At 42.5% G+C, this 71,301-nt stretch overlaps 5 protein-coding genes and 1 pseudogene across 5 annotated transcripts; 1 reads left to right on the top strand and 5 right to left on the bottom strand.

The window, feature by feature from the left end:
- Nucleotides 1-15,155: 15,155 nt before the first annotated feature.
- On the bottom strand, nucleotides 15,156-17,621 carry LOC146552984 (uncharacterized). The gene is made up of 2 exons (XM_085255572.1): nucleotides 17,364-17,621; nucleotides 15,156-16,661 (listed from the first exon to the last, which is right to left on the bottom strand). Exons 1-2 carry the CDS (start codon nucleotides 17,611-17,613, stop codon nucleotides 15,733-15,735), a joined length of 1,179 nt encoding a protein of 392 aa, XP_085111698.1. The 5' UTR covers nucleotides 17,614-17,621; the 3' UTR covers nucleotides 15,156-15,732.
- A 2,110-nt stretch (nucleotides 17,622-19,731) lies between these two features.
- On the bottom strand, nucleotides 19,732-22,745 carry LOC146552983 (tripartite motif-containing protein 16-like). The gene has a single exon (XM_085255443.1). The coding sequence runs from the start codon at nucleotides 22,080-22,082 to the stop codon at nucleotides 20,409-20,411; it is 1,674 nt and encodes a 557-aa protein (XP_085111569.1). The 5' UTR covers nucleotides 22,083-22,745; the 3' UTR covers nucleotides 19,732-20,408.
- Nucleotides 22,221-33,975, bottom strand: LOC146552982 (uncharacterized; annotated as a pseudogene).
- Nucleotides 33,976-36,916: 2,941 nt separating this feature from the next.
- LOC146552981 (uncharacterized) lies at nucleotides 36,917-55,318 on the top strand. The gene is made up of 4 exons (XM_085255087.1): nucleotides 36,917-36,971; nucleotides 37,425-40,942; nucleotides 49,848-50,776; nucleotides 50,830-55,318. The coding sequence occupies exons 1-4, from the start codon at nucleotides 36,917-36,919 to the stop codon at nucleotides 55,316-55,318; spliced, it is 8,991 nt and encodes a 2,996-aa protein (XP_085111213.1).
- Nucleotides 55,319-58,618: 3,300 nt separating this feature from the next.
- Nucleotides 58,619-63,281, bottom strand: LOC146552980 (uncharacterized). Its single transcript, XM_085255555.1, has 3 exons — nucleotides 63,140-63,281; nucleotides 61,596-61,874; nucleotides 58,619-61,109 (listed from the first exon to the last, which is right to left on the bottom strand). The coding sequence occupies exons 2-3, from the start codon at nucleotides 61,840-61,842 to the stop codon at nucleotides 60,565-60,567; spliced, it is 792 nt and encodes a 263-aa protein (XP_085111681.1). The 5' UTR covers nucleotides 61,843-61,874; nucleotides 63,140-63,281; the 3' UTR covers nucleotides 58,619-60,564.
- Nucleotides 63,282-66,268: 2,987 nt separating this feature from the next.
- LOC146552979 (tripartite motif-containing protein 16-like) lies at nucleotides 66,269-68,649 on the bottom strand. The gene has a single exon (XM_085255524.1). The coding sequence runs from the start codon at nucleotides 68,623-68,625 to the stop codon at nucleotides 66,946-66,948; it is 1,680 nt and encodes a 559-aa protein (XP_085111650.1). The 5' UTR covers nucleotides 68,626-68,649; the 3' UTR covers nucleotides 66,269-66,945.
- Between the last annotated feature and the right edge of the window lie 2,652 nt (nucleotides 68,650-71,301).

The following is a 71,301-nucleotide window of genomic DNA, read 5'->3' as shown; positions in this document are numbered from 1 at the left end:
GTTTAAAGTAGCTCGTCGGCTGGTAGCTTGGAGCTCGTCGACTGGAAGCTCCCCACTCTTGTGGGTTAGGTTTGGAGCTCTGGGTAGCTCCCCCAGCTGGGTCTAGACAGGGTCTAGGGAATAAGTAGCTCGTCTACAGAAAGACTGGCAGCTCCCCTTATGATAAGGGTTCCGATCGCGCGAATAAGTGTGAATGTGAATGTATGTGTGTGTATTGTTTTAATTAACGGAGCAAGCTGAATTTTCACGGTCCAATAAGAGACTGAGCTGCTCCTACTGTGTTTTTCTTTTACTGCTATTCACTGACGTGCTGGTGAGTTGAGAGAACGGTCGAGTTCCGTCTCGTAAAGTTCACACCGCTTTTGGAAATAGTCCGAAAGTAGAAGGGCGTGTGAGCAACCACTCTCGTCTCTAATACCAGCGAAGGTGATAGCAGCTGTATCGTGTATATATTACTTAAACAAATATAAGTAAATACATAAGATGGGTAATCAAGCAAGTGAAATTAAAACTCATTCCTGCTGACGAGCAGTGGTGAGAAAAGAAAAGTCCAGACGCCGGACAAAAACACAGAGATTTAAGAAAACAAAATATAAACAGTCAGAAGAACAGAACTCAACTGCCAGTTTAGTAAAACCAGAAGACGAGACACTGTGCAGTGTCCACAATCCTTTTAGTAAACCATCACTCATTCCTGCAGCCGCATGTGCAGCAACACCCATATCAGGAAGAACATAATAATCCCTTATTAAGTGAAAACTAGAGATCAAAGCAGTTTGAGGTAGTTTAAAAGGGTTGAAAACAGACCCCACTGAGTAGATATAAATATAAAAAGTACGAAATAAAGATAAACAAAGGGAAAGTTACAGTAGAAATTATCTTTAGAGTATTTGAAATTAATAATAGCAAGGATAACAACCTGTAAAGTGATATTAACAATGAAACACAGTTGGCATGATGACCATGCCCAGCATGTATAAAATGAATATAAAGCAAATAATTCACACGAAAATATTTTAATAAAATAAATAAGGTATATTAAGGCTGTGTCATTGTTCAGCCAAGGACAGTGTGTGAAAAGGTAACTGTCTCCACCTTGGGAAAAGGATGATTCTGCAGGTCATCTGAAGCCCTTGATGGATACAAAATAAAATATAAATAATATATTATAATAGAACTGCCTGGTCCGCCATGCAACAGAGAGAACAAATGTGACCGCAGATTGGATGAATTCTAAATTATCTGTTTGCTGAATAAGATGATCCTAACTAACAAATTGGCTCAGTAGTAGTATAATGGTACACACTAATAAAATATTATAATATGCTATTGCTGTTATATAAGACAAAGAGGATAATATTAACAATGACAGAATATTAATATGAAGAGGCACCTTAATCGGTTATGATGTGAGGTGGATAATTGTTAAGCAGTAGTCTGCATCAAGCTTAAGGTTTGCTGAAACTCAGTGTAATGACATGTGAGATGAAGACAATACGGAGAATAACTAAACTAATGAAGTGCATAGAGGCACTTGACCAGCTTGAAACTTATCATTCTAGAATGACACATTGCTGAGATATAGAGCACACCTATAATAACAACCAATAAGCAAAGCCCTGTAGACAACAGCTAAAACTACAGGATTGAGAAGCTGAATTAAATATGTAGACACTGCTAAGCTGATGAGCATGTTACACATTTTCTTTTCTTTTTATTTATTTGTTTCTTTTAGAGCAGAAGCTGCTGTAACACACCCAAAGAAAGACTCTAGGTCTGACCAACCGTCTCAGTCGTGGGCAAAAAGATGTCAGTCAATAACATTCTAAAAGATAATTTATTGACGAAAAATATATCAAGAGATAAAAGATAAAACAGTCCAGTGTCCCACTTATGAATTGTATAAAAACACACAGTCCCAAGGCCAGAGCCAGCTATGCCACACGGCCAAGTTGCACTCCACATGTTGCCTTTAACAGGGTTAGAAGTTGTCCTTGGAGACCCACCACCCTGCAAGCATATAGTCAGTGGTCACTCAAGCCTCTGCAACCCAGCTGCCTTTAGGCTGTGGCATATAATAGGCCCTGGACTGCACAGAGAGACAAAACGACACACTTAATATAAAATTCATAGGGCAAAACCCATCCATCCCAAACATACCTGATTTCATCACATTACATACCTGCACAGAGAGACAAAACGACACAGCAGTGTTTGTAGTGTGGGCTATAAGTAGACCAGTGTATCAGTGCAATCAAGTACACCTGCCTCTAATTAGTCCAACCCCATTCCAGCCATTGGCTCACCAAAAATGTGACAACCACAAAACCACTCCCAACCCAGTGGAACTTCACACAATAATATGGAGCTGAATTAACACAGGCACATTAGTCTACCATGTTACAAGCTGCATGCTATTAAAAGCCAACATATGCAGACTTCTGCCTTGTTCGGGTGGCAGCATTTTTCTTTTTTTCTTTTGTGTCCTGACACGTTTATGTTTTTTGTTTTTGTTTGATTATTTTGTTGGTTTTGGAAACGAATTTAAACGAACTTGTGACCATACTTGAGAATCACAGTGACACATAGTGATTAGGCATATGATTGAAAAATGCCTAGGTTTAGAGCTGTGAGCTATGAGCTGTGAGCAATGCAAAGTTAAATATATATATATTTGTATAAATGGGAAACAACCCTAACTTGAAAGTTTGAAATGTGTGAAATCCATGAATTGTTTGAAGAACTAGAAATTATCTAAAACTGCCTTAAGTGAAAATGTAGAGTTGCATCCATTCTCCCAAACAAAAACAAAAAAAAAAAAAAAAAGGAGAAGAAGCATTCTGTAACTTCAAAATAAGGCTGACGTGTTGACAACAGACTAAAACACTAATTCGCAGGTGGCTATCAGGAACAGAGAGGCGAGCAAAGTCACAAACACCAAGGCTGCAGACAGCCATGCAGAAACAGCAGATAACATAGAGACAACGCCTGCTAGAACCGTGGAGAGGAAGGTCACTTCACACGAGATTGTAGGAGTAAGCCACAGAGAAATAATGCAAAACAGTTTTGAGGCAGCCACTTAAACTGACAGTTTTCAAAGGACAAATTAGTTGTAAAGTCAGCTTCAGGCCACACAACTGTACAACAATTAACTGCCCCTTTAGAACTAGTACATACAGCAAGTGGCCGCAGGTGCTTTATTAAATGCATATATGACCCGTCGTGTCCAGTAAATTTGCTAGGTAGAGACGCTCTGACAAAACTTAAGATAGCAGTCATGCCATTCTTTTCTGGTATTACACCTGAGTGCATGCTAAATGACACCCGCCACATCCACTTTCCAGAAACCGACCGAGTATCACAACATTCTGAGATTTAAACAAACCCCAGGCCCAGATCCACCTTATGATCAGCAAGTGTGGAAGCTAGGAGAACAGCATTTGACCTTACAGCACAGGCCTAAATTGTGTAGGTTACGCAGTAACCACAGATAGTAAAATAATAGAAGCAAAACCCCTTTCTTCTTCATGTTCTGCACAGAGCGCTGAGCTGATAGCTGTGATTTGCGCATGTGAAATACACAAAGATAAACAAATAACCATTTATATAGACAGCCAGTATGTTTTCTCTGCTGTGCATCATTTTGCAAAAAATCTGGAAAACCAGAGGAATGATTACACCAACCGGAAAACCAGTTCAGCATGCCAACCTCTTACAACGCCTCTTTCATTGCTACAGGCAATAACTTTGCTGACAGAGCAGCAAAACAGGCGGCACAAAAGACAAACATCACATTGATGGCAGTGAACACACATCAGATTCCACTGGATGTGTTGAAAAATGAACAAAAGCAGCAAGCACAGCAGAGCAGGCAAAATGGCTAAAACACGGTGCAGTTCTGACAAACGACTTAATGATGTGTTATGGCAAGCCAGTGTTGCCAAAATTCCTCCACAAAATGGCGGCATTAGTGACTCATGGCTGTACGCATTTGTCAACGGGGGGACTGACCAGTATTGTCAACTCTCATTTCTACACTGTAAATTCTACACTGTAAATTTTGAAACCTCAGCAAAACAATTTGTCAGAACGTGCATGACGTGTCAAAAATATAATGCTCAGGGAAACCTGAGACCACACAATCCATATGGACTTTATTGAGCTAAATGAATGCCAAGGGTAAAAATACACCCTAGTGGTTATAGATGTATTCTCAAAGTGGCCAGAAATCTACCCAGTGAAAAAGGCAGATACAATTTCAGTAGCAAAATGTATGTCTAAGTTGTAGGAAAATAAAGAGATGATTGTAAATGACGAAGAATGTAATGATGTCTATCAAGTGTCTTGCAGATCACAGCCCGGTGACTGGGTTCTGATCAAAGTGCTCCAAAGGAAAAACTGGAGCTTGCAAAATAGCGGAACGACCATCTTGCATCCATCAGAGCCAGTAAGTGAAGCCATCTAAACACAGCTGACGGCAGGCTTGCCCACTTGTTGTGATCTCGCCCGGTGGAGGGGTCAGCTTTCCTGGCCGGGGGGTCTACTCGCAACAGGAGGGTGTGTCCCGTCGTCATGAGGTGGTGGCTCTTAATAACTGCAGCGGCCCTGACCATGGCCGGGCTCCTCATCTTTGCTTCCGTGAGGGACAATAAGTCACGCTATATGAAGAAAAGGCAGACACTGTATGACAAAGGAAAGTACACCAAGTTTCCCCATGGCTATGCCACTAATTTCTGGTGGCAGTTTATGAACACTACAGCTTACTTGAATAATAAAACTGACTGCTATGCAAATACATATACACTTTCTGCCCACCGAGGAACGAGAGGAAGTGTATGGACTGTTCACTCAACGAAACCTGTGCCAGTAACGCGACACTGATGAGCCTCAACTGTCGCTCCAACTACAGCTACCGAATGATACTACAAACAAAGACTCATTACCAGACAGGATGTGCACGGACGGCACCAAGCAGTAAAGGAACCAGAGTTTCGCATCTGAGGAGGAGTGAAATTCTTACAGAGCTTGATCCCCGGCATTGGAGTTGCCGAGGTGCGGGATCACGTGGAAATCAACCGATATGCTCTGCTACGACACATCAACTTGACTAAGACCCTGGGAACGGCCTTAGCAGGAGAACAGCAGGCCATCAGAACGATGGTGCTGCAGAACAGACTGACACTAGACCTGCTAACAGCATCACAAGGAGGAGTTTGCAAGCTGATCGGGGAAACATGTTGCACTTTTATCCCTGATGGATACGAAACTGGAGGAGACATTTATGAAGCTTTGCAGAATTTGACCGCTCTGCAAAAATATGTCACTGACCACACACCTGGAGCAGCTACAGCACAAGGCTGGCTGGACTGGCTGTTCGGCGGTTCATGGCTGGCTGCTGTAGCAAAGCCGTTTGTCCTTCTAGGTCTCATCATGATAGCACTGCTCGTATTAGTGTTGTGTGTGTTGCCATGTCTAAGAGTAATGATTTCAAAGATGATAACAACTACAATGACTGCTTATGTTGCCGTGCCTCAAGAAGAACAGCATCCCGTTGCAATTCTGTTAGAGGAGAACTTGTAATAACTGCTAATGAATGACGTGGTGATTAAAAATGACTTCTGCCTTTTTCAAGTGATCATGCACTGATTAACACATTAGTAGTTTATGCAGGTACAATATAAGGTTTTCATCATTTTATTTTTTGAAGTTTTCATTTTAAATATAAGGTTTTTATCCTTTATTTTTTGTAGTTTAGTTTTATTATTTTTTCTTGTTTATTCCACTTGTTATTTCATTTACTATGATTTTCTTTTTTCTTTTTATTATTTTATTTTGTTTTATTCTTTAGACCAAATGACTTCCATTTCTGCTATGCTGACATTTTGAAAATTAAAAAATTGCTTAAGATACTTAATAAATAACCTTCACAGACAATTGTTGTATACATTTAAAATAAGTTAAAACAGGAGGGAATGTTACAGGAAAAATGATTCTGTTTCTTTACCTTCTTTTAAATGTGCAAGCATGCCCTTTTGTCTATGGTTAGATTAATTTAGAATTATCTTTTTAGACTTTCTCAGCAAAGACATACTGTTTTGGGACATATTGTTTTAGATTGTTTTATCTCTCCCAGCTCTCTGCTGACGAGACTAGCGCCACATATGGAGTTGTTTATTTTATTTGATTTTGTATTTTCTTATCCTGTTCTCACTGTCTTTCCTATAAAAAGTGCCCAGCCTCTGTACACGTTGTGAGTTGTTCTGAACAGCTTACCCGTGTGCACGTTAAAGCATAAAAAGTGATCTTGTCTCATTGTGTCTTTATTTCTCCTGGGTCTTTTACAGAGTTTTCCCCCGACACTTCTGAAAGGTGATTAAGGTCCACCTGCTGGAGCACCCCTGAAGGAAGATACTGCTCCTCTACCTCTTCCTCCTCATGAATCTCCCTTATCAAAAGAACTTCTGCTCTCTTTGGCCTCTCCACCCACTCCTTCAGGAGATTTACATGCAAAACTCTACTGGAGCGAGAGTGACCCGGAGTTGCCAGCCGATAGGTGGTTTCTGCTGAATCTGAAAAGGTCCCTGCCATTTAGCTAACAGCTTACGGTCATCACTCGGAAGGAGTACAAGTACCTTTTGTCCAGGTTCAAATGACCTCTCCCGAGCTGACCGATCATACCAGACCTTCTGATGTTGCTGGGCAGCTCCCATATGAGCTTGGGCTAGCTCAGTCATCTTCTCAAGTCGCTCCCTCATCTGTATAACATATGAGATGACATTAGTAGCCCCTGCCCCACTTCGGTCACCCTCCCACATTTCTTTCAGCAAAGAGAGGGGCCCCCTTACTTCGTGACCATATAACAGTTCAAAAGGTGAGAAGCCAGTAGAAGCTTGGGGTACTTCTCTATACGCAAAGAGCAGATAAGGCAGCCACTGATCCCAGTCAGTACCAGTGTCATTCACAAACTTGCGCAACATCTGCTTCAGGGTCTGGTTAAAGCGCTCCGTCAGGCCATCCGTTTGAGGATGGTATGGAGTAGTCCTTAGCCCTTTGATGCCAAGAAGCTGGTGGACCTGCTTTAATAAAGTTGACATAAAATTAGTCCCACGGTCTGTCAGGATCTCACGAGGGAATCCCACCCTTGAGAAAAATTGCACCAGACAAAAAGCCACAGACTTGGCCTTTACAGATTTCAGAGGAAAAACTTCAGGGTACTTTGTGGCATAATCAGTTATTACCAGCATGTAACGGTTCCCTGCCCTGCTTTTCTCAACAGGTCCGACAACATCCATCCCCAACCGTTCAAATGGGGTGCTAATAACTGGCAAAGGCTGAAGTGGAGCCCTGGAGGGGGTTTTGATGGAAGTCTTTTGGCACTGAGGGCAGCTTTTACAAAATTGGGCCACGTCAGCACGCAGGCCCGGCCAGTGGAAATACTTCCTAATGCGAGCCATGGTTTTATGCTTCCCTAAATGTCCTGCCCACGGCACAGAGTGCCCCAAATTCAGTGCCACCTCCCTGACTCCACTAGGAACCATCAGCTGTACCTGTGATCTTTGCCGGCGATAAAGAATGCCATCTTTCAGAAAAAATTCCTCACTGCTGTTAATATCTGGTTCCATCTCATGTCCTTGTTTTTTGGCTTTCTGAAAAAAGGGTGCTAATACTGGATCATTGTGTTGCATCTCAGTGATATTAGCTGGGACTTTAAAGTCCAAAGGCATCTCAGGTTCACAGACGGGAGATGCTTTCACAATAGTATGATGAAACTTCTCTCGCCTCCTCTCCCTGCGGGACTTGCGCAATTTCCCGGGTGCCGTCTCTAATTCTGCCTCATAAAATGGCAGAGCACTAAGGGTCTGAGTGGCATCTGCTGGCTTCCTAGCTTGAGCCCTAGTTACTGCAACATTGCATGTGTGGCTATAATCCAAAAGGTCAAACAGCACAGGTAGATCTCGGCCTAATATAACAGGGAATGGCAAATTATCCGCAACCCCAATATTCAGGAGATAAACCTGTCCTTGCACCTTGATGTATAGATCCGCTGTTGGATAAGGCTTTTCATCTCCATGAACACAACAAACAGGAATCGTTTCAGTCATATTAATACTATTTAAGGGGACAAACTGTCTGTGTACAAGAGTCTGTGTACTACCTGTATCAATTAGTGCCTTTAATGTATCACCATTAATCTCAACTGATGTCATCTTTAACCCTCTGTCTAATTTTATCTCAGAGTTATCATGGCTTCGGGGCACAAAGCACATTTGGGTTAATTTAGCTGAGTTTTCAGGGCACATGGGCTTTGTATGACCTTCCATACCACAAAGATAGCATACCAAGGTTTTGGCCGGGGACTTCAAAGACCCATCGGGTGAATGGCTATATGAAGCCCTACTCACATTGGCAGCTCGTCTCTGCGGGAGTGATTTCCGGCTGTCCTTCGTTTTCCAAGTCATAAAGCTCCAAGGCTGTCCCTTTTTCCGTGCCGCCACAAAAACGTCAGCCAGCTTTGCAGCCTCTGCAGCAGAGGGTGAATTATGCTCTTTTATCCACACCTGCAACTCAGGAGATAGCATTCGTAAATATTGCTCAAGAATGATGATTTCCCCAATGTCCTGAACGGTTTTATCTTCAGGGTGGACCCATTTTACATAAAGCTCCTTCAGCCGTGCATACAACTCTTTAGGGCTTTCTGCAGGGTTTACATCAAGAGATCGAAATCTCTGCCTATAGGTCTCAGGATTGATATCATGTTTATAAAGAATAGCTGCCTTAACCTTATCATAATCCAAAGAATCATCAACATCCATATGTACATATGCACCTCTTGCTTTGCCCGTAAGCAGCGGTACAAGGTGAAAAACCCAATCATGTCTCCGCCACCGACAGGCCAGTGCAATGCGTTCGAAGGTAATCAAAAAATGTTCAATATCATCCTCGTTGGTAAGTTTTTGCAACTTAGGCTCCAGAAAATGGGACTGACCTGATAAACCAGTAGCTGATATACTAGGACCAGCTTGAGGAACAATGTCGTCATCTAGAGATTCTGGATCAGGTGATTCAGCTGCCTGACCTTCAGGCACTGGAGAAGTGCGGGCTTGTACTTCTACCTGTAACAACTGAAACTGGTGTTGAAGTGCTTTAAAATGTTCTTCTTGCTTTGCACTTTCCTCCTTCTGTTTAACCTCTCTGGCCTCCTGCTGCCCCATATGTGAACGGAGAAGAGAGATCAGATCCGATATCGTTGGTTCCCTACCTCGGCCCTCAGTGCTGTCTACCCCTCCAGAAGTTCCATTCTCCTCCTGTTCTCCATCGACTTGTCCTTCTGAGCCCATTTGCTGGCTTGGTACATCTCCTCGGACTGCTCTCGCACTCCGTGCTCCTCTGCGTGGTTTGATAAGGAGTGGGGGGGAAAGAGAAAAAAAAACAAAAAAAACCTGTGCCTTTTTTGTGTGTGTATTTTTTCTTTTACACTGGCTGAATCCCACTGCTGCCACCAATTGTCATGATCCAAGCCGCCAGGAACACACAGGCACAAATGTAATCTTCAAAAAAAAAGGGTTTTATTATACCCCAAAAAGGACAAAATGATTACAAAAATTCAAAATAACAAAAAATAAAGTTTGTAAGAACCAAGTGGGCCCATAAAAGAGGTTACCTTAACAGACTGCTACTCAAAAATCACTTAACAAAAACATAACTCAAACTGACCTGCCCAAATGAGAAACAGCTCCAGTTATATAGCAAATGAATAAACCATTATATAAACCAAAGGTGAAAACTAAAGGGATAACAGATAACCATTATTCAAGAAGAACCCCATTCCCCCTGCATGATCACAATAGATGGTCCAGTCCACTTTATTGGCTTCTGCATTTAAACCAGCTCCACCCTCAGCCTCCTCTTTCAGCCAAACCAGGAAGGACTGGAGCGGAGGTCAGGTAACTGAGAAAGAGCAGAAATATAATCAATATAACATACCTATATAAAATAACAAACAATGCAAAGCAAAGTCTATGCTAGTGATGGGCAGATGAAGCTTCGTGAAGCACTGAAGCTTTTCATCCAATTGGTTCACCCCAGCGCATATGGCGTTATTTTTGTGCCACTATTCTGAGCGCACGTAAAAAAAATTTGCAGGTGCAAGTGTTGCATTTTGAGGAGAAATTTATTTTGAGCGAAGAAAAGCTGAATTTGAGTGAACAAAATTCATTGCTGCATGCAAAAAATGTATATCCGTGTTTGCTATTATCCATATACACACGCACAATAGCAGCCCCTCTCGCTCAGTTTTTGCACTTGCGCTCGCTCGCAATGTGTCGCTCGCGCTCTCAACATTTCAGCCCGTGCGCGCTCAACTCGTTCTGTACACCGTTATATTTGTGCCACAAAACCAGCCAATCACAGACTTGGATGCAAAAAAAATCTGATTGGCTGTTTTCGTCTCCAACCTGCTCGAAATGACGAAATGCAATATCCCAGAATCCATTTCGTCCAAAACTCAAACGAGGCAGTGGCGGAGGAACACAGAGTGGCGGAGTTTGAAATATTACTCTTTGTGGGTCACAAAATAAACTTTTAAGATATTTTCATGCGAGAATGGTGCTGTGTAAACTTCTAATATCTGCTCGATTTATCAAGACATCACATATTTGCATAAGTGCTCTAACGTTTTTGGAGATGCCTGTTACCCACCAGCTGACCGAATACCTGGACTGGCCATTGGGCATTTACCCGGCATTTTCCCGGTGGGCCAATGGTGATTTTTCATTTTTATGTTAGTTTGTTTGTTTTTGTAATGGTATAAACAATGAAAGGTGGTGGATTAGCCAACTGGTAATAATCAACTCTGGGCTGGACCAATTACAATACATCCGTATTGAGGGGAAAAGACTTCAGCGAGAATAAAAAAGACACAAAGCTGGAGTTATTCTGTGTCTTAGCTGCCTCTTCTCTCCTCATTCTCCCTCCCTCTCCTGTTGCTACTTCAATCATGAAACTGATCAATGATCAGCTGATCGTCTCTCTTGTTTGTTTATCTCCCACTTTGCGCCAGAAACAGGAAACCAGCGGATGTTGCGCTAAACAACAACAGCAGCACGTTCAAAATTGATCAGCTGTTGTTAGAATTTATTTAAAATTAATTTCTAGTATCAGCTGATGTTTGCTGGAGCCACAGCTGGAAAGCTGGAAACATGAAGGTGATACAAATCATACATATATACCAACAAAACAGTGTACATCACTGTCACAACAGCGTTTGTTTTCGTTCAAAGGCTTTATGGTTTTTCCAATAATACCTGGTGGTGTAGTCGGTGATTTTTTTGTCAGTTCAGCCTTATATATTATGTTTAACCCGAGTTCCCACCCGGTCAGCTGGTGGGTAACAGGCATCTCCGAAAACGTTGGAGCACTTATGCAAATATGTGATGTCTTGATAAATCGAGCAGATATTTGAAGTTCACACAGCTACATTCTAACATGAAAATATCTTAAAAGTTTATTTTGTGTCCCAGAAAGAGTAATATTTCAAACTCCGCCACTCTGTGTTCCTCCGCCACTGCCTCGTTTGAGCTTTGGACGAAATGGATTCTGGGATATTGCATTTCGTCCTTTCGAGCTGATTGGAGACAAAAACAGCCAATCAGATTTTTTTGCATCCAAGTCTGTGATTGGCTGGTTTTGTGGCACAAATATAACGGTGTACAGAAAGAGTTGAGCGTGCACGGGCAGAAATGTTGAGAGCGTGAGCGACACATTGCGAGCGCAAGTGCAAAAACTGAGCGAGAGGGGCTGCTATTGTGCGTGTGTATATGGATAATAGCAAACACGGATATACATTTTTTGCATGCAGCAATGAATTTTGTTCACTCAAATTCAGCTTTTCTTCGCTCAAAATAAATTTCTCCTCAAAATGCAACACTTGCACCTGCAAACCTTTTTTACGTGCGCTCAGAATAGTGGCACAAAAATAACGCCATAAGCGCAAAGCTTCTTGAAGCTTCATTTGCTCTAGTAGGACACCTACTGGACGTAAAAATAATAGCTGGCATGAATTTGAAGAGTGTGGCCTTTTGCACACAGCCTGTAAATGTCAACAACAAAAGGAGTGTGTAAAACATGTATATTGTAGTGATGGCAGTATACTGTGTATATTTATACTGGCAGTATGGAAAATGATCATTTACTGTGAGGTGTGGTTGGGGTGTGGACAGTGGTTGTGCGGTTGTAACGTTGAGGTATGGACAGCTACACAGTCCTGCCTGTTCACATTTTATTCTGTAAAAACTAAATTTTCACTGCTTTTATGACCTTTTTAGTGGGGAGAACATAGCTAGGATTTAATGATTTAACAAATCTTTTGAATCCTTTGTCCTCCACAATGCTAACTGGCTGGGAGTCCTCAATCACCATGCTGACCAGGTCTTCATCTATTTGAGATTGTTCTCCTGAGGAAAGACAATAAAGACAAAGCACAAATATAAATATCACACACGTAACTTATTACAATTGTATAATATTGTTATATCATTTAGTAACATTACTGCATGCTATATTATCATGGCATTTGATGGCTCACCTGGTCTTGCTCCACAATCGGTGTTCCCCTTATTCTCATGCAAAGCTCTGTAGTGCCTAAGCATGGATGAGGTGTTGTTGTTATATCCCAGCTCCCTGGCACATAGCAAACACTTCACCTTGTACAAAAGTCAAGACAGCTTAACATAAATTGTATTGCAGCATCAGTATTATGAAAATACATCTTCTGTAGAAATTTACATAGCTTGTTGGGAGGAATAAAATCACAATGTTCCCACACAGGGGAGGACATCCTCCTCTTCTTAGCTGGCTCCATTCTCTCCTGACTTTCTCTCCTCACTCTCATAAACCTCCAAACTGTCTCCAAACTCTCACTAACCGCAACTCTCCATCAAACACCCACATTTTGAATGAAGTCTGAGGGCTTTATATCGCTGTCATATCTCGCGGCAAAGTTCGAACCACTTCATGAACCAGTCACGTGGTACAGCCGGGCAGCGAGGCTTCGGACGTCATCATTTTCAGCTCCTCCCATAAATGAAGCAAGCCTCGATACGCGCATCGCGGAAACGCCCCCTCCATTACCCGACACACGCTCCGAAGCCTCGATACAGAACGTCCCATCACTACAGGTAACCTCAAAACGTCAAATTAGTTAACTTATGATCACAGAAACTTTAAAGCATAACGTAAACATAAGACAAAAGACCAAATGAATATTACTAAGTGTCTCAGTTGTGTGGTTGCATGCACCCATCACAGTGACCATCACAGTTTTACACACCTGTTCTGTATGACTTTGTCTCAGGTTTGCGGTGATATCCAGCACTCTGAGCTGATGGCAGATCTGGTCAGTCCACAGTAGCTTCAACCACTAAATTATCTCTAACACATCACCAAACCAAAGTCTTCCTGCTAAGAGTACATCAAAGGTGAAAAGCGAGCCTAGAATGTCATCATTTCTGCTCTCCTCTTTCTTCTTCTTCTACTTCTGGACCGCACACATCTGTCGCTGCCCTACTCAGGTCGATCTAATGAAAATCAGCCAGAAATAATAATCAGAAATCCAAATGTAGAATTTATAGTTCCCCATTGATGCAATTTGGTTATTAAATTTAAGAAGCAGTCTGTAATGCTCACCCCAGCATAGTTGAAGCAGATCATCAAAGCATGCTGAACACTTTCTACCATTCCACATGTGCATTTTCTATCCAGGTACTCAACAGCACCAAACCATAATTGTGAATCCATGGCTTTGATCTGGTGAAAATCACCCTACCCCTACTGTTCATCTTTACACACAACAGATGGTGTTTCTGTATCTTAATATATGACTGAATGAAAAGTAATGACAACCGTTATTTTCAATCTTCCATTGCTTCTACCTGTTGTTTCTCTGTATTATTGTCGGATCTTTACCTTCAAATAAAGTGCCTTCAATATAAACTGCCTCGAGGTAACTTGTTGTAATTTGGTGTTTTATTAAGAAAATTGAACTATTGTGGCAGAAAAGTTGGATGCAAACCAAGACTAAAAGTCCTCAGGCAGGAGTCATAGCTGGGCTTTAGCATCTGGGTCACCCACTTTACCCAGGGAGCTAAACCAGCATCTCCAACAGGTGATTTGTTTGTCTGGCAGTTTCAGGCTGGGAAAGCTTGTTAAACTTTAACAAAACATTATTTGGCACCAACGTGAATGATTTGGGTCATGTTTATCACGTCTGAGTCAGGGAGCAAAAGTCACCTCCTTTATGCAGGATTTCACCTTATGCCAACAGGGGAAAAAAATCACGAGTTCTTAAACAAGCTGTAGGTCATGTTACTACACACATTTCAATATGTAAGCATTTCATCATGTTTTAGAGTCTCAGAGTTATTTCAGCCTCATCTTCACATATTTTCACAAATATTCACATTATCTCCGAGATCCAGTTGTGAAATTTTTTCCCTCAGTGTAACCGATTGCAACACAACAAATGACTGACCAGTGATTAGTGTTTTACAGTGATTACGACAGACAGCCTGTTTCTGCCACTGCTGCCAAGCATTTGCTCTTTTCAGCTTGTTCAATTGTGGAGGTTTTTACATTCTTTACCTTACAATATAAAGCACCTTGAGGCAACTGTTGTTTTTTGGCACTATATATAAATATAAATGAATTGAACTGGTAGCAACTTTATGAATGAGAAAATGAAAACAAGTGTCAGTCAGCTGGTTCATGTCCAGCAGGTGGGGAGGAATCAGTGAGTCTGTTACTCCAGTTACTTACTGAGAGGTAAAGTTAAAGAAAACGAGTTTCCTTCATCGCACTAAACCTGCCCACTAAACATGACCCTGAATGAACCCATATGTAAAGGACTGTAGGTTTTAAGCAGGCTCAGGTAATGGCAACACAATAGATGAGGAAAGTGGGGGAACTCTGACGACATCTAGTGGACATCTTGAAGATGACGGGTCTGAACAGAGAGCAATGCAGGTCTGTGGAGAAGATTGCAGCACACTGTGAAATATGAACTATGAATAATATCTACATCTGTAATGATGTAATCAAAATAGGCTCCATGTAGTTCAAGTTCTGTTACTGTACTTATGAAGCAAACTGCACACACAGAGTTGGCAAACATTGAGTTTACTTGCATTTAGGCAAAATGATATAAACACTTATCATGAGCCAATATAGCACATTTAACTGCTTTTATTTAGCAGGGATTACACAATACACAAAATTAGTCACAAACATTTTAATCAAATCTTGCAACATGTTGCTAAGAATAACCAGGACAACCAGGTCAAAGCCATACTGAAGTATAACCTTCATTAACATAAATCACAAAGAAAACATATTTAAATAAAAATTGTATACTTGTCTTGAACTTTTTTAAATCTTTAGTCCTGTGTATCAAAACTTATTTATTGGCTGATAAAAAGGAATCACATCATGGTTGTTACAAGGAACAAGTGATGAAAAACTCATTTTCATGTTTGTTTTCTTCTATACTGAAGAAGAAATACAAGTTTCTGTGGTAAATATTAAAAGAGCATCCATGTTCAATAAATATTTGTGTCACCTTTAAAGACCAATAAAAAAAATATCAAACTTAGAGAAACATAAAGTCAGGGCTGGAACAAACAACATAGAGTGCCCTTCACTGCTGTGGACAGGAAATGTACCGTGACTTGGAGCATGAGGTCATTTTCTACCTCGGGTGCTGCAGTGATTTGGTTTGTCACTCAGGTGGATCCTTAGATGAAAATTCAGTCCTGATTTCCAACTGAATCTTTCCCCACAGGAGCTACAAATATATGGTTTCTCACCTGTGTGGATCCTTCTGTGACTTTTCATAGTCGACAAGTCTCTAAACTCTTTCCTACAGACGTTGCAAGAATACGCTTTCTCACCGGTGTGGATTCTCAAATGAGTTTCTAGTCCTGATTTCTTACCAAATCTTTTCCCACATGTGCTACAGAAATACGGCTTCTCGCCTGTGTGGATTCTCACGTGACTTTCAAATCCGGATTTCTTATTAAATCTTTTCCCACAGGTGATGCAAAAATATGGCTTCTCGCCTGTGTGGATCCTTACGTGAGTTTCCAATCCTGATTTCCAAATGAATCTTTTCCCACAGGTGCTACAAGAATGTGGCTTCTCACTTGTGTGAACTCTCATGTGTCTCGTCAGGTTGGATTTACACTGAAAAGTTTTTCCACAAGTGTCACAGCTTACAGATTTTTTACTTGTATCAGTTTCACTCCGAGACTTATCTGTTCGGTTTTTGTGACGTCTCCTTTTCTTCAGCTCCGCATTTCTAGTTGATCCCGAGTCCACATGCTGGTTTTCTTCCTGTTCCTCAAGCTCTGGTTCAGGAAAGTTAAGAGCAAGGAGCTGGTCATCGTTTGGTTCTGATTCACTGAGGTCACTTTCCTCAAAACTAGAAGTCACCATAAAACTATTGATCTCCTGCTTCAGTACAATCTCCTCCAGCTCCTGACTGGTGCAGAGTTCCTCCTGTTCCTCTTTAATCTGTGGAGGATCTGGGTCCTCCTGGTCCAGACTTGAGTTCCTCTCCTGCTGATTGGCGACAAACTCCTCCTCCTTACAGGCAGTTTGCTGGTGGAGGTCTAAACGAACAATAAAAAAAATGTAATTATAGAAAAACACTTCTGAGAAGATAAAGTTTTAGTTAAAGTCTGTAATGAGGGCATGTTGCTCACATTTGCAGGTGAAATTAAAAGTGTGTAAAAATGAAGTTATTTGTGCACTCTGATGCAAATGAGAACTTGAGTTCTGACATTTTTCAGCAACATTAAGAGTAAAAAAAACCTTTCAAACAAAAAAGAACTCACTTATTACTGACTGACTGATGATCTATTTTGGAGTTGATCTCGAAACTGATCTACATCTTGATATTTTTCAAAATAATCTTCACTATTGGGGGTGGCTGTAGCTCAGGCGGTAGAGCAGATCATCTACTGATCGGTTCGATTCCCGGCTTCACCTAGTCTGCATTTCAAATATCCTTGGGCAAGATACTAACTCCAAGTTGCCTCAAGTTGCTCTTTGATCTGTGGAATGTGTGTCTGAATGTTGGTAGAAAGCACTAAGAAAAATGTGCTTGTGCGAATGGGAGTGAGTGGGTGAATGCACAAGTTTTGTAAAGCGCTTTGAGTGCTCAAGATTGAGTAGAAAAGCGCTATATAAGAACCAGTCCATTTAAAACTCCCTGTCATGTTTTCACGAATACACATTAAATAGATCTGACTGATACAAACTGTAGGTTTAATATTAATGTTAACACTTCAGAAAAGCGATTACAGTTTTACCGCTGGTCTGTAAATCTTTCTCAGGTTTCCAGATGTTATGCAGCTGTCTGAGCCGCTCTTCCCCGCTCCAGACGACGATGCCTTCATCCTCGTGTTTCACTACAAGCTGTTCTCCCTCTTGACTGATGCAGAGTTCCTCCTGTTCCTCTTTGATCTGTGGGGGATCTGTGTCCTCCTGGTCCAGATTGAAGTTCCTCTCCTGCTTCCAGACCTGCTGGCCAGCCAGATCTTCCTCCTCCTTACACTTCATGTTGATGTGGGACTTGAGGAACAAAGTAAAAAGAAAAAGATTAGACAGGTAAAGGTGCAGCCTCAGTCAGCAGGGCTGTACACTGTGAGCATGTTGCTCACATATGTGAGAGAGGTTTGTACAAATGTTTCAGAAGCACCATGTGACTCCCTCTCTTTGTTGGAAAGTCTTATTAATTCACTTTATAACTATTACTTTGAAGATCAATTTCTACCATCACAAAAATATTATGACCTCTTTAAAAACAAACAACGGCAACTACATGACTTAAATTCCATGTTTAGATGAAGGTAATGGTCAATGCCTTTTGACAGGGGAAAAACCTCCACACAGAAGAATCTTACTTGGCTGAATCATAAATTATTCACCATGATTAAAACTGCAGATGAGCAATAATCTGCATTTTATTTTAGCCAAAGAGGAATGTTTCTGTTTGTCTGTGATCTGACTTTTTCTGCTGGCTCCAAATTTCATTTTATCCTGTGTAAGTTTGTTTCTCTTCCTGTTAACTAGCAAAGTCAAAATCACCTTGATTCATTTAACTTTAATTCAATTATAAATGTAATCATTTTATTGAACAATTCATTTCATTTCAATGAAAAACAATTACTTAAAAGAAAGAGATTAAGTTGGAGAGAGACATGTGGCCATCTTTTAGTGAGTTAGACCCTGATTAAGGGGTATTTTTAAAAGTAAAGCCCATCTCTCAAAGTCCCTGCCGGCCTGCCTCCACCTCGGGAAGTCTGTGGGTGCAGACGGAGGTGAGGAGCACCACAGGCGGCAGAGAACTGTCTGTAGCCCCGGAGTGAGGCGTCGTGAACCGAAGCAGACAGCGAACTGTGGCACAGTGCAGAAAACCGAAGCTTTCCCTCCCTGTTTGGTTTTGATGTGTCTCATGAAAGTCTATTGTTAAAAGTTGACCTTTAAAAAAAACGGACGCACTTGTTTGATTAGCTGCTCTCTGATTTTAGCCTGTTAGCTTACAGACTGAGCTCAGATCGTTCCTGTGTTAGTTCATTGAGAACATCACAGTTTTACATACCTGCTGCGTGACTTCATCTCGGGTCTCCGGCTGATATACAGCAGTCTGAGCCAGTGGCGGATCTCATCATCCTGGACGACTGTTTTTAATGTTTTTAACCACGGAGATTTCTTCTGCATCATCAGTCTCTCATTGTTAAACTCTCCCAGAAACTGAAGACAGTTGTGCCATTTCCGCGCTTCTTCTTCTTCTATTGAGTAGACGGCAGACTACACATGTCCAAGGGTAATACTGTCCTCCTCAGGCCATTGGCATCAAGTCAAAGCCTTAAAGTCTGGTACTTTGCGCATGGTCATTTTTTACGAACAGCAGAATCACAAGACAAAGCGTGCCAATGTTTATACTTTTCACTGTGACTGCCAAATAGATGAAAAAGTAGATGTTAAAAAACAACTTATAGTTTTGTCATTGGGCTGGTAGAAAGCTATGAGTTTCTGTCCCTTTGTCTGACCTTAGAGACTTATTTTAAAAGGAAACATTACAATCCTTTAAAGCAAGTATTTTCACCTCTGTTCCCCCCTCTGTACTTAGCTTTTTTGTTGTCATGTCAGTAATTGTCCAGTTGATGGCTCCCTTGGATCACAAGCCTGTCTCATGAGTCCAAGTGAATATATTCTTAATAAACAGCTTTGAAGAATTTGTGACCAACTTTGTTTAATTCGGAACATCATCATCATGAGTCAAACTCACTCTTGGATCTACAAAATATTGAACAAAAACAAACATCACTGAATCATAAGGTATTTGCTCCAACTCTTAGTCCAGAAACACATGAGTGAACTAGATCAGCTGCTCCTCCAGTTCAGCTGTGGATTTATATCATTATTTATATTTGTAAAGTGGATATGCAGTTTTTCAGTACTAATATAAGCATTTTATATCATTGCTTTATTGACAGATGTTTGGTGTTCAAGGTCAGGCATCAGTTTGAAAAAAACAAACAAACACACTGAGTTGAACTTGAACTTCCTACTGACAAAAACTAAAATTGGTGCAAAAATAACCAGAAACATATAAGAAGCATCCTGGAGGTGCTGCAGACAAGATAGGACCAATAACATGTCAACAGGAAATCCTTTTTACTAATTTGTTTATTTCTTTTTAGATTTTTACTCTCCATTTTAAGCCATGATGTTTGCTGATACTGTGTTCCTACTGTTTGTTCTCATTAATAGTTCTGTTTTTAACATTCTGTGCTGAAGCTGGAGGAAATGTTTCTACAGTGTCAGATGATACAGCTCCAAACTAAATAAGTGACTAACTAACGATGCTTTAATACACTTTACTATAAATTATGATATAGTGCACTTTCTTAAAATTTCTTATTGCTCTGTAATTAATTGTTTTCTTTATAAATGTACAAATGAGAATAAAATCTGTGTGATAAAGGAAGGTCTGTAGACTTCTCTGTTAAGATCAGTGAAGAGAAACAACAACATACAAATACCTAAGAAAAATATTCAGTAAACATTTAGAAGATAGAGAAGTTTATGTTGTCATGTGGAGAAATTTTTCAAATAAAAATATCCATAAGCATTGATAGTCTCCATGGCTGAACAGACACAGGAAAGAGCTCCACCTATAAAACGTAAAAACATCAAGACAACATGTTGAAGATGTCGAGGTACTGCCCATAATGTTTGACTGACATCTGATTTATGTGCAGCACATAAATACCACAATAATGATGGAGAGAAACTAAAAGGGAACTAAAATACAGATTTAAACTTACAACAATATGAAAGACTTCAGTCTATTTCACTTTAATCAACTCAGCAGTGGCTCCATAATAAAGCCTCAGTCCAGCATAGAGCGGCTGAGTGAATGTGGTCTGGACTCTGTGGAGGAGAGTCATGGTTTCAGAGACGCTGTAGAAGGACAAAATACCTGCTCTGTGATCCAGGTACACTCCTACTCTGGAGGAACGAGGACCTGAGACAGGAGTTTGGATGTTGTTGTACCAAAATGTAAAACTGTTGTTGTAACAATCTAATGACCAAGATTTGTCATTAAGCCCAAATCCACATTCATATCCTTCTCTGCTGATATTCTTGTATGCGACTGCTACTCGAACTCCTCCCCCTCTCCACTCCACCTCCCAGTAACAACGTCCAGTCAGACTCTCTCTACTCAGGACCTGCTGCCATGATCCAGTGAATCTGTCTGGATGATCAGAATAAGACTGTTGTTGTTTCATTAATGTTGCTTTTCTGTTCCCCTCTGATAATAACAGATGTTTGTTTGCTGTGTTTGGATCCAGTGTGATTTCACATGAATATTTTAAGAATTCAGCTCTGGTCTTTGGCTCTGGTGGATCTGACAGTAAAACATCCACTTCAGTGACTGTCAGTGAGATGTTTGTCCATTCCTCTCTCAGAATGTCCTGTAGTTTATCTCTGACCTCTGACACAGCTGCTGTCACATCCTCAAAGTAGCTCAGAGGACGGATATTGATGCTGGATGAGTCTGTAGACTCACTGAGTGCTGACAGTGAGGGGTAGTTGTGTAGAAACTGGATGTGATCCTCTGTGTGTGAGAGCTGCTTCAGCTCAGCATCTTTCCTCTTCAGCTCAGTGATCTCCTGCTCCAGCTTCTCCTGAAGCTCTTTGACTCGACTCACTTCAGTTTCCTGCTGGGATCTGATCTGCTGCTTCACATCAGAGCTTCTTTTCTGGATGAGATGGATCAGCTCAGTGAAGATCTTCTCACTGTGCTCCACTGTTTGATCAGCAGACTGATTGATGGCCTCCACCTCCTGTTGAAGCAGCTTCACATCTTTCTCTCTGTCCTGGATTCTCTGCTGGATGTTTTGTCGACTCACCTCCAGCTCTCTCTGCCTCTCAGTCCTTTCTGCTGCAGCTGAGACTGTGTCGTGGCCTTTATGTTCATCCACAGAGCAGAGATAACAGATACTCTGCTGATCAGTACGGCAGAACATCTTCATCACCTCATCATGACGAGAGCAGATGTTCTCCTGGAGCTTCTTGGAGGGCTCCACCAGCTTGTGTTTCTTTAATGAAACTGCAACAATATTATGAGTCTGAAGGTGTTTCTCACAGTAAGATGCCAGACAGAATAAACAGGACTTGAAGGCTTTCATTTTTCTCCCAGTGCAGACATCACAGGCCACATCTTCAGGTCCAGCATAGCAGTGATCAGCAGGAGCAGCTTGGAGTCCAGTCTTCTTCAGCTGCTCCACTAAAACTGCTAACATGGTGTTTTTCTCCAGGACAGGCCTCGCTGTGAAAGTCTGTCTGCACTGAGGGCAGCTGTAGATTTTCTTCTTTTCCTCTTCATCCCAGAAGCTTTCAATACACTTCATGCAGTAGCTGTGTCCACAGGGAATAGCCACCGGATTCTTCAGTAGATCCAAACAGATCGAACAAGAGAAGGTTTCTCGGTCCAGCTGAACACTTTTCTGCGCCATTTCACCCAACAGTGTCAGTGACTGTGTGAGTTTCACTTCCTCAGAACTGAAACTGCTCTGATCTAAACAACATAGGTTTCTGTAGCGAATGGGATCTGTCAGCTCTTATACGTCACCACATGTTGGTTGCACCCATCTTCAAACTGCAGATCAGAAGGGGAGGGAACAAGGGAACATGTGGACAGAGAGGAGGTGCTGAGTTAGAGAGCAGGAAGAGGGAGGGTTATCAGACACTAATTCAATCCTGGAACATGTGAGCCTGTGAGTTTTTCATTTAAAAATAGCACTGCTCAGCCTTTAAAGTTGTTAAATAACCTTAACATTTAAAAGACAATCTTTTTATGTAAATTAGTTTAAATTATCATTTTAGTCATTACAGGATATCAAATACTGCAGCTGAACTAAGAAATTGTTGTAGAAAAAAGCAATAAAAGGTCGTTCCCCCTCTGTCCCCTCCTGGTCACCTGTGCCTCAATTTTATGAGATGAGATGGATCAGCTCAGTGAAGATCTTCTCACTGTGCTCACTGTTTTATCAGCAGACTGATTTTATTCCACAACCTAGACATCCACATTACTCACACTCTCATAACACATACATATAGGGCCTTGGGATCGGGCATGTTATACGGTGTCCAGAGGACAGTCTTTGTATTCAACCTCACCTCTGGCGCTGGTGCCTATGGAGCGCCAGGACTGCCATAATGAATTAATTAAATACACCATTAAATAATGAATTAAATGTGGCAATAATTAATTAAAATTGGAATTAATTAATTAAATAAATAGTTATGACACATGTAATTAATTAATTATTGACACGTTTAATTAATTATTTATGTATTTCACATTTTAATTAATTATTCCATCCATCCATCCATCCATTCGCTTCCGCTTATCCTTTTCAGGGTCGCGGGGGGCGCTGGAGCCTATCCCAGCTGTCATAGGGCGAGAGGCGGGGTACACCCTGGACAGGTCGCTAGTCTGTCGCAGGGCCAACACACATTTAATTAATTAATTATTGACACATTTAATTAATTATTTAATGCTATATTTAGTTATTTCATTTTGGCAGTCCTGGCGCCTGGCTCTCATCTTGAAATAATTTTATCTGTCAGCCTCACCCATCAAACTCAGGGGGCGGGGTTAACGCTGATCAAGTCAAAACCATTGCTTAGGCCTGGTGGCCATTGTTTCTAGCACACAACAACCGGCATGTGGAAGCTAACAGAACTGAACTTTGAAAAACCCTGTTTGTGTGTCACCAAATACCGTTTTAATATTTTTTTAGCCGAGAATGTAGTGGTTTAATCTTCATGTGTCTGGTCGGTTTGTCAAGATACAGCCTCTTTGCAAAAGTGCTTCGATGATTTCGGAGATGTCTGCCCAGTCTCACGGCAAAGCGTGGGATAGACCCGCTCGCCTCGCAAGCAATCCCACCGACAAAGCGCAGGCCCCGGTACACAGCTGTAGTAACCCCCGCTGACTTCTTTTACTGAGGTTATATTTATCGGTGTTTTATTTCCTGATGTTCTTATGTGTCCTACGTGTTTCAGTCGCCAATTCTGAATTATAACTAACATTAAAAACATGTTTAAGGAGGAGAGAGAGCAAATAAATCTGTTTAACATCTGATCTTTGGGTTTTTGTTCAGTAATCAGCGTGACCTGTGTATAAACGCATAAAAGAGATAACGTTGGTGTTTCTGTCATGTAGTAACTGCTGGCTTTAACTGTACAAAGGTTGTTCGACACTATGAAACACATACAGACTTCATGATGTTCGGCTAATATTTTTATTGTGAATATTAATCATGAGGGTAAACGGCCCTGTACACCACGGAGCGAGGTCAGCATATCCACGATATGCAGAGTTTCCCAGCTGACTATCTAACTGCCAACTATTCCAGAGACGTGAAAATATACAGCATAAAGAAAAGTGTAAGAGACCCAGCAGCAGATTAGAATAACAGTTATACATTTAATAAATCACCAAATGAATCCAAGAAACGAGCAAACCTGTTCCGACAATTTGAGTTTGTGTTCCCTCAGCTGCAGACTCGCTGCTGTTTAAATGTTTGAAAAGGAAGATTAGATATAAACAAACGTCAAACGTAGACTCATTCTGCCTTCACATTTGATATGAGGCCACACAGTAAAAAACTGTCAATTTTACACTTAGAGAGTTGATTTTAACTCTGTTTCAGATAACATTTGGTCCCACTCAAAATTAGGGTAAAATTTACTCTATGGCCAGTGTTAACTTTTTAGTGTTAATTCTACTCAGTTTAGTGTCAAAATTAACAACAAAATGTGTAAAAATATTTAACACTGAGGGTTATTCACACTGTTTAGAGTAATATGATTTCACTTTATAGAGTTATTTTTAGTCCAAGTTCACTCTAATGTGTAATAATATTTCATTTTCATTATTTTTTTATATTTATCATATGATGCTATATTTCTAAATGGCTGTGATCTATCCTATATTATGAAAATAACTACAAACATACAGGTTACAGTAACAGCATTTATTAGCATAACAAACTCTTACAAATGACAGTAAGTAATGACAGTTGTCATTCACTCCATACGACAATTGTATGTCAAAAGGCCTGGGATAATGCAGGCTGTCAACATGAAAGACAACTAAATCTTGCTTTGTCCTGGTCAACTCATAAGCATGGAAATGTTCTTGAAAGGCTACTGTACATAATGGCAAAATGAGAAGTACCAGTTTCTCATGTATTATCAGAACTGACTCAATCTGGTAAAACACAGGCATTTCAGACACTACTTTGCCACAAATAACCAAATGCGGGCGGTAAACAATACCATTCTGTTTAGCCCAGTTCACTTTCATAACTTGAACTCTATTGGGCAGTTGCATTGCTATTGCAATTCCAGAACCTCCTTTTACCATATCTAAAGACACCATTTTTCCTGGACCAATGTCTAACCGACTAAAGGTTGTTGAAGATTGCCAAATGTATGCCATATAATTCTGGTGTTTTTTTGGCCAGCGTTTTGGTGATATTTTTGAATGATTTGAGCAGTTTCTTGAAAAAATTGTGCTTACCTTCATAGCGCATGCACCAACTATGAAGTACAGGCCCTATTTTTTGGATGCAGCGAGGATAATGGATAAGAAAATGGTGCTTTGGTAAAAGTTTTTTCTTGGGATACAACATCTTGAACAGTTTGTGGTGTTCCACAATCAAATGTTTTAAATATACACACATACCTTGAGATAACATAGGAGAAAATACAATGTTAACTATCTGTAGTAATAAAAGTAGTAGGCCCCGATGTTGGTCAGTAGAGGTTACCAAATCTCCAAACATGAGGGGAACATTCCTCAGTAAGCACCATGTCTGAATAGCATTCAGTCCCAGATCATTAGACTCTCCACCTAAATTCACAGCTACTGGCCTATTGTTTTTCTCCATGAATCCATAATCAAAACTTTGTATTCTCAAATTCACTTCTCCCAATGTAAGATGTTGTTCTTTTAAATACAAAAACAATAACTTCAGTTTGTACTGGGCCACTCCTTCCAAAACATCATGCATCACATCAACTGAGAAGTTCTCAGTTGTGTGAAAATATGTCAGTGAATTCAATAAGCATGAACTCTTTACACCAAAAACATAAGGAAGCAATGGATTATTAGACATTTCCTGACAGTGAGCAGTGTGGTTGTCTTTGGTGCGCAACACTATTTTGGGGGAAATCTTCAGAGAATTCTGTTTGAAAGTCATCTTTATCAGCTAAACAAAACCTGCAACAGTACCTTGCACTGAAAGACTCCACCAGACCAAACAAGCTATGTAAGCCTAAATTATCACCAGTGACCTGTACCACACTACCACGAACATAACCACCGAATAGTGGAATCTCAATACCATCGCTCTCTAACACTTTAATGTCTCGAACAATAGGAACAAGAATTTCACTAAAACCATAACGTTTCAGATCTTGTGCATGAAATAAGGCACAAAGGTGTATGTTGGCCAAAAAAGAATTCCATTTGGGAGAGAAGTTTCTTAAGGTAAAATATACTGCACCCAACTTGTGAATACCTCGCTTGGAACCAAGAGGATTTGCAACCTCAAAGTCATCATAGAACATTTGGATCTGAACTGTGTGCTTTTCTGTTGAAAAAAAGAGGGCGTGTCTTCAATAGAGATCCATCACAAATATCTCTGCGTCTTGAATCACAAGTGTCTGATTTTTTCAACATTTCTCCAACATGCTGACTCTTAAATATTGATTCCAATGTTGATAAAACTGGAACATACATGAATTTATCTTGAACAACTGCCTGATCATATGTTCCAGTCTTTTTATTTCGCCTTGTGTCAAATCTTGAGCCAATTACACATTCAACTGGTTCTACAGTTTCCCACTTGTCTGATAAATATTTTGACCTCTTGTACTCAGAATTAAGAACTGAGAAAGGATTCTCTAACTCATCAAAACATGCTTCAACTTTCTTGCACATTTCTGTTTCTCTTTCATTACTAAATACATGCTTAATGACTGTTTCTTTAGCATGTTGTTGGATATCTTGAACAATCTCTTCCATGGAATTCACTACAGAATTCACTACACTTTGGCCTACACCTGCTGCCTTTAGATCAGAAATAACAGCTGCACAACTATTTACAAGGTCTGCTGAAGATAATTCCGACTCAGCCTCTAAATCAGGGGTGTCAAACTCAAATACACAGTGGGCCAAAATTCAAAACTGGAACAAAGTCGCGGGCTAACATTAATATTTATTGAAAAAAAAAATCTTCCTCTAGATATAAGAATGAATCTTTTTTTATGGACTCAAACAAGTTTTGCTGAAAACCTGAATATGGAACAAGCAAAGCTTAATACTAAACAATATATATATATTAACTGTATAATACCAGTAGGCCAGCTCTAATAGTAATTTGGTATGGCTTCGCGGGCCAAATGTAATCAGGCTGCGGGCCAAATCTGGCCCGCGGGCCAGAGTTTGACACCTATGCTCTAAATGTTCAGGCACCACATCAACATTAGCAGTAGTACTTGTGTCCGTAACACTTTGAACTGGTGAAAAATCTAGTTCTGCAGAATCAAATGAACTGCTTACGTGGCATTTGTTCAGGTGCTTTCTAAAGCCAGAAAAACTACTAAAAGAACGTGAGCATCCCACTTGGCCACATTTGAGATATAGTGTCCTCCCAGTACAGAGACCATGAATTACCTTAAGGTGTTTTACAAGGCTGTTTGGTCTACCATGATCACTTTTGCAAAGAAAGCACTTCATTATTTTGATCTCAATGGATACTAACGCACCATTCTTGCTCGCAACTCTGGGAGTTTCCTTTGTTTCCCCAACATCAATGTTGTAAATGGTTGTTTGCAGAAAAGTGAAAAAGTTGGTCAGGGATGAACTGTATGACGTATCAAAGACATAATGGGCCTTAAAGAGTTCATCAAGGGCTCCTACTGAACCTGTCGCTTTACATGGAAGTGCATGCTTGTCAATCACAATGAAGAAGGTGTGGATGCTGCTTCTTGTGGGTCCCTGAGCAAGAAGGTAGGGCTGACTGCTTCGGGTGATGTTGTCTAGATGCTGCTGTACACTGGTTCCAGCCTACAACAACACATTAAACAGCAGTATTTAGTGACTATCCCATTAGATTAGATCACCTTACTGTACATTACAATGGCGGTGATGGAATATATATTTTAAATAACATACCTTTAGGAATTTGATGAGGTTATCGACAGCTTGAGATGCAGACATCTTTCCTGGTCTCTTTCACCCTTGTGCAGATGGCGGTAGCAGATGTAGCAGCAGCAAGATAGCAGACATGTCACTGTCCCAGCCTACAGACGAATAAACAAAGAATTACTCCAAAAATACATTCGATAGACAGAATTGCCTATATAACCAACAATGGCAAATAAAAACAGTCAGTCATACCATTCTCAACTTCAGTAGCTGACTCAGCATTGCACATCAACTCCAAGAGCTCCGAGGTGGGTACAAGTCCATGACTTTCCTTTACAATCTTTGATTTGAGATCGATGGGCCACCTCTCCAAGAATTTGTTGGCAGTGACCTCATCAAACAGGAGTCTGAAATCTTGTTCTATCTATAATGCAAAAATAGAAGATAAGAGGTGTAATGAGTGAAATTGCAAGCTGCATGGAATATTTCAGTGATTCAACAAATGAAGATGTCTTACCAGTCCTGGTGTGTCCAGAAACCGCGGGAAGACTATGAAGACATCTGCTGCATTCTTATCATCGCTGACCATTGAATGCCGATAAATGAAGGTAGCTTTCATCTTTTCACGGATAGTGTCTTCATCAGCAGAGTGTCTCAAAAGAGCAATAGCTGCTTTTACATCCTCATCTGATAACACTGTCTCAGTGGTGAGTGGTCTGGATCGACCACGGCCTGGCCCGCCAACTTAAGAAAAAACAATTTGATTGACTCCTGCCTACAAATTAGATCAGAATCATTTAAATCACAAGTGAACTTACTTTTAGGAGATTTGGAAAGTGAGACACTTCTTTCCTCTGCAGCTTTTCTTTGAATTGTCTTCAACCGCCACGCAAGGTATCCTGAACCGCTCTCTGGATCATAGTAATGTTCTTATGTAATTAAATACAAGCAGAATGTTATCAACATTTCTGAGGGCAACTATGTGTTTAATGTTGCAAAGTCCCCTTTACTTACATATCCATGTTGTGAATATGGGTCTTCCAGATATGGAAACAGAGCAACAATCCCCTGCGCATACATCACTCTTACACTTTTAGGGGGAGATGTCCTAATGTATAAATTCAGTGATGACCGTCACTCAATTGGCATTGAACATCACAATTAAAAATAATACAATACTAAAAATGTTTCTTTATAGACTACATTTATGATTCTTACCCATGTGCTTCTGTCATCTCAGCAGCAAGTATGTTTATCATCTGTCTTCTAGTTGCATCTGTCAGAGATTTGGTTTTTGCATACTCTTGTATGATGTGTTCACCACCAGGCTTTGTTGTTAGGATTTTTTCAATCAACTTAAATAGACATAAAATATGAAGTCAGAAATTTTTTAAACCTTGAGAAAAACTGGAAAACGATTACATAAAAACACTTCACATCAAACATGCAAATTAGACTAACAATGTTCACTACCCACAGCTTTTGCCTCATAGTTTATATGGCATGGCCTTTTAGGTTGTCTTCCTTCAGTGGTTGCTGCTTCTTCAGGAGGTTCACACATTGTGAAGTTTAGAATGATTGTATCATCCGATGGAGAAGATGATGATGACAGAGATACACCTGTGCATTAAGGAACATGACCAAAGCAGAAGCATTAAATTTAACTGTTAATGCTTCAATCTCAACCTTTAAATTTCATATAAACATATACGTATGTGAGTGATTACCAAGTTCTTCATTGCTCAGCATGACTCGGAAGGTTACAGGTGACCCCTTCACTATTTCTTCAAACACCTCTGCGTCTACTTCTGTGTCAGACTGGTCAAACACCTTCATATCTAGCTGTCTGCCTTCTGGTATGTTAAATTTTAGGCACACTGAAGTAAGGTAAGAGAAAAGAAATGTTACAGAAATTGTTAAAAAAAAAAAAAAGGCCATGCATTTTCTTATCAAATGGTAGAGTAAGGCTATGTCTTCACAAAATATTGATGAGATGAAGCTTAAGAATATAGGTAATTCTCATTCATTGTTGAAGTAGAAACAATTATCAACTTAGGTAGTTGACTTAGAATATAATTAAGCTTGTTTATTGACCAGGTAAACGTTGTTATCTTGTTTTATCCTGATATTCTAACCTTCTTTCATGAAAGCATCAAATGTCAGGGCCCTATTTCAGGAAGCCGGTTTAGAAAACTCAGAGTGAAAAACGATACTCAGGGTTGAGTAACCCCGAACTGTCCAACTCGGAATATTCGGTTTCAGAAAGGCTGATAACAATCAGTTCAATCAACGCGGAGTTGCTTTAACCCCAAGTCAAGCGCGCGCACGAGGATACATAAAGCCCTGATTAGTGGAGCACAGATTAAGCGAGTCACCATGGAGACGGAGGGAAAGAAGGCGCGGTCAATGTATTTTACAGCGCTTGAGGCCGAAATTCTGATGGCAGCATATGCCGATAACATGCAAATTTTGCGGAAAAAAAGTAACACAGCCTCAGCTGCAAAACAAAGGGAGCATGCATGGCAAAACATAGCCGACAGAGTCAATGCGTGAGTGTTACTTTAAACATTGATCTAGGGATTTCCACCCATTTAACACGTTATTTTATTTTATTTTTTATTTTATACATTTTATTTTGTGACGTGATGTGAGCGCAGGTGCAACCCAACAGGCCCCAAACGTTCCTGGCAGCAAGTAAAAATGAAATATAAAAATATAGTCCAAACAGGTAAGGTGTAATTGTATTATGAGCCATAGTGCTCGGTCTGTTTGTCCTATGTAAATCAATTGCAGTTAGAGGCTACATTAATTTTCCTTCTGTAAGCACTTATTGAAATTATCTGAGCACATTACAAGTACATATTTGCTTACTCTGTATGCTCAAATGTGACCCCGTTATAGCCAACAGAAAAAAAGCAGAGGCCTGAAAAACAGGTGGGGGTCCTCCACCACCACCACTCACAGAGGCTGAGCAGTTGGCCCTCAGCCAAAACAGTGGGCGCCATGTGGCCGAAGGCATCTCTGCGGGGACATCCTCTGAGTCAGTAACCCCGCAAGACACAAGTGCCTACATAAGAGGTAAATTCAAAATAATACATGATGTGCATACATCCTTTCTTCACAGTCACCTTTGCAGTGCTACTCATTCATTTGATAAACTCTTTACCATAATGAATTATTTTGTAGTGAAGTTATTTTCCTACTGATTTTGCCTTCCCTCAGTCTTGGTTGTCTTTGAGAGCATAATGACAATGAAGTGTAAGGTGATTGGTATATGTTTGTTAATTGCCATTTGGTCCCTTGTAAGTTATAAGTGACCTGTATAAACCTCATATTCTATCAGTTGATGGTGATGGTGTACTGCATCTGGTGCAGCCTCCTGTTGAGCCAGACCAACATGCAGTTATGAGTACTCTTAATACTCCACAGATTATATGAGTTTACAGTAGAACAGCAATGTTGTTAATTTCTTTACTACAGGAAAATAATGAAGAAACATTGACAGCTGTTACAGAGGAGGAAGCAACAGAGACACTTTATGAGGTTTACATCTTACAATGGAAAATATAACAATTGAATAAAATGTGGTACTATAATAAAACCATGGACTTTCTATGTCTCTAACAGAGTGATGATGGAAATGAAGAGGAAGAGGGTCCAGCCACGTCTCCAACAAACCTTTCCTCAGTAAGATGTTCAGCACTGATTTACAACCAACCTAAGTAGGCATGTACTATGAATGTCAATGCTATTTTCTGTGTTTCAATAGCTCCCTGTAAAGCAGCTGTACAAGACCCATTTGATCAAGAAAATAAAAAAATGTGACTTGGAAATGGAACACTTCAAGCAGCAGATCCAAAAGACCAAGATTGAGATTTTACTGCTAGAACATCAGTTAAGGGTGGGTGAAGTGGTCAGAGATGGACGAATTATTTCAGTGTTATATACTTATACATAATAATATACTTATTAATACTTTGTGTACAGGAAATACAGGCGACCAATAAAGCCAGTTGAACAAAAAATCTGTTTATTCTTCTTTCAACATGTTGAGATGATGGGTCAAAGGAAATGATTGTGACATATGGTGTCTCTGACTGCTCTTCCATCTTGTATGTCCGTGGGAGGGTCAGGATGTTCATGGTTTGGATCACTGCTGATGTTTGGTTCAGAAGGACAGTGTTCTCCTCTAATTGTGGCAATGTTGTGAAGAATCACACATGCCACAATAATGTCACATGCCCTTTCTGGGGTGACCCTGAGTCTTTGAAGGCAATGGAACCGGGCCTTAAGCATTCCGATAGTCATTTCAACTCTGGCTCTTGTCCTGCAATGAGCCAGATTATATCGCTGCTGTGGGCCCGGTTCAGGGTCAGGGTAAGGGGTAAGCAAATAGGGTAAACATGGATACCCCCTATCACCAAGCAAGCAGCCAGTGAACTCTCCTAAGACAGAAGGATACACTTCAGTTCAAATGTCCCTGTAGCAATTGGTCTTTATATATTTTAAAGTATTTTCAACTCACCATGTCCAAATTTTGTGCTCAGTGTACATTCACAAAAAATTCGTGAGTCATGAACAGAGCCTGGCCACTTGGCTTCCACATTTGTGATAATGTTGGCAGCATCACATATGATCTTCACAGTGCAGAGAACACAAATTAGCATCCATTACTATAATGAAATAATTTGTTAGTTTGAAATGCTACAGGGAACTATGTACCTGTACATTAATGCTGTGGAAAGACTTCCTGTTCACATAGTCTCCTTCATTTACTGAAGGAGCAATGATTGGAATGTGAGTGCCATCTATACAGCCAATCACGCCTGGGAACCCTGAAAATAAATGTAAAATTTAAGTAGTAGTTCAAGTATCACCACATCATGAATTGAGTTTTGTTCATCCTGATACCTGCAATTTTGTGGAATCCCTCTTTGATAAATCTTGTGGGTCTATGACCGGGGAACACCACAGACGAGTGCAGGAGACGTTTCAGTGCAACTGTAACATTCCTGACTGCCCGACAGACGGTAGCCTTGGAAACGTGCTCAGCGTCACCAATATTATACAGAAAGCTCCCGTTTGCAAAAAAACGAAGTGCAATACAAATAATATGTACAGAACTGAGAGGATGTCCGCGATGTGTCACATGAGCAATATTAGGCCTGAGGATGTTATTCAAATGAATTATAGATTGTGCTGAAAAACGGTAACGTTCACACAGAAAATCATCAGGAAATGATCAAATGTCCAAACGCGCTCTAATCACTCTCTCCCGGCGGAGAGCTCTGCGGAGAATTTGGGCTTCAACATCTACTGGCTCTTCGAGGTAGGGGCACGCCATGTCCGACACTTCCTACTGTCAGGTTTCCGACAAAGAGGCGGAGACAGTCAGGGTTAGTTGTGGTAAACCTGCTAGGGGGCAGGTTAGCTTCACGGAGTGTGTCGTCATAGTGACTCACTCAGGATTCATCTGAACTCGCTTTGTGAAACCGAAAACCCAGAGTTTTCGTTAACTCAGGGTATACTTACTCAGAGTTTGCACTAAACCAGCTTTCTGAAATAGGGCCCAGGTCAGACAGCCTAACATACTTCTGCTCCCCACCAAACAAAACACGCAGCAACATATTCTGTTCACAAAACAAAAGAGAAAAAAATAATAAAGGAAAGAGTTTAAAACTGTGGATGTACTTTAGAGCTTTAGTTTTTATACAAAATAGAAGCAGTTAAAAGTCAATATTACTTAACAGCTACAGCATGAAGAAATAAGTAACAGATTAACTGCTAATAAAGATCCTTTATCAACCAGTGTTACTGCAAATGGACCAAGTGTGACTAACATCTAATATTGTTTAATAACTTTAGTCTACTTATCAAGTATTGGTCGCTCTTACTGCAATTCGCTTTATTTCTGTGAACAATTACTGTATATTAACATATCATTAACATTGCTGTCAATTAATTTATATAAAAGAATCTGAATTAATTCTAAATTAGTGTAAGCCTTTGGCATTTGCTTAAAAGAATATAAATCAGTAGAGTAAACTTTATTGTAATGTTACCCACTTTTTCTGATAGTTCCTTCGAAGCTAATTAGCGATTATTAGCTTACTAATAAACGGTAATTTAGTTGCTAAAACTATCCCATTAGACATGTGACAATAATATTATCTAAGCTGCACTTAGAAGAAATACATAGTTAACATGTTTTAGGTTAATCTTAACTCAGTGAGAATATAACGAACATTTGAACTTTTAGCAATGGTTAGCATGTAGCTACTCGACAATATCATTAAACCTATGGGTAAATGCTGCTAACTCGACATCAGTGTAACTATAAAGAGCTATTTAGTTTAAAAATACTTACTAAACAATGTTACCGATGTAGCCAGATGGGCTACTCGCCTTCCGTTGCTTTTCTTCTCTCATTCTCTCTCTCTCTCGCTCGCTCTACCACCCTCGCTCTCTTTCCACTGCACTCGCTCCTTGTATCAGGTGATCGGGTTAATTGGGAACCCACCTGCACATTGATTGCAGGGTGGCGCTAGCCTGTATAAAGCTAAGCCGATGTCTTGTTGGATTAATTCCTCCCGAGCTTCTGGTACGATACAGCAGTAAATGCTGGCGTACTGCGACGGACTGATCAGCAAGAGCCGATTATACGACAGCTACAGGTATGCTCTCGCTTAACCTTGGATTCCCTCCGAATACTGGAATTGGTGTTAATATCCTTTTCCGGCCTGTTGTAGCGCAGCAGTCTGTTTAATTCTGCCATTGCGGAGAGAGGTGTTCGTGGTATCTCCACCAATGAGAGTATAGTGCCTCCGGTCCTGGGGTAAGCTGTTAGAACTACTTTTATTAGCATTCATAGCTATAAGAGTTTAAGGTTACACTTATCTGTTTCAGGGTTCACTGCTGTACTCACCTCTCCATGGTAAATTGTCCAACCTAAATTGGAAGAGTGGACTGCCTTCTCAGTTGCTGTTGTGAACTCCTCCTTGGTGGAGTCTGCTGTCTTGTCTCGTTTTGTCTTATCTTGTTTTTATTAAGTAGGCTTACCTTTTTTTTGGGTTCGCCTGGTGTTCTATTTTACCCTGGACTGTTGCTCGTACCCACACTTCTGTGATCGGGCTGAAGTGATTCTCTGCCCGAGTGTCGTGCTGGGACTCTAAATCGCCTGGGTGGCCGGTCTCAGCCGGTGGGGAGCCAGACCGGCCTACGCCTGAGAATAATTATTACCAGCACGAGTGGTAGTTTGACCCGTGGGGAATAAGCCTTTCCCGTGTGTGTGTGTGTGTGTGTGTGTGTGTGTGTGTGTGTGTGTGGTTTCTTTTATTAAAGTTATTAAAGTGTGTTTTAGTCTTTTTATGATTTGTAGCGAGCCTGACGCTCAGTGTCCTTTTATTCTTTTAACATACTTTGCTGTGTTTTATTTCAGTGAAGGAGGACGAGCCAGTGGCCCTGGGACCTCAGGTGGTGGGTCGTTTTCACACTTTCTTTTGTACAGCACTGGGTGGTCTGCAGTGATTCTTTTGGTGTGATTTTCTTTTGGTTCCACGGCTGCTGGTAAGTCCAAGTTCCACGATTGTTTATTTTTACTGTAGGACACTGTCAATAATGACGCTACATCTTGACTTTTAATATTTTATTTATAAAATATTATTTATAATATTTTATTTATTTCTATAAATAAAACCGTTTTAATATTGGAAGCCAACCTGCCTCAGTGTGCATCCTTGAATCTGTGCGGTCTTCTTTTATTCCTTTTATTTATTTTTCTTAAATATATTTCCTGGGGGTGTAATTCCCCTAGGTGGCGTTGTCAAGTTTATTTATTTTGTGCATAACCCCGCCGACCACTTGGTCACATACTTGGCGTTGTCGACAGGATGCACGTTTGAGGTAGATGTTTGGTTTTGTAAATTGTTTTATTTTTTTGCAACGAGTCTAGTTCACCTGTTTGAAGGCTCTATTTGTTTTAGAGTGTGATTATAGACAAGACAGCAGTATCCAGGTAGAAGGAAGAGTAATAGGATTTTAGCACCTTGCTGATTTAATTTTCTCTTTTTTTGGGGTCAAAATTTATTATGGAGGAAGAATTGCAGCAACTTAGAGACTTGGTAGCGCAGTTAAGGGCAGATAATGAGCAATTGCGCCGGGATGGGGGCGCTGTGCTCGAGTCTGGTGGCGGGGCCGCGTCGTCCTCTTTCGTACCAGCTGGTTGCATACCAAATGTTGGTAGCCAGGCCGCCGTTACAGAGCGTCTGGTGGTGGTGCCTAGGGACCGTAAATGTCCCATGTTCAATGGTAGAACAGGCATCAATATAGCTGAATGGGTCGAAGAGGTTCAAGCATGCATGCGTGCCCGGCACCTGTCTGTTGCTGATCAAGCTTTCTTTATTTTTGACCATTTAGAGGGAGAAGCAAGGGAGGAGATCAAATTTCGCCCTAATTTAGAGCGAGGGGATCCTGCTCGGGTGTTGACCATTTTAAAGGAACTGTATGGCAATGCGCAGTCCTATGTCACTCTGCAGCAGGCTTTCTTTTCGAGGAGACAACGGGAGGAAGAGACTTTGCAGGAGTTTTCCTTAGCGCTAATGGCTCTGATGGAGCAAGTAAAACAAAGTGCACCTGATGGTATGCGTAACGCAGAGGTGCTGCTCCGAGACCAATTTGTAGAACATGTTGTTGATAGTGGTCTCCGCAGAGAGCTTAAACAATACGTTCGCCGTGTGCCCACTGCCACCTTGTTAGAGGTGCGCGGGGAAGCAATTAGATGGGAAAGAGAAGGGTTTTCAGGCGGTGTTCGCGACCGTGGCTATTCTCAACCATCGGCATATGGTTTTCAGTGTGGAGTGCACACTAGCCCTAGGTTCGCTCCTGTTGGTACACCCGAGTCCGAGTGGCGTGAGCTAAAGGAACTCCTAAAGCGCCAACAAGAGCAGTTAAATCGGCTCACTGAGACAGTGGCTTCCTTACAGAACCCCCGAAGAAGTGTTCGGCCTTCACGGGCTGGCTCGGTGATTTGTCGCCGGTGTCAGCAGCCAGGACACTTTGCTAGGGAGTGCACTGGGGAGCGGGCTTCACGCCGCCCTAGAGCAGGTTCTGATTCAGGCCCTCCTTATGCCGCAGTTGGCAATCATCTTCCCGCTACCCAGTCGGAAAACTAACGCCATCTGTGCTGCAGAGTCACAGTTCAGGTGGGGAGTTCACTGGCTCACAGAAAGATAGGATTGGCAGGCTAATTTCATCGTGTCCAAAGATGGATGTGCTTATTAGTGGGGTAACTGTCCCTTGTTTGGTGGATACTGGGTCCATGGTTTCCACCATCACAGAAAGTTTCTTTTTGGCACATTTTGCCCCTTGGGGACAAGAACGCCTTCAGTCATGTCATTGGCTACAGCTTCGGGCTGCCAATGGGCTTGCCATCCCTTACATTGGCTATTTGGAGCTCAGTGTACTCCTGTGTGGCAAGGAAATGCCCTCTTGTGGAATCCTTATAGTGAAGGACCCTCCTGGGGCTACGCCCTCTGTCCCTGGCATCTTAGGAATGAACGTAATCCGCCGCTGTTATCAAGAACTGTTTGGGGCTTTCGGTGGCTCCTTGTTTAATTCTCCTTCTGTGTCACAGGCACCGAGACCAGTTTTGGAGGCCTTACATCAGTGTCACCAGTCTGCAGCCCAAGCCCCAGAGGACCCTGTCGGGCCGTGCGGATACCTGGTGGTGTTATGCAGCTGGTGGCCACTACTTGTTCTCAGCAGTTGTCAGGTCAGGCTGTGCTTTTTGAACCTTCTGAGTCCGGGTTGCCAGTTGGGTTGCTGGCCTCTCCATGTTTGGTTCAGGTGGATAAGGGCGTTGCCTACATCCCAGTCACCAATGTAGGGACAGCGGAAGCTGTTCTCCACCCGCGGACCCGTTTGGGAGTGATAAGCAAAGCTACTGTTGTTAGCCTCCCTGCCGGTGTTAGCGAGGAACACTCTTTTCCCGTTACCGTTTCCTCCCATACAACCAGCAGCCCTGCTCAAGAGATGGTGGATACGATTGACCTGTCTGCTCTCGCTGAGTCAGAGCAACACGAGGTACGGTTACTTTTGCGGAAGTACCGCTCTGTTTTCTCCACTTATGAGGGAGACTTGGGCTGCACAAACCTCATTTCGCACGACATACCGCTACTCGATGACGCACCTGTCCGGCAGAGGTACAGGCGAATTCCTCCTTCTGATTATGAGGCTGTCAGGGCTCATATCAACCAGCTACTGGAGGCCCAGGTAATTAGGGAAAGTAGCAGCCCTTATGCCTCTCCCATCGTGTTGGTCCGCAAGAAGGATGGAAGCCTCCGGCTGTGCGTTGACTATCGTTTGCTGAATAGCAAAACAAGGAAGGACGCCTTCCCCTTACCTCGCATCGAGGAAAGTCTGGATGCCCTAGCTGGCGCACGCTGGTTTTCTACCATCGACCTGGCCAGCGGGTACAACCAGGTGCCAGTTTCTGAGCAGGATAAGCCCAAGACCGCTTTTTGCACGCCGTTTGGCCTGTTCGAGTGGAATCGTATGCCATTCGGGCTGTGCAATGCTCCTGGTACCTTTCAGCGCCTAATGCAGAGGATGTTCGGGGATCAGCAGTGCCAGTCATTACTGCTGTACCTAGACGACATCATTGTGTTCTCCTCGTCTGTCTCTCAGCACCTGCAACGGCTAGAGATGGTGATGGCAAGGCTGCAGCAACAGGGGCTCAAGGCTAAGTTAGAAAAGTGTGCCTTTTTCCAGCAGAAGGTTAACTACTTGGGCCATGTAATCTCCTGTGAGGGTGTCTCGACCGATCCAGCCAAGGTTGACGCAGTAGCCAAATGGCAGTGTCCTCGTTCCGTGTCAGAGTTGCGATCCTTTTTGGGTTTCGCCAGCTATTACCGGCGCTTTGTGGAGGGGTTTGCCGCATTGGCGGCTCCCCTGCATCAAGTGGTGGCTAAATCGGCTGGCACAAAGACAAAGAAGGGCTCGGGACAGAGTTTGAGTGCTATTTGGACCCCTCAGTGTGAGGAGAGCTTTGAGGCCCTGAAAGCAAAGCTTGTGTCTGCACCTGTGCTAGCATATGCTGACTTTACGCGCCCATTTATCTTGGAGATTGACGCCAGCCACAGTGGTTTAGGTGCAGTTCTCTCCCAAGATGTAGAAGGTGTCGTTAGGCCAGTGGCTTATGCTAGTCGAGGTCTTCGGCCACATGAGCGCAATATGGACAATTACAGCTCCATGAAGCTGGAGTTTCTTGCACTCAAGTGGGCCATGGCCGAGAAGTTCCGGGAGTACCTGCTGGGGCAGAAGTGTGTGGTTTACACCGATAACAATCCACTCAGTTACCTCTCTTCAGCTAAGCTGGGTGCCACCGAGCAGAGGTGGGCCTCCCAGCTGGCGGTATTCGATTTTGAGATCAAGTATCGCTCAGGCCGCAGTAATAGGAATGCTGATGCTCTCTCTCGACAGTATGAGACGAGCTCCAGCTTGGCCGAGGGTGTGTTGCCTGGGACTTGTGTCCCGATTTCACTTCGGCAGGCTCAGTGTCCAGCCGTTTTGCCCTCCGTTACTCAGTTGGAGATTGGGGCCTTTCCATCTCACTCCCTGGAGGATATTCGTGCTTTGCAGGAGGCTGACCCCCTCCTCAAGGATTTCTTGGTACACTGGAGGAGGCACACCCTGCCCTCTTCGGAGGAAAGGAATCAGCTCCCCAAACCAGTCATGGTTCTGCTGCGTCAGTGGGATCGTCTGGTGGAGAAGGATGGCATCCTTTATCGCCGTATTTTGCGTCCAGGTGGAGGTGAGGAAGCCCTCCAACTTGTTCTCCCAGAGGCTCTGAAGCCTGAGACCTTGAGGCAGCTGCACCAGGACCATGGGCACCAAGGTATTGAGCGCACCACTGAACTGGTCAGGCAGCGTTGCTATTGGCCCGGGATGTCCTCTGACATCAAGCAATGGGTTCAGCGTTGTGAACGCTGTCAGGTCGCAAAGGACTCAGGGTTGGGGCCTCATAGTTATATGGGTCACCTGTTGGCGTCTAGGCCAAATGAAATCCTGGCCATGGACTTCACGGTGTTGGAACCTTCCCGTAGTGGAGTTGAAAACGTTTTGGTTATGACTGACGTTTTTAGCAAATACACTGTTGCAGTCCCTACTCGGGACCAGCGGGCCTCTACTGTGGCCCAGGCCCTGTTAACAGAGTGGTTTTTTAAGTTTGGTGTTCCAAGCCGCCTCCACTCTGACCAGGGTAGAAATTTTGAGAGTTTGGTGATGCAACAGTTATGCGAATTGTATCGGGTAGCCAAGTCCCGTACAACCCCTTACCACCCAGCGGGTAATGGGCAGTGCGAACGGTTTAACCGAACCCTCCATAACCTCCTCCGGACTCTGCCATCATCTCAGAAACGTGACTGGGCTGCATGCTTACCGCATGTGCTCTTTTGCTATAATAGCACGCCACATCAGGGCACCGGAGAGTCACCGTTTCTCTTGATGTTTGGCAGGGATCCTAGGCTGCCTATTGATTTCCTTCTAGGCCGCGTTCAGGACCCAGTGCCTGGAGAGGTACAGGACTGGGTGGCCGAGCACCAAGCCAGGTTAATGGTGGCTTTTGAGGGAGCTCGGGCACGGTTGTCGCTGGCCGCTGACCGCCGTAAGGAACGGCATGACCAGAGAGTCCACCCTGTTCCTTTAAAGGTCGGTCAGCTGGTGTATCTTCGAGATCATAGCACCCGGGGCCGGCACAAGATCCAGGACCTTTGGAGCTCTGTGGTCTATCAGGTGTTGAGGGCACCCCAAGAGAACGGGGCTGTTTATACCATTGCCCCCGTGGGAGACTTGGAGAAGGTTCGACATGTCCATCGTGACATGTTAAAGGCACAGGTCAGCCTAGGGCCACCTACACCTGGTCCACCGGTTCCACCCCCACCTGTACCCGCTGACTCAGAGCAGACCTCTCTGAGTGACGACGAGTTGTGGCTCCTTGTCCCTGAGGTACCCTCACACCCTGTCGCACCTGTGGTGTCACTTCCCGATGCCTCTAGAGTTCCATCGGTGGAGCTCAGGTCTACTCCCAGTGTGATTGTAGCACCCTCGACCTCTGCTCCCCCAGGTTCTTCCTCAGGCTCTGAACAGTCTGAGGTGAGTGGGCCACATTTGCGGAGAACAGCACGTTCAACAGCTGGTCATCACTCAAATGTTTATCACTTGCCACGTCCTGTTGAATCTGCGTCAGTTGCTAATGCTCAGCTTGCCATATTCAGGCCATGGTGTTAGGTTCCTTGAGTTATTGTCGGGGCGCCAATACAAAAAAGGGGGGTAGATGTAGCCAGATGGGCTACTCGCCTTCCGTTGCTTTTCTTCTCTCATTCTCTCTCTCTCTCGCTCGCTCTACCACCCTCGCTCTCTTTCCACTGCACTCGCTCCTTGTATCAGGTGATCGGGTTAATTGGGAACCCACCTGCACATTGATTGCAGGGTGGCGCTAGCCTGTATAAAGCTAAGCCGATGTCTTGTTGGATTAATTCCTCCCGAGCTTCTGGTACGATACAGCAGTAAATGCTGGCGTACTGCGACGGACTGATCAGCAAGAGCCGATTATACGACAGCTACAGGTATGCTCTCGCTTAACCTTGGATTCCCTCCGAATACTGGAATTGGTGTTAATATCCTTTTCCGGCCTGTTGTAGCGCAGCAGTCTGTTTAATTCTGCCATTGCGGAGAGAGGTGTTCGTGGTATCTCCACCAATGAGAGTATAGTGCCTCCGGTCCTGGGGTAAGCTGTTAGAACTACTTTTATTAGCATTCATAGCTATAAGAGTTTAAGGTTACACTTATCTGTTTCAGGGTTCACTGCTGTACTCACCTCTCCATGGTAAATTGTCCAACCTAAATTGGAAGAGTGGACTGCCTTCTCAGTTGCTGTTGTGAACTCCTCCTTGGTGGAGTCTGCTGTCTTGTCTCGTTTTGTCTTATCTTGTTTTTATTAAGTAGGCTTACCTTTTTTTTGGGTTCGCCTGGTGTTCTATTTTACCCTGGACTGTTGCTCGTACCCACACTTCTGTGATCGGGCTGAAGTGATTCTCTGCCCGAGTGTCGTGCTGGGACTCTAAATCGCCTGGGTGGCCGGTCTCAGCCGGTGGGGAGCCAGACCGGCCTACGCCTGAGAATAATTATTACCAGCACGAGTGGTAGTTTGACCCGTGGGGAATAAGCCTTTCCCGTGTGTGTGTGTGTGTGTGTGTGTGTGTGTGTGTGTGTGTGTGTGTGTGTGTGTGTGGTTTCTTTTATTAAAGTTATTAAAGTGTGTTTTAGTCTTTTTATGATTTGTAGCGAGCCTGACGCTCAGTGTCCTTTTATTCTTTTAACATACTTTGCTGTGTTTTATTTCAGTGAAGGAGGACGAGCCAGTGGCCCTGGGACCTCAGGTGGTGGGTCGTTTTCACACTTTCTTTTGTACAGCACTGGGTGGTCTGCAGTGATTCTTTTGGTGTGATTTTCTTTTGGTTCCACGGCTGCTGGTAAGTCCAAGTTCCACGATTGTTTATTTTTACTGTAGGACACTGTCAATAATGACGCTACATCTTGACTTTTAATATTTTATTTATAAAATATTATTTATAATATTTTATTTATTTCTATAAATAAAACCGTTTTAATATTGGAAGCCAACCTGCCTCAGTGTGCATCCTTGAATCTGTGCGGTCTTCTTTTATTCCTTTTATTTATTTTTCTTAAATATATTTCCTGGGGGTGTAATTCCCCTAGGTGGCGTTGTCAAGTTTATTTATTTTGTGCATAACCCCGCCGACCACTTGGTCACATACTTGGCGTTGTCGACAGGATGCACGTTTGAGGTAGATGTTTGGTTTTGTAAATTGTTTTATTTTTTTGCAACGAGTCTAGTTCACCTGTTTGAACATTGATCTAGGGATTTCCACCCATTTAACACGTTATTTTATTTTATTTGTTATTTTATACATTTTATTTTGTGACGTGATGTGAGCGCAGGTGCAACCCAACAGGCCCCAAACGTTCCTGGCAGCAATATGTAAGTGGAATATGTAAACAAACCGGTTAACGTAACCCCCTCGGTGCACTCTGCATGCTAACTGTTAGCAGAGCTAGTGAAATCTCTGAAAACATCTGAGCACTTTTGCAAACATGTTCTATGTTGACAACCTGACCAGACATGTGAAGATTACGGCGCGACATTCGCAGCTAAAACACTGTTAAAAGTGTAGTTGGTGACAGAAAAACGGGATATTTTAAAACTACACCACCACCATTGCTGCCTGTGATTTGAAATGCATTCTGGGATACCTGGCTGCCCCAAGTCTACACAAGCAATCGATTATCTAGGATCGACCTGTTTTGACTTACTTTGCACGGCAACCAATCAAATGTTAGAGAAGCTGCATGGGCAGCGTTAACCCCGCCCCCTGAGTTTGATGGGTGAGGCTGACAGATAAAATTATTTCAAGATGACAGCCAGACGCCAGGACTGCCAAAATGAAATAAATAAATATAGCATTAAATAATTAATTAAATGTGTCAATAATTAATTAAATGTGTCAATAATTAATTAAAATGTGAAATACATAAATAATTAATTAAATGTGTCAATAACTAATTAATTACATGTGTCATAACTATTTATTTAATTAATTAATTCCAATTTTAATTAATTATTGCCACATTTAATTAATTATTTAATGATGTATTTAATTAATTCATTATGGCAGTCCTGGCGTTCCATAGGTGCCCACCACCCAGTTTTAAATGCATGTAGACATTGAGGGTTCTCAGGAGGGGCCGTGCTGTACAGTACATGTACAGTGTCCATTTTTTATTTATTTATTTATTAACCTTTATTTAACCAGGAAGATCCCATTGAGATTAAAAACCTCTTTTTCAAGGGAGACCTGGCCAAGATAGGCAGCAGCAGATGTCTCACAGTTACAGAAATTACTCAAACACAGGCAGCAACAACACACATGCAACAATAAGTGAAAGAATACAAATAAAATAAAAAATAAAATTCAATAAAATTCAAATAAAATAAAAAGTCAGTTAAAATGACAATCAATCTAATTGAAACAGTTGCATGTTATGGACTTGGCCTCAAGGATTCGTAGTTTAGATTTAAAATCACTTAATGAAATGAATTCAGTCATTTTCCATTCCTTCTGCAGTTTGTTCCAGGCCAAGGGTGCTAAATGGACAAAAGCTCTTTTACCAAGTTCAGTTCGGGCAAATGGAACAGAAAGCAACAAGTAACCATGCGGACGAAGAGAATACCGACCAGCATGTTTCATTACAAGCAGGGAACATATATAAGAAGGCAGCAACCCAAGTATCGCCTTATATATAAAACTGTATAAATGAGAGTTCCTCCGACTTACCAAAGCAGGCCATCCTACCTGAGAGTATAACTCACAGTGGTGAGTCTGAAATTTACGGTTAGTGATGAACCTCAGAGAAGCACAATACACAGAATCAACCATTCGAAGACATTGAGCAGAAGCATTCATATATAGAATATCACCATAATCCAGCACAGGCAAGAATGTTGCTGTCACGGGCTGCGATGGCAGACCGTGGAGTGACAGTGAAAGCAGGGCCCAAACGCGAGACTCTAAGTGAAGGACAGTGGATTTATTTACAGGAGGTGAAAAACACACAACTATATACAAAATCCCAGCACTGTGGTCCCGTGGTGATTCTCCCTGAATCCCACACAGTGCAGATGTCTGTGAGAAGTGAAAGGTGGCGACTCCAAAAAACTCCAATTCCCACACCGTGACTTTAGAGGCGTACTCCGCTCCCGATTCCTGGTAACACAAAAGGCAGAGGGTTAGCAGGGGATCTGTTTCCGCGGAGGTTACGTAAAAGCTCACGGCAGTACTGACGAGTTCTGACTCAAGGATCCAGCGTCGGCCTCAGCTCAGCTGCAGTCCTAAATGCCGTTCCTAGACGAGCGTAATCTGCTGAAGCTGGCAGAGGACGACGAGCGGCAGGTGTGGCCGTCTCTCGAGTAGACCACTTCCGGGTTCGCAGTCTCCTCAGCGAACCCACACCTCCGGAAGCTCACACAGAGACACATGGAGAGATGGAGAGCAAACCAATACAACACACGGAAAACATAAACATAAACATACACTGAAAATGCCTGAGCCCTGGGTCCCTAGACCCAGGCCATGACAGTTGCAGCAACAAGCCGCTTCTTTGTATTAAAAGAGAAACACAACTTATTTTGAAAATAAAATCTCAGTTTTAACTTCAGGTTTTTCACAAGATTCTCTACATGTGGTTTGAAGGTAAGCGAGTCATCAATTAAGATTCCCAGATATTTATAGGTGTGAACCAACTCTATTTTATTACCTTCAAGAGTGGTTACTGATGGGATTGTTTGGGCTCGTCTCCTTGATTTAGAAAACAACATGAGCTTTGTTTTGTCTGCGTTGAGAACAAGTTTAAGCTGATGTAATGAGTGCTGGACAGCAGAAAAGGCTTTCTGCAAGGAGTCGATGGCTTGGACAAGAGTTGAACCACAGCTGTAAATAACTGTATCATCAGCATAGAAGTGCAAGTTTGCATCTGGCACATGTAGACTAAGATTGTTTACGTAAATGATAAATAGAAGGGGACCTAATACAGAACCCTGTGGCACTCCGTTGTGCACTGTAACAAAGTCAGAACATAGACCGTCAGATTTAATGCACTGAGTCCTGTTACTGAGGTAGTTTGAGAACCATGCCACTGCTCTCTCAGAGAGTCCTGACTGGAAGAGTCTAAGTTTTAAAATACAATGATCAACAGTGTCAAATGCTTTTGACAAATCAATAAAAAGGGATGCACAGTGTTGTTTTTTATCAAGTGCAATAGTAATATCATTTACCACTCTAATTGCAGCTGTGATAGTACTGTGATTCTTCCTAAAGCCTGATTGATATTCAGATAAAATGGCATTGATGTGCAAAAACTCCTTTAACTGCTCACACACAAGAGCTTCAAGAACTTTAGCCAGCACAGATAGATTAGATATTGGTCTGTAATTAGTTAACACTGCTGGGTCGCCCCCTTTTAATAGAGGAACAACAAAAGCTGATTTCCATACTGAGGGAATTTTATTCGTATCCAGTGTGAGGTTGAAAAGTGTTGTGAGAGGCTCTGCTACAAAATCAGCTGCCAGTTTCAAGAAGTAAGGATCTAGTAAGTCTGGCCCTGGAGATTTTCTAGGATCTAACAGTTTAAGAGCTTTACAGACCTCCTGCACAGAGAAAGGAACAAAGTTAAATGGCTGACCAGTGTACACCGGAAGGTTTGTGCCAGATTTTACAGAGACTGGGTTCAGAGAGTCAAACAAAGAGCCAGAAGATATAAAGTGCTTGTTAAAACAATTCATAATCTCCTTCCTATCATAAACAGGAACAGAATCCTTAAAAACATAGGTGGGTAGAGCGTGGGAGCTTTTACTCACTGAAAGAGACTTAATGATTTTCCAGAACTTCTGTGGATTATTTAGGTTCTCAGTGGTGACAGACAGATAATATTCTGTTTTAGCTTTCTTAATAGAGGAAGTACATCTGTTTCTTAGTTGTCTGAAAAGAAGCCAATCACTGGGGTAGCCTGTTTTCCTCGCTTTGGCCCAAGCCAGATTACGCTCATGAATGATATCTGCCAGCTCTTGGGAGAACCAGGGGTTTTCACGACCTTTTATCCTATATCTTCTTAATGGAGCATGTTTATTCACAATTTGCATAAACCCATCCTTAAAGAATGCCCACGCTAATTCTACATCAGGGATCAATCCTATTTTCTTCCAGTCATAATTTGACAAATCATGATAAAATGCTTGCTCATTAAAATGTTTAAGAGTTCTTTTAAAAATAATACCATGTTGTGACTTGGCCACTTTAGTATTTCTAATAGCAGCAACAACACAGTGGTCACTTAAGTCGTTACAAAAGACACCCAAAGATGAAAATTTATGAGGAACATTTGTCAAAATCAAGTCAATCAAGGTAGACTTTTCGGGGCTTTTGAGATTCGGCCGAGTGGGTAAATTGACCAGCTGGGTAAGACTGATAGAATCACAGAAAGATTTAAAATCATCTGAAACAGTTTTGAGCCAATCCCAGTTAAAGTCACCAGCTAGAACAAGCTCCCCATAATTTAGTCTGGACAGCAAAAGGTTTAAAGAACGCAGAGCTTCTGTGGAGGCAGAAGGGGGTCGATAGCAACAAGCAACTGTTATGCAAAGACCCTTTGCAACATTCACATTCAGAGCCAAAAATTCCAATTGTTTGCAAATTGATTCTGATAGAACTATTGTAGCATCAAATTTTGACTTAACATAAGCAGCAACACCACCACCTTTCTTAAACCTATCGGTGCGATAGATATTGTAGCCAGCCATGCTAACATGTTCATCAGATATATATTTAGACAACCAAGTTTCAGAAATGAGGACAATATCTGCATCTGTTGATTGAACCCAGATCTTGATCATATCCATCTTGGGTAACAAACTGCGCACATTAAGATGAACTATCTTCAGCCCAGGTGAGGATTTAAATTCAGATGGTGTCTGGCTACATTGCAGCTCAGGGCCTGGGTTAGGTTGCACATTACCAGATAAGAGCAGTAGTAAGACGATCAGAAGTCTCTGCTTTGTACTTATTGATTTTGACGTGTGAAATGTTGACACAAAGCAGGATTTTTCGTAACTAATTTTGTAATTGTACAAAGCAAGAAGGTTTTGAAGATGAGGTAAATCTTTCTGTAGTTCAAAATGATTAATGTCCTGTTCCAAATACATTGGAAATTGTACAGGATGTATAGCAGCAGTGACGCATGTAGATCTGGGAACCATGTCTCACAGAATGGGGTCACTGTTAAATGTTCTCATCTTAGAAAAATTGAGAGTCCAAAAGTCCCCCACGGCCAATAAGCAAAGTAAAGTTATTAAAAAAGCCATTATCCAAAACACAATGATTGTTGATGCTGAATTAAATAGGCTGCACAAACCTAGGATGGCAAGTAAGGCTCCAGCCAAAAGTTCGGGTCCTGGTGGCTTGCTAGCAGAGGGCTTCTGCTAGCACATTCACCAATGTGGTGTAGAAGGCTTCAATCAACAGCACAGCGCCCGATGTATTGCAGATAAGCTTTTCGAGCAGCACAGGCCTTGGTGTGGTGCTGATGTCTTGCACTAGTGTAATACTCTGATAAATATCAGTGGTATTTATTTTGTTTTCATGAGAATAAGTCGAAGAGAAAATAACAGTTCATGGTGAGGTTAAGAGTGGTATAGATATGTGATATAAATGTATTAAAATGCATAAATAGTGTGTGAAAAAATCAGTTACGTTAAAAAAACCATAATTTCATGGAATGTGAATGTCTGTTAAAAGAGAAGAAGTGTAACTTGTTTTGTATGCTACGTCACGAGAGGTCATGACTTGCAGATGACTTCCGGGGGAAAGAGACTCGGGAGGAAGAGAGGAGGAAAAAAGGAGGATTACTAAAATGGCATAGACGAAGCATGGACTTCGGGACTGCTTATGTCACCAAAGTTGTTCGGCAACAACATATCACCCGTCTGCGGACTTCCTGGTAATCATTCGGAGCGTTTGAGCCGGGCTTCCCGTATCTTTTGTGCTTGGCTAAGCACGAGGCACGTTTGGCTACGTTGGCTAGCTGGAGCTAGGCTAACGCCACGGTCCTGGCTAACAGAGATTCCGCCGGAGCGAAGAGACGGAGTTTGAGAGTTGTCTCGGGAGAGAGTCGCTAACCGTGGATGATTTGCTGCTATCTAAGGAACCGGAGAGTCGTTGCTCGCTTCCGCGAGTGGAGACGGTTGCTACCACAACGAGCGAGTTATTCATCGGAGGAGGTGGAGACATCACGGATACTCGGAGGTATTGTTGTTATTATTAAGAGCTCCAACTAAAGCGCGCCAACAACAAAAATAAACTAAGAGTGCACTCTGGGGAAAGAATAACATTGGACAGGTTAAGGGAAAAAATACTAAAATCTATCCCCCGGGGGTTTATTGTATGTTTTGTATATGTGTTTTTTTCATGAAGAAAAAAAAAGGGTTGGATGTGAATTTCCTGCAATTGTTTAATACATTTTCTAACCCTGAGATCCTGTGTTGGGTTTATTGCATGGTGTCTTATCATTTGAGTATTCACATGTATTAGCCTTAATCGGTTAAGTGTATTTCCTTAGCCTCCGCTTGTCTGTGTAGACACGAGAATCATATGAACCTTAGACTGATATTTATTTTTCGAGATGTATCTTTTATCACAGAATGTTTAAGTAGAGTCAAGACTGCACCCGAGGGCATAAGGGGGGAGTCTTGTCACACGAGCCGGTGGTAAAAGTGTTACATTTTTGGGGGCTCGTCCGGGATTGTATGTAATTTTGTTATGACTGACCTGGTTTTCCGTCATTCACCAAAGAGAGGGAACTAATTTTTTTTGAGATTGCTAAGGAAATTATTTTTATTGTCAAGTGTGGTTACATTTATTGTGAGATCTCTTACTGTTTGAGCTAAAGAAAAAAAAGAAAAATGGAAGCAGTTGAAATTGAAGCTTGGTGCAAAAGGAAGCAGTTAGCTTATGGACATGCAGTTGTTTTGAGTGATGTGGACCCCGATGTCACAGATGCAGTTCTGCTATCGGCCTTGAGCCAGGTCAAAGTATTTGGAAAATCCGAGATAGTTGACCGTTGTCTTGATGTAGCTTCTAAGACACAGTTGGTACTGATCAAGACTTCAACTGACTTAAAAAATCAAACCGTACCGGATGTTGTTGGACTTCCTGGGGAGGCGGGTCCATGGCCAGCTCATGTGCTCACTGCTCCTGCAGAAAATGATGAGTTTCAATCTAAGCTAATGTCATTCCTGAATGCGGAAGGTAAAACTCTTACTGACGTTGGTGGCTTACTTCAGCCTTCACCCCTTGATGTGAACACGGCTTTGATACATGCTATCAGTTCCTTAGTGGATAAATGTAACACCACATCTGTTGATTCTCAGAGCTATCGTAAGCTGCGCATGTTCTCTGGTGTGAAACCTACGCCCAATGGGGAGGAAGAGTATGATGCCTGGGCAGAACAGACAACACATCTGCTAGATGAGTGGCAGTGCAGTGACAACATAAAGAAACAGCGAATAGTGGAAAGTCTGAAAGGTCCAGCTGCAGACATTGTAAGGTTCTTGAGAGTCCAGCGGCCCACTGCAACTTCATATGACTACATGCAGGTTTTGGAGACGGCTTTTGGAACAACTGAGAGTGCGTCCGATCTTCTGGTGAAGTTCAGACATACCTACCAAAATGTGGGCGAAAAGTTGTCTACTTACTTGTTGAGGTTGGATAAACTGCTGCACTGTATTTTCAGAAAAGGAGGCGTGGCACTGTCTGACATGAATCGATTACGGATGGAGCAGGTTGTGAGGGGAGCACTGCAACAAGACATGATTGCACTTCGTCTTCGTATGACTCACAAGCTGCGAGAACCCCCTTCTTTCAGTGAGTTGCTAAAAGAAGTAAGGGAGGAAGAGGACATGCTCCAAAGCAGAAACGATAGTAAGAACCCAGTAATGTCACAGTCTGTAACTCCTATTTCTAAGTCGGCACCTGAACAAGAAGTTGATCCTGAAGTGGCAAAGCTGAAAAAAGAGTTAAGTGTCATGAAAGCTGAGATGCTTAGTCTTAAAGCTGCTACGGTTGCATCACATCCAGACACCCAGATTTCACAACCAGAAGTCCCTGCCAAGCCACCTTATAAAAGAAATGCTACCCCACAAAGGTCTGGCTATCAAGAGGATAAACCTGGAATATTTTGCTACAGATGTGGGGAGGATGGACATTTTAAGAGAGAATGTGAAGGTGAAGAAAACCTACTCAAAGTCAACAAGCGCCTCATTAAACTGACAAAGAAATCGGGAAACTACCGCGGGGTCCAGTAGAGGAACGGCCTGGCATCCCGGTGGTTGTAAAACGTTCCACCAAGTGCAGCACCTTAGAGGGAAAAGTGAAAGACACTGTACCTGCAGGCTTAGTGGGCCCTAGCTCTGTAGTGTCGGTACAGATTGAAGGCATCTACTCTAAAGCCATACTCGATTCTGGTTCTCAAGTAACCCTGCTGTACAGATCCTTCTACGACAGATATTTGACACACCTGCCATTGACGTCTATCGACACGTTGGCGATATGGGGTCTCAGTTCCGCCGAGTACCCTTATGATGGCTATTTGTCACTTAGGCTGGAGTTTTTGGAAGCAGATGTAGGTGTGAGTGAGACCATTGATGCACTTGTGTTGGTATGTCCCGACCCAGTTGTGAGAGGTGAAGTTTCCCTGCTTGTTGGCACCAACACACCCACTGTGAGGCGATTGCTTAGCCACTGCAGGGAAAAGGGAGGAGAAAACTTTGTGAGATCCATGCACATTCACCCAGTCTTCAGAAAAGTTTTCAGTGAGATCTCAGTGTTACCACCTGATGCTGACAGTAACCAGAGGGGAACGGTGTGGTTCACCCAAGCCAAACCTGTCACCATACGGCCTGGGGGAGTCGCCCAAGTGGCTGGGGCACCAAAGTTTCATGGAGTGCTGGGCACTCAGACAATCCTTGTAGACTCACCTGATGACCCTGCGAATGAGTCACGGTTTCCCGATGGACTCCTGGTGAGACCAGAGTTGCAGACCTCCACTGGTGTGACGGCCAAAAGAATTACTGTTCTAGTTAGAAACATGTCAGCACAGGAAATTACCTTGACCAGAGGGACACCAATAGCTCATCTGTTTCCAGTCGACGTTGTGTCATCTCTACCTGGGAGAGAAGAGTCTGAAGTCGAGTTCGCTGGGAAGCTGAGCCCCTTTTCTTTCAACTTTGGAGACTCACCAGCTCCTAAGGAGTGGAAGGAAAGGTTGGTGACAGAAATGATGGAGCGGAGTGAAGTTTTCTCTCTGCATGAGTTTGATGTCGGATGCAGTAAGAGCACCCAGCACACTATCAAAACCACAGAGGACAAACCATTTCGGGAGAGGTCTCGTCGGTTGCCGCCTGCTGACGTGGAGGCATTGAGACAGCATCTAGCGCAGCTAAAAACTGCTGGTGTTATTACAGAGTCACGCAGTCCTTATGCCTCACCCATTGTGGTCGTGAGAAAGAAGAATGGGAAAATAAGGATGTGTGTGGATTTTCGGACCCTAAACCGCCGCACCACTCCCGACCAATACACGGTGCCAAGAATTGAAGATGCTTTGGCATGTCTCAGTGGAAGCAAGTGGTTCAGTGTGCTTGACCTTCGGAGTGGATACTATCAAGTGCCCATGGCAGACTCCGACAAGGAAAAGACAGCTTTCATTTGCCCGGCTGGATTCTTCCAATTTGAAAGAATGCCACAGGGAGTGACAGGGGCTCCCGCTACATTTCAGCGGGTAATGGAACAAACTGTTGGAGACATGAACTTGCTTGAGGTGTTGGTCTATCTCGACGATCTCATTGTGTTTGGAGCCACGCTTGAGGAGCATGAGATCCGGTTGCTGAAGGTGCTTGACCGTCTAAAGGACGAAGGACTGAAGCTGTCACTGGATAAATGTCAGTTTTGTCAGCCATCGGTGACTTACGTTGGGCACATCATATCTCAAGACGGGGTGTCTACTGATCCAAAGAAGACTGAAGCTGTAACCGCATGGCCAAGACCCAACACTGTGACTGCATTACGGTCGTTTCTTGGATTCTGTGGGTACTACCGGCGTTTCGTGAAAGATTACTCCAAGGTAGCTCACCCATTGAACCAACTGTTGTCTGGTTACCCTTCAACTGCAAAGAAGAAAGTAAAGGACAGACAGGATGGTCCGTACCTTAACCCCGCAGAGCCCTTTGGTGGTCGCTGGAGCGGAGAATGTGAGGCAGCCTTTGAGGAGCTGAAGCGACGACTTACCCAAGCTCCTGTGTTGGCCTTTGCCGATCCTCAGCTACCTTATGTGCTACATGTAGACGCTAGCCGGGAGGGGCTAGGAGGAGTGCTGTACCAGGATCAAGGTGAAGGATTGAGACCTGTGGCTTTCGTCAGTCGGAGTTTGACTCCTTCAGAAAAGAATTATCCAGCCCATAAATTGGAATTTTTGGCGCTGAAGTGGGCGGTAGTGGACAGACTGCATGACTATCTGTACGGGACCAAGTTCGAGGTGAGGACAGACAACAACCCTCTGACATATGTGCTAACGTCTGCCAAGCTAGACGCGACGGGTCACCGTTGGCTTGCTGCCCTGTCTACATATGACTTTAGTCTCAAGTACAGAGCAGGAGTCCAAAACATTGACGCTGACGCTCTCTCTCGCCGGCCACAATCAGGGTCGATATCCAAATCCGAGTGGGACGACGTTCCTGCAGCAGGAGTGAGAGCCTTGTGTCAAATGTCTGGGGTGATGAAACATAAAAACCCACGATCCGGAAGAGCCATTGACTCTTTTGGCACTTCTCCACAAGCTATCCCACAAGCTTATTGCAATCTGGCTTCTTTGAGTGTTAAGAATATGCCTTTTGTGAGTCTTGCTGAGTTGTCGACCGCTCAACGGGAAGACCCCGGCATAGGACAAGTGTGGACAGCTCTGAGTAATGGGAATAGTAACCAAGTTGACAAGACCAAGCAACCAACTTGCTCTTTGCTGTTGAGAGAGTGGGACAGGTTAAAGATGCAGAAAGGAGTGATGTATCGCATTGTAACTCCTCCAGGAAAATCACGCTGTTCTCAGTTGGTACTACCAGAAAAGTATAGAGTCCCTGTACTGAAATCACTGCACGATGACTCAGGTCATTTGGGCCTCGACAAGACATACGGCTTGGTAAGAAACCGGTTCTACTGGCCTCGGATGAAGTCAGAGATTGAAGAGTATTGCAAGTCTTGTGAGAGGTGTATAAAAAGAAAGACTCTACCCAAGAGAGCTGCACCTTTGTCGCATTTGCAAAGTGAGGGACCGTTCGACCTTGTTTGTATGGACTTTTTGTCCATAGAGCCTGATTCGAGCAGCACAGAAAATGTTCTGGTCATTACCGATCACTACACTCGTTATGCTCAAGCTTTTCCAACAAGAGACCAGAGAGCCTCTACGGTTGCAAAGGTGTTGCTGGAGAAGTATTTCGTTCATTACGGACTGCCACGGAGGATGCACAGTGATCAGGGCAGAGATTTTGAAAGTCGTCTTGTTCATGAAGTGTTGAGTTCGCTTGGAGTTGAAAAATCAAGAACGACGCCCTATCATCCTCAAGGAGACCCTCAACCCGAGAGGTTTAATAGGACGTTGTTGGACATGTTGGGGACCCTGGAACCGAACAGAAAGAAAAAATGGAGTCAGCACGTCGTTCATTTGGTTCATGCTTATAATTGCACTCCAAATGAAGCTACAGGTTTCTCTCCTTATTTCCTTATGTTTGGGCGTGAAGCTAGGTTACCTGTGGATTTGTGTTTCGAGACTTCTTGTGATGGCACACCACAGAAAACTTACCTCAAGTACGTTTCTGACCTGAGGAAGGAGTTAAAGGCTGCCTATGAACTAGCAGAGTCCGTCGCGGCCAAACAGAATGAGAACAATAAGCAGCGGTATGACAAAAGAATCAGGTTCGCACAGTTGTTACCTGGAGACAGAGTCTTGCTACGAAACCTCGGGTTACAGGGGAAGCATAAACTGGCCGATCGCTGGGCGTCAAAACCATATGTTGTGGAAAGCAAGATGCCGAACCTACCAGTGTTCCGGTTGAAACCTGAAGATGGTGATGGACCAATCAAGATCCTCCATCGAAATCACTTACTGCCTCTTGGGGAGAGGATATGTCTAGACTCTGCATCCCATACGGATCTCACCCCTACAAGGAGAGTCTTGCGACGGAGGAAACAGAAAGAATGCACAGACAAGCCTGGAAAGGAAAAGACACTATCGCAGAGAACGGCAGATAAAGACTCTGAAAGGGAAGGAGTCACGCCCAGTGATAAAGATGAGAAAGAGTACACTGACTCCGAAGATGAGGATTTTGGACTTTGGTGTGATCTGACTGTTGAACCTCTCAGGTGCAACATGGATAGTGATACTCTGGAACCGTTCAGTCTGGATTTGGGTATTTCCTTAAGTGACGTAGCTGAACAACCAAAAACAGTTGGGCTGGGAGTAACACAGGAATGTGTAGAGGAACCTGAGACGGACAGTGTAAATGAATCTGAGTCTGTTGAGATCACCGAAGCCGAATCACCTGATACTTGCGAGAATCCTGAGGAGACAGGGAAAGACAAAGTACTGCCTGAAGACATTCTCTTGCAAGAAGAGGACACTGAATTTAACTCTGAGACTAATCTTGATGTTGACATTAAGGCCAGACCTCAGCGGTTGAAGAGGGCTCCTTTGAGGTTAACTTATGATGAACCAGGTCATCCCAGTGTGGTAGCCGCCACAACAGTGAAATATGTCTCTTGTTTTTATAAATGGATAGGCACACCCATCTTTGCTTAGTTGTGTGTTTTACTCACCTGTTGTGCCATAATGGTTTATGTTTTCAAGGTACAAAGTCATGAGGGCATGCTTTTCTTTGGTGGGGGGAGAGTGTAATACTCTGATAAATATCAGTGGTATTTATTTTGTTTTCATGAGAATAAGTCGAAGAGAAAATAACAGTTCATGGTGAGGTTAAGAGTGGTATAGATATGTGATATAAATGTATTAAAATGCATAAATAGTGTGTGAAAAAATCAGTTACGTTAAAAAAACCATAATTTCATGGAATGTGAATGTCTGTTAAAAGAGAAGAAGTGTAACTTGTTTTGTATGCTACGTCACGAGAGGTCATGACTTGCAGATGACTTCCGGGGGAAAGAGACTCGGGAGGAAGAGAGGAGGAAAAAAGGAGGATTACTAAAATGGCATAGACGAAGCATGGACTTCGGGACTGCTTATGTCACCAAAGTTGTTCGGCAACAACATATCACCCGTCTGCGGACTTCCTGGTAATCATTCGGAGCGTTTGAGCCGGGCTTCCCGTATCTTTTGTGCTTGGCTAAGCACGAGGCACGTTTGGCTACGTTGGCTAGCTGGAGCTAGGCTAACGCCACGGTCCTGGCTAACGGAGATTCCGCCGGAGCGAAGAGACGGAGTTTGAGAGTTGTCTCGGGAGAGAGTCGCTAACCGTGGATGATTTGCTGCTATCTAAGGAACCGGAGAGTCGTTGCTCGCTTCCGCGAGTGGAGACGGTTGCTACCACAACGAGCGAGTTATTCATCGGAGGAGGTGGAGACATCACGGATACTCGGAGGTATTGTTGTTATTATTAAGAGCTCCAACTAAAGCGCGCCAACAACAAAAATAAACTAAGAGTGCACTCTGGGGAAAGAATAACATTGGACAGGTTAAGGGAAAAAATACTAAAATCTATCCCCCGGGGGTTTATTGTATGTTTTGTATATGTGTTTTTTTCATGAAGAAAAAAAAAGGGTTGGATGTGAATTTCCTGCAATTGTTTAATACATTTTCTAACCCTGAGATCCTGTGTTGGGTTTATTGCATGGTGTCTTATCATTTGAGTATTCACATGTATTAGCCTTAATCGGTTAAGTGTATTTCCTTAGCCTCCGCTTGTCTGTGTAGACACGAGAATCATATGAACCTTAGACTGATATTTATTTTTCGAGATGTATCTTTTATCACAGAATGTTTAAGTAGAGTCAAGACTGCACCCGAGGGCATAAGGGGGGAGTCTTGTCACACGAGCCGGTGGTAAAAGTGTTACACTAGCAACACAGATGCAGTTTGTTCAGCCGGCAGCAAAGGCCCTGGTGTGCTGCAGACGGCCCAGTCAGCAGCACAGGCCCTGGGGTGGTGCAGATGGGTCCAGCCGGCAGTACAGGCCCTGGTGAGGCTCAGTTGGTTTATGCTAGCAGTACAGGCCCTGATGTGGTGCCTATGGGTCCAGCCGGCAGTACAGGCCCTGGTGAGGCTCAGTTGGTTTATGCTAGCAGCACAGGCCCTGGTGTGGTGCCTATCGGTCCAGCTAGGCCCTGGTGCGGTGCAGATGGCCTCAGCCAGCAGCACAGGTCCTGGGATGGTGCCGATGGATCCAGCTGGCAGCACAGGCCCCGGTGCAGTGAGATGGCCTCAGAAAACAGCACAGGCCCTGGTTGAGGCTCAGTTGGTTTATGCTAGCAGCACAGGCCCTGGTGTGGTGCAGACAACCTCTGGTAGTAGCAGAGGTCCCCCCCAAAAAAGACCACTTTCCAAGAATTTACAGAATAGTTTAAAATACTCTTTGTGTCTGTATCCAGGTTGGATGAGCGCCGAGTATTTGTATATGTGTGCATGAGGGTGGGAATGCATGTTTAGGTCTGTGTGCGCCTATTCGTCTGTGTCTATATGTCAGCTCGGGTCTTACACTCCACCCCCTTGGAACATCTCAGGCCCTCCAAGGTATGGAGGCTTATTTCCCCTCACCACACTCCCTGCTGGTGGCTGATGCCCTCAGACATCGGTGCGTTCTTGGTGTCCAGGGCTGGACGCTCAGGTCTGTACCAGCTCACTCCCCGGTACGGCTGCTTGGTGGGGCCTGGTGCCTGTGGCTCGGTCGGGCCCCTTGCGGGGGCTCGATTCACTCTGGCACAGCTGACTGCCTGCAGAGCCCGCGTGTACGTCACTGCAGCCCCCTCTGGCTTCTGCTCTGTGGCTGTTGGGTGACCCCTCATCTGGGGTTCTCCTCAGCTCTTCCCAGGAAGGTGGCACGGTTGCCCCTCCGGTGGTCCTCTTTGGGTGCTCGCACTCTGGGGGCCTCTGGATGTCTGGGGCCTGGATCTCCTCCATGCCTGCTTCATGCCCTGGGGGACGGGGCTGTGGCTCCCCACACCAGCAGATCGTTACATGGAGAAGCCTTTTGAATAGACGAGCACTCATCCACACAGGTGTTCACACACACAAGCTACACCTTTCTTGGCTGCTACCTCAAACCACATTATGCGATGTCAATCTTGCGTGCTGCACAATCACATTCAGTATTTAATATTTACTGTTATTTACACTTAGCTAGATTATTGCAATGGTGTTGTGTTATTATGTTGCTCTCTTTTTTGCTTGTTTTCTCTTATTTTCTTCTCTCAACAGGTGACCTGGGAGATATTTTTTAAGTGCCCTTTCTCACTGTCCCTCTTCCCCTTTTCTTTCTTTCTTTCTTTCCCCCAGTCATGTCTGTCCTATCTGTAACAACTGAAAATAAATTAAAATAAATAATAACAAAGGTTGATCAAATGGACCAATATGGCAAGGCCGTGATGGTCCATTTGGTAAATTAAGTTAGTTGGGCATCTTTTTTGGCCTTCAGACAATAATTCTGATGGCTAAAAAACGAAACGGGACAACAACAAGAAAAGAAAGAAAGAAAGAAAAAAGTAATAAAAATGTATCTAAAACATATTTTAAGATGAATCTTTTTATGACTGAGTAAAAAAAAATGCTAAAATTCGAGTGCAGTGTTGAGTAAAATGGTTTTATTAAAATTTAATTGACCCTTTGAAATTATTTGTTGGAAGTCTTAAATCCCACTGAACAGGGGAAGAGAAAGAGACAGAGACACAAAGATAGCAACACAGAGGTAAATAAACATGGAGACAAGACACTGAGAATAAGACAGAAGGGGAAATGCCCAAAGTCTCATATCTCTGACAAGTTAAGTCACTTTTATTCATAAAAAAACCCAGAACTTAAATATAATTATAAACCACACATAAACATAATCATAGAACAATTAAAAGTAAAACATACCAAAAACACATCAAATGGAGAGTGAAGCAAATATTATTAATAACAACAAATGCACATATTAATAATATAAACCAAAATCCTTCAATAAAAAGGCTACAAACAGAAACAACAATTTGAAACAGCAATAAGAAAACAGTGAAAGTGACTACAGATATAGACCTTCCTAGGGAGGCCTGAAGTGCAAACATACCCTCTACACTCCCTTCATAAAACAGGGGACCATGATTACCACCATAGTTGGCCGGTCTGAAGGCACTGACCTCAACGTCCATACAGACCCTCAACATACAGAGCCTTAAGGGACCGCAGGCAAATCTCATCCACCCCACCACCACAGTGATGGGCAAGTCTCCCTGCCCACTGTACAAAATGTGCTTCACAGACGTTGTTTCATGTTGTAAAGATTGTGCCTTAAAAAAATAGCCACAAGAAGTTTTAAAGAAATCTTTATTTCACTTTTAAGACACATAACCAACACCAACATACGAATCAACAGGATGAGCACATGCTGAAATTCAGTCTTCATGAAAATCAAGATTAAATCACAAAATGTTTGGTCTCATGTGTGTTTCTTTCCAGCTTTGACTCTGTGGAGTAAAACCTCTCCACTAAACAAAAAAATAAAACATCTCAGCAACTTTTTTGTCACCTCCACAGCTCAACACGATACAAATATCACATCAAATGAATGTAAATACGTGTTTCATCTTCATTACAGGTTTTAATGGAATATGCAACAAACAGAATTAGGGCTGTGACATATCATATGATCTGCAATAATACTGGTATAAATGTTTACAAAAAAGTGTGTTTAGAGGAACATCATGTGTTTGCATTCACCCCAATGAGTCAACCCCAGTCATGTCTCACAGCCAGAGCCATATGTCGGGCTCCAGTCACAGTTTGGTAGCTGAATGTTCGCAAAATATGCAAGAAAACTTTTCCCACTGAAAGTGAAAAAAGCAAACCTGTTACAACACTTTAAGCAAAAACACACTTGAGTACAACCGGGCTGTGAAGGCACGTGAGCAGGAGATACTAGCAGCAGTGATGTGCGACCCAAAGGTAAACAAATGATTCAACCATGCATCACTGGAGCACTCGCGAGTTACATTTCATATAACAGCAAGAGCAGTCAGTGGATGGAAATTACTGATGTGCTACACGGTGGAAAAGCAGGAGGTTAAAAAGCTCGACCCAAGATGAAACAAACCAGGTAGAATTTCTTTTCCTTATATGACAGAATTGTGCAGGCTCCGCATTACAAGGTTATTTTGGATATTAAGCTAGAGTGTAAGCACTTGTAATACACTTTTCTTAAAACTTCCAGGAAAAACACCCCTGAGGATACTTATGTGCTCATATTTCATGTATGCCGTGTCACTAACATTGCACTATAATGTTGTTCATAGAGTATTTAAAGGTAGAATGGGAGGCAGAGCCTTCAGCTTTTAAGATTAGACTTAAAACTTTCCTTGTTGCAGATGGGGGTCCCTCCCTGAGCCTGGTTCTGCTGGAGGTTTCTTCCTGTTAAAAAGGAGTTTTTCCTTCCCACTGTCGCCAAAACGCTTGCTAATAGGGGGTCATATGACTGTTTGGGTTTTCTCTGTTTTCATTGTATTATTGTTGGGTCTTTACCTTACAATATCAAGCACCTTGAGGTGGCCACATTTTCACACTTTGAATTAGCTAAGCTGTCATCAGTGACAGCAGCTCACTGGAAGAGAAAGATGGAAAATCCATCATTTACTTACACATATAAATGCTGCTGCCTGCCGAGCTGATAAAATGTACATTATTTTTTTTTAAATGTAAGTTTCTTGAAATATTATTTTGAGGCTATATCTCCCACCCCTACATACAATAAACAATACAGAGTTTTTTAAGGAAGGAGGTCATCTGATCTGCTCTGATCTGGCTTCTCAGTGGACTGCTTCATCTGACAGTTCTCCCACTTTTAACTAGTGTGAATCCTCATGTGTCTTTGTAACTGTATCCTCTGAATGAAGCTTCTCACCTGTGTGGATTCTCATGTGAGTTTTCAAGTTTATCATCAGGCTGAATCTTTTTCCGCAGGTGCTGCAAGAATGTGGCTTCTCACCTGTGTGAACCCTCATATGTCTCGTTAGTTTGGATCTGTACTCAAAGGTTTTTCCACAAATCTCACATTTCACAAACTTTTTACTTGTGTCAGTTTTACGCTGACTCTCTGACACAGGAAAGTTGTCTTGCTGATCTCTGCTCTCTGGTTCAGGAGAGCTGGAAGAAAGGAGATGTTCACTGTCCAGCTCTGGCTCACTTTCCTCATAAGTAGGAGCCACCATGAAGATAATAATGCCTTCAGTCTCCTGCTTCACTACAAGCTGATCTACGTCCTGACTGGTGCAAGGTTCCTCCTCTTCCTCTTTTATCTGTGGAAGCTCCGGATCCTCCTGGTCGAGGCTGAAGTTTCTCTCCTGGTCCCCAAAAACCAGTTCCTCCTCACATTCATGCTGTTGTGGGAAAGCTGAGGTGACAAATGGACAAAATTACTTGTCTTAGATAAATATAGAAGTATAACAAGAATGACTACTCGGCAGTGGTGTCTACAGCTGTCCATTTCCAACTCTACAACAGAGTTTAATCAAAATATCATCCGAAATATCATCATATCATTTACCCAGACCTGGAAACTGTTAAAATAAGATTTCATGCACTCACTTCTAACACGTTAGTAAATTTCTATGCACCAATCACAGTTTGTCCACCAATTACTGTTGGAAAGATGTTTATGTAAATGATAAGACAAACATCAGACAGAAGGGGAAATTTAAAAGTAGGATTAAAATATGGGGATAAAAAGCAGCGAAGCTCTCAGAAAACCTCGACTAACAATCAGCTGAGTTTATTTAAACACTGGCCTTGAAGAACTCTGATGTGTTTCCAAAATATCTTTATTGAATGAATTAAAGTCATATTAATTTTTAGGTAAGACCATTACGGTTTTACATACCCCTGCTGTGTAAGTTCATTTCAGGTTTCCAGATGTTATCCAGCTGTCTGAGCTGCTCTTCTTCAGTCCAGATGAGGCCTTCATCCTCCTGTTTGAGTACAATCTTTTCTACGTCATCACTGATGCAGAGTTCCTCCTCTTCCTCTTTGATCTGTGGAGGATCTGGGCCCTCCTGGTCCAGACTGGAGTTCCTCTCCTGGTTGGAGACCTGCTGGTCATACAGGCACTCCTCTTCCTCACACTTCATGTTAGGGGGAGATCTTGAGGAACAAAGGGTCACTGAGGAAAAAGGTTAATAATGTGATGACAGGAAAACACATCTGAGCAAATATAGTCCACTCTGAGCATGTCCTCATATGTGAGTGAAATTTAAACTGTACAAATGTGAAAAATGAAAGTGTAAGTTACTCTCGAGCTCTGATACTCTTATTAGGAAAGTTCAGAGTACAAATCATTCAGGTAGCTGCTGCCAGCTTCACGCTGCAAGTAAATGTTTGTCATTGTTGTAGATTAAACTGAAAATCTCACAGTGCCATAGCAGATAAGTACCAGTCAGGTTTCACAGCCAGTCATTGCACAGAATCAACCCAACTAAAGTCATCAGTGATCTGAAGATTATTAGGGACTCAGAGTTTCAGTCTTAGTTCTATTTGATCTCATTGCTGCCTTTGATACTGTTGATCATGACATTTTAAATCAAAGGTTTCATCATTTAGTTGGTTTAACTGGACAGTTCTCAATTGGCTCTCGACCTTTGACCCAGTTAAACCTCTCAGGTCATCAGGTTCAGATCTGTTAACTGTTCCCAAAATCAGATGTAAGTGTGCTAAGAGTGTGTTCAGTTACTGTGCTCCTGTTCTTTGGAGCATGCAGCCATAGTTTGCCTGCTGTGGCTGCATTCAAAACTAACAACTATGTTTCCATGCTTTGTGAATAACACTGACATCTGTGAGATTTGAGCTGATTTAGTTCGAGTTAAGACTGTTTATTAGAACATTACAAAGTTATTTTAAAAACTTCATCATTTTCTTGAACCCAAATATAATTCAGTTGAAAAATATACATTTTAACATGAGGTGAGGATGGTGGGGGAGGCACGATGGTCTTGTAGGGTTAGACCCTGATTAAGGGGTATTTTTGAAAGTAAAGCCCATCTCTCAAAGTCCCTGCCGGCCTGCCTCCACCTCGGGAAGTCTGTGGGTGCAGACGGAGGTGAGGAGCACCACAGGCGGCAGAGAACTGTCTGTAGCCCCGGAGTGAGGGTCAGAGAGCCGAAGCAGACAGCGAACTGTGGCACAGTGCAGAAAACAGAAGCTTTCCCTCCCTGCCTCCTTTATCTTAATCTTCTAAATAAATCTTCTATAAAGGCACTTTCTCTCGGTCTCAAGGTTTGTTTAATGCTAAAAGTTCACCGTAAAAAAGAGACGCACTTGTGTGATTAGCCGCTCCCTGATTTCAGTATGTTAGCCTACAAGCTGAGCTCTGATCAGGTCCTACATGAGTTGTATTCTTGTGTTAGTCCACTGAGACCATCGCAGTTTTACCTGTTATGCGTAACTTTATCTCGGGTTTCCGGCTGATATCCAGCAGTCTCTGCTGAAGGTTGATCTCATACTGGACGATCAGACGTTCTGTTAACCTCAGAGCAGATTTCTTCTGCAGCAGTCAGCCGGTCTCTCCACTATTGCTTCTAAACGAACAATAAAAAAAATGTAATTATAGAAAAACACTTCTGAGAAGATAAAGTTTTAGTTAAAGTCTGTAATGAGGGCATGTTGCTCAGCAACATTAAGAGTAAAAAAAACCTTTCAAACAAAAAAGAACTCACTTATTACTGACTGACTGATGATCTATTTTGGAGTTGATCTCGAAACTGATCTACATCTTGATATTTTTCAAAATAATCTTCACTATTGGGGGTGGCTGTAGCTCAGGCGGTAGAGCAGATCATCTACTGATCGGTTCGATTCCCGGCTTCACCTAGTCTGCATTTCAAATATCCTTGGGCAAGATACTAACTCCAAGTTGCCTCAAGTTGCTCTTTGATCTGTGGAATGTGTGTCTGAATGTTGGTAGAAAGCACTAAGAAAAATGTGCTTGTGCGAATGGGAGTGAGTGGGTGAATGCACAAGTTTTGTAAAGCGCTTTGAGTGCTCAAGATTGAGTAGAAAAGCGCTATATAAGAACCAGTCCATTTAAAACTCCCTGTCATGTTTTCACGAATACACATTAAATAGATCTGACTGATACAAACTGTAGGTTTAATATTAATGTTAACACTTCAGAAAAGCGATTACAGTTTTACCGCTGGTCTGTAAATCTTTCTCAGGTTTCCAGATGTTATGCAGCTGTCTGAGCCGCTCTTCCCCGCTCCAGACGACGATGCCTTCATCCTCGTGTTTCACTACAAGCTGTTCTCCCTCTTGACTGATGCAGAGTTCCTCCTGTTCCTCTTTGATCTGTGGGGGATCTGTGTCCTCCTGGTCCAGATTGAAGTTCCTCTCCTGCTTCCAGACCTGCTGGCCAGCCAGATCTTCCTCCTCCTTACACTTCATGTTGATGTGGGACTTGAGGAACAAAGTAAAAAGAAAAAGATTAGACAGGTAAAGGTGCAGCCTCAGTCAGCAGGGCTGTACACTGTGAGCATGTTGCTCACATATGTGAGAGAGGTTTGTACAAATGTTTCAGAAGCACCATGTGACTCCCTCTCTTTGTTGGAAAGTCTTATTAATTCACTTTATAACTATTACTTTGAAGATAAATTTCTACCATCACAAAAATATTATGACCTCTTTAAAAACAAACAACGGCAACTACATGACTTAAATTCCATGTTTAGATGAAGGTAATGGTCAATGCCTTTTGACAGGGGAAAAACCTCCACACAGAAGAATCTTACTTGGCTGAATCATAAATTATTCACCATGATTAAAACTGCAGATGAGCAATAATCTGCATTTTATTTTAGCCAAAGAGGAATGTTTCTGTTTGTCTGTGATCTGACTTTTTCTGCTGGCTCCAAATTTCATTTTATCCTGTGTAAGTTTGTTTCTCTTCCTGTTAACTAGCAAAGTCAAAATCACCTTGATTCATTTAACTTTAATTCAATTATAAATGTAATCATTTTATTGAACAATTAATTTCATTTCAATGAAAAACAATTACTTAAAAGAAAGAGATTAAGTTGGAGAGAGACATGTGGCCATCTTTTAGTGAGTTAGACCCTGATTAAGGGGTATTTTTAAAAGTAAAGCCCATCTCTCAAAGTCCCTGCCGGCCTGCCTCCACCTCGGGAAGTCTGTGGGTGCAGACGGAGGTGAGGAGCACCACAGGCGGCAGAGAACTGTCTGTAGCCCCGGAGTGAGGCGTCGTGAACCGAAGCAGACAGCGAACTGTGGCACAGTGCAGAAAACCGAAGCTTTCCCTCCCTGTTTGGTTTTGATGTGTCTCATGAAAGTCTATTGTTAAAAGTTGACCTTTAAAAAAAACGGACGCACTTGTTTGATTAGCTGCTCTCTGATTTTAGCCTGTTAGCTTACAGACTGAGCTCAGATCGTTCCTGTGTTAGTTCATTGAGAACATCACAGTTTTACATACCTGCTGCGTGACTTCATCTCGGGTCTCCGGCTGATATACAGCAGTCTGAGCCAGTGGCGGATCTCATCATCCTGGACGACTGTTTTTAATGTTTTTAACCACGGAGATTTCTTCTGCATCATCAGTCTCTCATTGTTAAACTCTCCCAGAAACTGAAGACAGTTGTGCCATTTCCGCGCTTCTTCTTCTTCTATTGAGTAGACGGCAGACTACACATGTCCAAGGGTAATACTGTCCTCCTCAGGCCATTGGCATCAAGTCAAAGCCTTAAAGTCTGGTACTTTGCGCATGGTCATTTTTTACGAACAGCAGAATCACAAGACAAAGCGTGCCAATGTTTATACTTTTCACTGTGACTGCCAAATAGATGAAAAAGTAGATGTTAAAAAACAACTTATAGTTTTGTCATTGGGCTGGTAGAAAGCTATGAGTTTCTGTCCCTTTGTCTGACCTTAGAGACTTATTTTAAAAGGAAACATTACAATCCTTTAAAGCAAGTATTTTCACCTCTGTTCCCCCCTCTGTACTTAGCTTTTTTGTTGTCATGTCAGTAATTGTCCAGTTGATGGCTCCCTTGGATCACAAGCCTGTCTCATGAGTCCAAGTGAATATATTCTTAATAAACAGCTTTGAAGAATTTGTGACCAACTTTGTTTAATTCGGAACATCATCATCATGAGTCAAACTCACTCTTGGATCTACAAAATATTTAACAAAAACAAACATCACTGAATCATAAGGTATTTGCTCCAACTCTTAGTCCAGAAACACATGAGTGAACTAGATCAGCTGCTCCTCCAGTTCAGCTGTGGATTTATATCATTATTTATATTTGTAAAGTGGATATGCAGTTTTTCAGTACTAATATAAGCATTTTATATCATTGCTTTATTGACAGATGTTTGGTGTTCAAGGTCAGGCATCAGTTTGAAAAAAACAAACAAACACACTGAGTTGAACTTGAACTTCCTACTGACAAAAACTAAAATTGGTGCAAAAATAACCAGAAACATATAAGAAGCATCCTGGAGGTGCTGCAGACAAGATAGGACCAATAACATGTCAACAGGAAATCCTTTTTACTAATTTGTTTATTTCTTTTTAGATTTTTACTCTCCATTTTAAGCCATGATGTTTGCTGATACTGTGTTCCTACTGTTTGTTCTCATTAATAGTTCTGTTTTTAACATTCTGTGCTGAAGCTGGAGGAAATGTTTCTACAGTGTCAGATGATACAGCTCCAAACTAAATAAGTGACTAACTAACGATGCTTTAATACACTTTACTATAAATTATGATATAGTGCACTTTCTTAAAATTTCTTATTGCTCTGTAATTAATTGTTTTCTTTATAAATGTACAAATGAGAATAAAATCTGTGTGATAAAGGAAGGTCTGTAGACTTCTCTGTTAAGATCAGTGAAGAGAAACAACAACATACAAATACCTAAGAAAAATATTCAGTAAACATTTAGAAGATAGAGAAGTTTATGTTGTCATGTGGAGAAATTTTTCAAATAAAAATATCCATAAGCATTGATAGTCTCCATGGCTGAACAGACACAGGAAAGAGCTCCACCTATAAAACGTAAAAACATCAAGACAACATGTTGAAGATGTCGAGGTACTGCCCATAATGTTTGACTGACATCTGATTTATGTGCAGCACATAAATACCACAATAATGATGGAGAGAAACTAAAAGGGAACTAAAATACAGATTTAAACTTACAACAATATGAAAGACTTCAGTCTATTTCACTTTAATCAACTCAGCAGTGGCTCCATAATCATAGTAAACCAACAGTCCAGCATAGAGCGGCTGAGTGAATGTGGTCTGGACTCTGTGGAGGAGAGTCATGGTTTCAGAGACGCTGTAGAAGGACAAAATACCTGCTCTGTGATCCAGGTACACTCCTACTCTGGAGGAACGAGGACCTGAGACAGGAGTTTCAATGTTGTTGTACAAAAATGTAAAACTGTTGTTGTTACAATCTAATGACCAAGATTTGTCATTACGTCCAAATAAACATTCATTACCACCTCCTTTTCTGCTGATATTCTTGTATGCGACTGCTACATAACCTCCTCCCCCTCTCCACTCCACCTCCCAGTAACAACGTCCAGTCAGACTCTCTCTACTCAGGACCTGCAACCATCCAGTGAATCTGTCTGGATGATCAGAATAAGACTGTTGTTGTTTCATAAATGTTGCTTTTCTGTTCCCCTCTGATAATAACAGCTGTTTGTACGCTGTGTTTGGATCCAGTGTGATTTCACATGAATATTTTAAGAATCCAGCTCTGGTCTTTGGCTCTGGTGGATCTGACAGTAAAACATCCACTTCAGTGACTGTCAGTGAGATGTTTGTCCATTCCTCTCTCAGAATGTCCTGTAGTTTATCTCTGACCTCTGACACAGCTGCTGTCACATCCTCAAAGTAGCTCAGAGGACGGATATTGATGCTGGATGAGTCTGTAGACTCACTGAGTGCTGACAGTGAGGGGTAGTTGTGTAGAAACTGGATGTGATCCTCTGTGTGTGAGAGCTGCTTCAGCTCAGCATCTTTCCTCTTCAGCTCAGTGATCTCCTGCTCCAGCTTCTCCTCAAGCTCTTTGACTCGACTCACTTCAGTTTCCTGCTGGGATCTGATCTGCTGCTTCACATCAGAGCTTCTTTTCTGGATGAGATGGATCAGCTCAGTGAAGATCTTCTCACTGTGCTCCACTGTTTGATCAGCAGACTGATTGATGGCCTCCACCTCCTGTTGAAGCAGCTTCACATCTTTCTCTCTGTCCTGGATTCTCTGCTGGATGTTTTGTCGACTCACCTCCAGCTCTCTCTGCCTCTCAGTCCTTTCTGCTGCAGCTGAGACTGTGTCGTGGCCTTTATGTTCATCCACAGAGCAGAGATAACAGATACTCTGCTGATCAGTACGGCAGAACATCTTCATCACCTCATCATGACGAGAGCAGATCTTCTCCTGGAGCTTCTTGGAGGGCTCCACCAGCTTGTGTTTCTTGAATGTAGGTGAATCATAATGAGTCTGAAGGTGTTTCTCACAGTAAGATGCCAGACAGACTAAACAGGACTTGAAGGCTTTCATTTTTCTTCCAGTGCAGACATCACAGGCCACATCTTCAGGTCCATCATAGCAGTGATCAGCAGGAGCAGCTTGGAGTCCAGTCTTCTTCAGCTCCTCCACTAAAACTGCTAACATGGTGCTTTTCACCAGGACAGGCCTCGCTGTGAAAGTCTGTCTGCACTGAGGGCAGCTGTAGATTTTCTTCTTTTCCTCTTCATCCCAGAAGCTTTCAATACACTTCATGCAGTAGCTGTGTCCACAGGGAATAGTCACCGGATTCTTCAGTAGATCCAAACAGATCGAACAAGAGAAGGTTTCTCGGTCCAGCTGAACTCCTTTCTGCGCCATTTCTCCTCTCAGTGTCAGTGATTGTGTAAGTTTCACTTCCTTATTATAGAAACTGGTCTGACCTGATCTGAACAACAAGTGTTGCTGCTGTGAATGGGGCCTGCCAGCTCTAACACACGTTGGTTACACCCATCTTCATAATGTAGATCTAAAGGGGAGGGAACACAGAACGATATGGACAGACAGGAGGTGCTGAGCTAGAGAGCAGGAAGAAGAGGAAGGGTTTTCATGCTGCGATTCATTCCAGAAAGCAGGAAGAGGCTCTGTGTTTAATTGTTTTTCTGTTCAAACCTTTAACTAAATAATATAAATGTCAATAACTGGATGCCTCTCTATTCTTTTTGTTAATCTGCTAAATGAATAGTTTGTTTCTTTTAACAATTCAAATAGCAGAAATGAACAGCTGACAGCTTGTCAGACTCAGACTGTAAACCATAGAGACAGTTTATATATACATTTAGTCAGGGCAGTGCAGAGATGTTTAAAGGGGCGGGTGCTCACAGTTAAAAAGGGCACATAGAAGCAGGCTGAAGAACAACAACCCACATTCATCAAGAATCTAATATGGAATCACATCACACTACATCACTGTCATCAGGTGGGCACAATGCAAAGCAAACGTAGCCCATTTTTTACCTGATGGGGTACAATGTTGCTGTTTGGGGGGTTGCTTCTGCTCTTGCTGCTGATAGTGCTGGAGGGCAGGGCTGTGTTGATCTGAGACTGTAGAGATTAAACAGTCCACAGGAGAGAGGGTAGCTGATTAAACAAGTGTTATGAGATAATAATAAAACGCAAAGATTGGTCACGGCGCTTGGAACCATAAGGCAACAAAACTGGGAAATAAACTAAGCTCTGCCTGTGAATCACTCTTTGCCTCTCTTCTTCCTTCCATCTCCTCATCTCATCTATCACATTCCACTTGCTGTCCATCTGAGAACGAGGCACAGTTTGCTATTGAATCCATCTATTATTTAATTATACATTTTAACAACTCTTGCACCTAATCCATAATAAAGCAATGATAGAAAAATGTTATAGAACAAAAACTTTGTGTTTATTATGTCTGTGAAGGTTCTCAGTCATCCAGGTCATCGTAGTCAAATCAGCTTGCAAAGAAAAGCGTCTGGACTTGTTTAAGTTGCTTGAAGACTGTTGAAATCTCCCAATTCTTTGAATCTTTGGGCTGAAGGAAGGACAATACTCGGTGTATAAATGCTCAATCAACAATCATTTATTTCCATACAATTCAACAGTCAGAGCATTACAACGTCCGGACGGGAGAGATGCCTGCAGAGGTTCGACAGCATGTCTCAAAATGGTAGCAACTTTCACAGACTTTTATAGCTAGTCACAGCCCCCCTCTTTGTCATAAAAGCTGCATCTTCACATGTTTTTCTAATTCTTAGCGAGCCTGGCTCCTGACCTTGCCTCCCTGTCTTTCTGTGTGAAGCAGGAAGGGGGGTAAGGAATGTGGTTTTATCTCTTCTGCCCAGACACCTAGTCTCCCTCTTACAGCCTTCTTCACATGATTCAGCAATAAAACATCTCAAGAAAACAGTGTCAGACATTCACAGCTGATCAAGGATACAGAGTAATGCACACTTTGTCTAATGAACTACAAATGATTATGTTTCTTTTATTCAAGAGTATAATAGAGACTAAACTACATACATAGCACACCATTAGAACTAAAGGATAATATATGGCCTACAGCTGTTAAGCTAATTTACTACATTGACTACTGGTCATAAAATGGCATATGTTTAACTACTAGTCTCAACAAGACTTTTCACCTCTCATCACCTCTCATCCGAGAAGCTTCTTCAGTTCTAAGATCAAATGGTGGGGAGTCCCAGATTTAAAACTAGTGGGAGTATCCCCCCACAGAGGGACAAAAGGACCCCCTGATGATCCTCTAATCGCCTGAGCCAAGGTATGAAAGCCAAGGTGGCTTGCCTGTTCCATTTGCCCATTAGTTTGAGATGGAAACCGGATGGTAAGCTGACTTGAGCCCCTAGTTCCTTGCAAAACTCTCTCCAAACCCAGAACGTGAACACATGCTGTGTAAGAATCTGGCTGGTGTTCAGAGCTGATGGGAGCTTAGGCAGAGCAATGAAATGCACAGCTTTGGAGAACCGATCGATGATGGTCAGAATAACTGTTACCTGAGGATGGTGGGAGACCAGTGATGAAGTCCAGTGCGATATGAGACCAGGGGCATCTAGGAACGGGCGAAGGAGGCCAGCAGGAGGTGAAACCTAAACTGGAAAAAACTAACACAACACAGAACTGAAACCTAAAATGGAGATGCAGGGAGACGACACAGAATGATGCAGGAAAAAACACAGATGAACCGGCGAGGAGCACACGAGGACACATAGTATAAATACACACAGGGGGAGACATGGAATGGCAAAGACACAGCTGATCCTAATTGACTACACGAGACAGGGGAAATGTGAACACTAGGTTTAGTTTAAACTAAACTTTAGGAACAAAAAAGTAAGAATCAACAGAATTAAACAAAGAACCAACAGCACAGGAAAGTTTAATCTTCATGAAAAACACATGCAGTGACTTCAACGTCCACAATAACACAATGTGTTTGGGCTTATGTGTGTCAGTTTCCAGCTTTAATCTTATGTAACAAGACTCTTTATAGGTCAATAGAGG

Source organism: Mchenga conophoros, linkage group LG18, assembly GCF_057382185.1.
Source record: "Mchenga conophoros isolate Kocher_MC1m ecotype Shallow Benthic linkage group LG18, M_conophoros_male_GT1.1, whole genome shotgun sequence".
In the NCBI taxonomy this organism is placed as follows: Eukaryota; Metazoa; Chordata; class Actinopteri; order Cichliformes; family Cichlidae; genus Mchenga; species Mchenga conophoros.
This window is presented reverse-complemented; position numbering and strand designations above follow the sequence as displayed.

What these genes read in the sequence shown, in the direction of transcription:
- LOC146552984 (XM_085255572.1), bottom strand. Translation starts at nt 17,613, where the DNA reads ATGAAGTGTAAGGAGGAGGAAGATCTGGCTGGCCAGCAGGTCTGGAAG. An exon ending in GAAAGATTTACAGACCAGCG is followed by an intron (nt 16,662 to 17,363) that starts GTAAAACTGTAA and finishes TTGTTCGTTTAG; the next exon opens with ACCTCCACCAGCAAACTGCC.
- LOC146552983 (XM_085255443.1), bottom strand. Translation starts at nt 22,082, where the DNA reads ATGGCGCAGAAAAGTGTTCAGCTGGACCGAGAAACCTTCTCTTGTTCG.
- LOC146552981 (XM_085255087.1), top strand. Translation starts at nt 36,917, where the DNA reads ATGCCGCAGTTGGCAATCATCTTCCCGCTACCCAGTCGGAAAACTAAC. An exon ending in TCGGAAAACTAACGCCATCT is followed by an intron (nt 36,972 to 37,424) that starts GTGCTGCAGAGT and finishes TCTGTGTCACAG; the next exon opens with GCACCGAGACCAGTTTTGGA. An exon ending in GGAAACTACCGCGGGGTCCA is followed by an intron (nt 50,777 to 50,829) that starts GTAGAGGAACGG and finishes CACCAAGTGCAG; the next exon opens with CACCTTAGAGGGAAAAGTGA.
- LOC146552980 (XM_085255555.1), bottom strand. Translation starts at nt 61,842, where the DNA reads ATGAAGTGTGAGGAAGAGGAGTGCCTGTATGACCAGCAGGTCTCCAAC. An exon ending in AATGAACTTACACAGCAGGG is followed by an intron (nt 61,110 to 61,595) that starts GTATGTAAAACC and finishes TTGTCACCTCAG; the next exon opens with CTTTCCCACAACAGCATGAA.
- LOC146552979 (XM_085255524.1), bottom strand. Translation starts at nt 68,625, where the DNA reads ATGGCGCAGAAAGGAGTTCAGCTGGACCGAGAAACCTTCTCTTGTTCG.